Here is a 72089-nt window from a genome sequence, read left to right as displayed (position 1 = left end):
CAACAGCAAATACATACACATAATACTTGCTTCTGTCCCCTCATCAAGAAATGGGGTCTCTCCTCAATGAATTCTTTGGGAGTTTCACATGTTTTGGTCATATGAGCCCTCTTCTTCAGCTCTTCACAGATCTACCTCCCCACTCCATAACCATTCAAATTTTTGCCCTTTTATTTTGAAATATTTTGAGACTGATTTGTGCTGCTTAAATACTCTTGCATGTGTGGCCTTCTACTAGGGAGTTATCAGCTTACCAGGGTCTACATTCTTAGGGCAGGCTGTCTCTTCTCCCAGCAACTAAAAATAATTACATCGCTGGGGTGGGATTGTGTGCCACCTCCCCTCTCTATGCTTGGGTTTGTTCTGGCTTGGATTTCTAGGTTTTGTGCCTGATAATGCAACTACCATGAGTTCATATGGGCAGATGTCTTGCTGGGCCTGGAAGATAGTGTTCCCTTGTAGTCATGCACTGCCTCAGGTTCTTAAACTCCTTCATTCCTTCTTCCAAAACTATCTGTCAGCCTTGGGAGTGGGATTGGTATACATGTTCATGAGACAGAGAATATGATCTCAGAACGTTCAGCCCTTAAACTGGAAATTCTTATTTCAAAACTTAAGACCCAAGACAGTAAGTAATTACTTTTCTAATTTCTCTCTCACAAAGTTCTTCTTCAGAGCTCTCTTGATGTCCTTGTTCCTCAGACTATAGATGAAGGGGTTCAGCATGGGGGTGACCACAGTGTACATCAGTGAAGCTATTGCAGTGGAATGTGAGTTTTGGGTCACAGCAGAACTGAGGTACACTCCCAGGAGAGTACAATAGAACAAGGTGACAACAGAAAGATGGGATGCACAGGTGGAAAAGGCTTTGTACTTCCCCTGTGCTGAGGACATTGCCCTTATAGAGGACACTATCTTGGCATAAGAGTAAAGGATGCCTGCAAGACAACCACCACCCAGGATTGTAGCAAAAACATTCATTACCATATCATTTAAAAAGGTGTCAGAGCAGGCAAGGTGAATCAACATGCTAAGCTCACAGAAAAAATGTGGAATTTCCACATTAGCACAGTAGGAAAGCTGCAACACCAGGAAGCTTTGTAATGATGAATTCAAGGAACTTGTGATCCAGGACACCAGAACCAGTGACACACAGAGCTGAGGTGTCATGATGCTTGTGTAGCGCAGGGGGTGACAGATGGCCACAAAGCGGTCATAAGCCATCACAGCCAGGAGGAAGTTATCCAGCCCTACAAATAATGCAAAAAAATATATTTGCATGATGCAGCCTTTATAAGTTATGGTGTTGTGGTATGCAAAAACATTCACCAGCATCTTTGGGATGGTAGTGGAAGTTAGGCAGATGTCCACAAAGGATAGGTTGGAGAGGAAGAAGTACATGGCTGTGTGCAGGTGGAAGTCTGAAATTGTGGCCAGGATGATGACAAGATTCCCCAAAATGGTCACAAGGTACATGGAGAAGAAGAGTCTATATATAAGGGGCTGCAGTTCTGGGTCTTCTGAAAGTCCCAGGAGAAGAAACTCTGAGTTTTCCGTATCATTGTGTTGTTTCATGTGCTGTAAATGACTGCTGAAAAAGACAGAAATAATATGACTGCTTCTTGGCATGTACAATAATACCAACTATAAAAAACACAATGGAATAAAAGCACGTAAAGAATAAAATCCCCAAGGACAAAACATAAGAAAGCAAACAGTCACAATGGCTGGAGAATTCAAAGAGATTATTACAGAATGAGATCTCATCGTTCCCAGAAAGACAGAGCTAATATATTCAAAGTAATGTTCCTAATGTATTATTGGATTCATTTTTCTATAGTCGGCACTATAGGCTAATTGTGTAGCTTATCAGCATGTGTGTGTGTGTGTGTGTGTGTACATACATGTGTGCTGTGGGATGTCCTGCATGCTGTAAGTATATGTTACTATGATTGATTGATAAATAAAATGCTGATTGGCCAGTAGCCAGAGAGGAAGGCTAGTGTAGGCGGGACAAGGAGGAGGAAAATTCTGAGAGATAGAAGGCTGATGCAGGGAGAAGCAGCCAGCCACCACAAAGGGAAGCATGATGTAAAACACTGGTAAGCCACAAGCCACATGGCAAGGTATAGATTTATTTTAAAAATGGGTTGATTTAAGATGTAAGAACTGGATAACAAGGAGCCTGCCATGGCCAAACAGTTTATAAGTAATATAAGTGTCTGAGTAATTATTTTCTAAGTGGGTTTTGGGACTGCGGGGGCTTGGCGGGACCTAGAAAGAAACTATGAGATTTGTCCTGACTGTGGGCCAGGCAGGACCTGAAAAACTTCAGCTACACGTGCATACACACACACACACACACACACACACACACACACACACACACACACATGAAGGGTTTCTTAATGGCATCTTCATTCAGGTATTTATTCACTCTGATTAGATTCAGGTTTGCAGTCCTGTGTTCCTTCTCCCATTCCCAACTAGTCACCTCCATTTTCCAAAGTATTTGTAAGGAACACTGGGCTGTAACTGCACAGATGGCTCAGCAGTTAAGAGTACTTGCTATATCAGAGGCCCAGGTTTGGTTCCCATCACCCACGTGATGGTTCACAACCATCCATAACACCAGTTCCAGGGATCCAAGTCCCTCCTATGGCCTCTGGGGAACATATATGGTGCACATACATACAAGCAGGTCAAACACTCATGTATTAGATAGATAGATAGACAGATAAATGTGAACATTAAAAGAAGAACATTGGCCTGTGTTTTATTTTCTTATTCAGTCCTTGATCACTCAAATCCTGACCCTTTTAATGCAGCTGCCTGAGGACTAAACAACAGAGTAGAGTCATGATCCACTTGGATCCCAGAATGCTTGTATAACAAAAATGTTGCATGATTCTCCCCATGTACATGAGATAATTATAGCAGTCCGTCTCATAAAGTCCTAAGTAGAAAGGTGGGTGGCATAAGTGGGAAGAAGGAAATGTGGAGCTCATTTGGATGGGTGTCACCTTTCAGTTATATAAGCAAAATAACTTACATACACCTATGCACACAGAGCCTGTGCAAGATGTGGCAGTGTGCACTATGTGGACTGCTATGTGGACTGGCCTCAGCCAGTATTTCTGCCACAGAAAATAACAATGAGAGTCAGCAAAATGACTCATAAGGAAAATGCACTACTATGCCTGACAAGCTGAGTTCCCTCCTGAGATCACACAGTGGAAGAAAAGAACTGACTCCTACCAGCTGTTCTCTGACCTCCACACATGCACCATGGCATGTGCACCCATATACACATACATTCACACACACACACACACACACACACACACACACATATGCACACTTAGGAAAAAAGAATGACATTTTAAAATAAATACCAGGGAACTAGGAGGTGATGCTGTGTCTGTAGTGTGGGTCACAATGATGGGACTGCAAGAGTCCACAATGTGTCTCACCTTATCCCACTGCACTGCACACCTTACACACAGACAGGTTTTACTGTTCCAATAGAGGTGCTTACAGCAGAAGCTAAAGAGGTAGCACAGAGTTGAAGAATCCTCTGCACCTGGAAAATCTTAGCATTTCAGCATCACACAAATTACTTCACTTTTCCCTTACAATAACTGATACCCATTGCACCAAAAGGGAACATCTGTAAATATAATGAAAACTTCAAGGTCTATAAAAATATGGGTACAGGAACCAGATTGGTTGCATGTGCCTGTGATCCCTGTGCAAATGAAATTAAGGCAGGAAATTGTGAGCTGAGAGCAGTTTAGGCTACATGGTTGTACCATGCTAAAAAAAATTATTTTGGTGAATTTATGTAGATGAATTTTAGTTGAGTGCAAAAGAATATGTGTTGAAAATGCCTTCTTAGGAACCCCTCTTGCTCTCAGGAGTTCTTTCTCACTTTTTCTTAATACAGTTATGTTTGGTCTGCTTAAAAGAAAAGGCTATGGTATAGAAAATGACAAGATATGATTGCTATAGAGCTACTGAATAAATCCCAAAGGCCAAACAAGCTCTAAAGAAAAACAGACATGAAAAACCCACTAAAGGAATAAAAAAGCAGTTATTACTAACAACATAGCAGATCTCTCCAGGGTAAGAAGCTCGGAGTGATGAGTATTGCAATGAATTGCAGACAGAGTACATTAACCAAGATTTAGAACATTCCAGAGGTCTGCCTTATACCCATATATACATATGCAAACAAAAATCTAGGTGGGACTCTTAAAACACTGAGGAAAAAAAACCAACAACAAAACAAAACAAAAACCCCTGCACTTCTCAATGTGTTGAAAGAATGAAAAGACAAAAATATTTGTTATCTATACAAGCAGAGAAATTGTAAAAACAATTTAGAACTTTCCAAATGTCGGTAAGGATGCTAACAAACCCCCAAATCTATCTAGTGTCAGTAGAAAGGGAAGAATTAAAGAATAAAGTCCTTGCATTCTCCCTCTTAGCTATCACAATGCATGTTATATGTGAATAATTAGTGTGACAGAAGACAGTGGGTAATGTGTATCTCATAGATATCCATTGAGGTAGTATTTATGAACAATCAACCAATAGTCTGATGTTTGTATCAAATATGTCAATGGGATAAACCATGATGCACGCTTCCAAAAAACCTTTAGAACACTCTTCGATTCACTGCATACATATCAACATCTAGTGGTCTCAGTTCCTCCTCCACAATTGCAAAAGCCTTCTATGTGTTCTGTCATAATTCTGTGGGAAACACTTTGTGCTACATCTCTATTCAGTCTGATGCAATCATTTTCCCATTCCCATCCCATTATCAAAAATTACCCATGCATTACAGTCTAAAAGATACTTCAATTTCTTAATACGTTAACTAAGTTTCCCATCAATTGTTGAAGTAAGCAAAACAAAGCAAGATAAAACAAATTGCCAACCCCTCAGCCCCACACTAGAGTGGCTGGCTTCTGGCGGGCATCAGGTACATTCTATCACCTTCCATTCTTTATGCACTGTTCCTGATGCACCTACTGGGTCTCAGACTCAGCTGGATGGGTCCTCTGTGAAGCTTCCTATACAGAAGTCTTGATTCTTCCCTGGATGGCTTTCTGTAACTCTGCTCCAGGAAAGATGTTGAGAACAAAGGAAGTAGTGGTCCCCAATCAATAGGAGGACTGCAGATGGAAATAGTTTAACCTGTCCATCTGAGAATCAGCTCCTACGAGGACAAGGGGTGATGCTGTTGTTGCTTCTTCTATGCTCGTTACATACAATCCCAAGCTCTAAGCACCTAACTGATTTCCCTGGGGGATACTGGTCTGAGCAGAAAAGAAATTTTCCTCTTCATGTTATATTCCCATGAGACCTGGTGAGAAACAGGTGAACCCAGACCTTATTACTCCTTCACAAACCTACCTTTCAGAAAGCTAACTCCCTTAGCAGGTTTGCCCAACCTTCACTTCCAATTTTCTTTTAGGTCTAACTTCCTGAATTTGCTAGATTCTCTGGAATTCTCAAGACTTGAAGTGTGAATGATACATATCCTTGTAGACTTGGAAGGGACATCTGTCTACATCAAGGGAGAGAAACACAATTCATAAAATATGAGAGGCTACTACAATGCTCAGACTCATGAAGATTTTTTAAAGGTATTTAGGAGATTTATACTAGAAATATAAATTCAGGACTGGCATTTATTCCTCAATTTATAAAAATTTTGGTAAGTGTAAGAGCCTTGTTTAGAAATTTTATTCTCTGTGGGCTGAAGTTATAATGTCATGTCACTTAGTTTAGACACATATCCATTGTGTCCTGTATCCAGAAAATGTGGATTATGTGGATATGTGTCTGATAATAGTATGAACTAATTCCCCATCTGCAGAAATAAGGCTCAGGGTCTATAGCCATACTATTATGAATACACATGATCTAGTCTGTTCACAGAAGCTAAGCAGAATCACATCTATATAGAACTTGGATGGGAGACTACCTTGAAATACTGGATGCTAAAGGCTTATTTTAAAAATAAATAGTTTTCATAGACTTAAAAAATTGAAATGGTACTCTGAGAGGGCAAGATGAATTGAGAAATGATTAATAAAAATGCTCTTATTCTTCAAGCTACAGGTTAGAATTTGTCCTCCAGAGAAGCTCAATCTTCCATGAGATATTTGGCCACATGGAGTACATGCAGGTTTTTACAAGTGGAGAGTTTGTGCTTTACCTAGTGGGTAGATGCTAAGATGCTGCTCAGAGTTCCAGGGAACACAGAACCTGAACCATAATGCATAGCTACCACAGCTGCCAGAGTGGGGAGGTTTTGAAGAATCATTCGAGTCCAGAACTTCTCCAACTTCAGCATGAATCACAAGCCACCACACCCATCAATAAAACATGTCTATAATTATTTGTATTTCATGCATGCATGAAATGTATTTTACTTTCTCCCCTTTCCTCTACTTAACTGCTTTGAGATCCACTCCCACCCCTCAGATCCTCTAAACTTCATTTTCTTTTCATCTTTTTATAACTAATTGAATATGAGTGCTGGGGCCCACTCATGGGTGTGCAGCCATTCACTGGAGCATGGTAAACCAACCAGGTGCTACATCCACTGCCTCTCTCCCCCAGCAGATTTCGACTTCAATAGCTCCTCAGTGAGGGGTATGAATTGTAGTCCTTGCCTCTTCATGCTGGAATTCTGTTTGGCTGGACCTAGTACAGGTCTTTTGCAGGTAACCACAACTGTTAGGAGTTCCTGGGTGCAGAGGTCTTTTAAGATTCCATGGGATTCAGACCATGTGGCATTTGTCTATCCTTTTCTGCATTATTTCCCTCAGCATAATTGCTTCTGATTTCATATATTATGTTAAAGGTACTTCATGTGTTTTTATAGCCCACTGTATTTATCTGTATCTCAACCATTTTGAATGATGCTGAAATGTAGATGAGATGCAAGATTGCTTTGGGATGCTAGTTTCATTCTTCTGTGTGTAGACACAGTGGAGTCATTTCTGGATCATTTCTGTATCTCCATTATTGAGTGCCAGAGCTGAAGCTCATTCTTATTTTTATTATGAAACTTTTAAATTTATTTTACATACCAACCACAGTTTCCCCTCCTTCCTTTCCTCCTGTTCCCTCCCACACTCCTTTCTACTCACTCTCCCATCCACTCCTCAGAAAGGGTAAGGCCTCCCATGGGAATAAATAAAGCATAGCATATCAAATTGAGGCAGGACCAGGCTCCTCCCCACCTGCATCAATGCTGAGCAAGGCATCCTACCATAGGGTAGGTTCCAAAAAGCCAGATCATGTGCCAGGGACATATCCTGATCCCACTGCTGTGAGCTCCACAAAGAAACCAAGCTACACAACTGTCACCCACATTCAGGGGGCCTTGGTCAGTCCCATGCAGGGGGAATAGGTCAGTCCCATGCAGGTTCCCTAGCTGGCCAATTACCCAAAGTTCCTCTGCAATGTTGGAGCATCCATCTTAAGCCTACAGGCCCATAGCTTCTGGCACTCTTTTCAATGAAGCAAGAAATTTCAAAAGCTGTCTCAGCTATATTGGCAAAGTTTGTCAGTCACTTTCCTCTGTGTCCTACAGGTCTGACAGTTTCTTCTGTGAAGCAGGAACCCTGAAAAACCATCCTGCAAAAGTTCAGCAGTCACTTTCCTGTGGGTCCTGCATGTCCAGGACCATCAAGCAGTCCAGACAAGAACAGCTTCTTGCCCAAATGGGTAGCCTTGCCACACTGAAAGCAAATTCCTAAAGGAATTTCATCGATGCCCATCATCTCTGAAATAAATAGGTGCTGCAAAAAGCAGCTGTGTCTCATTGTCATGAAAAGCCCTAAGTTAACAAAACATTTTAAATTCATATTCCGTTAGTCTTTGAAAGGTTTGAAGACCATCTATCTAAAATATATTTCTATATGATTTGGAAAGCATACATAATATATCAACAAATTTGATTGTTATAAATAACTACTAACCTACCTTTCCTGATTATTCTAGATAGTTTATAGTAATAGCTTTTGAAAAGTAGAATTTCACACTACATTTCCAAATGAACTGCATAGGCACAATACCTCAAAAATAGAAACATACATAAAATATGTTGAAACAAAAATAAACTTAAATTTTTGTCAATATACAAAAATCCACCAAACAAGAACAGAAACATACATACAGTGTGAAACATAAGTACAGTGTGTTGACACAAAAGTTACTTTAAACTTGTGTCAATATACAAAAGTGCTTACAAATCCAAAATAGTTGAGATAAATAGATGTCCCTTACTTTATAGTAGATTCAATATCTGTCCTATTATTGAAATTAGATTAAATAATCTACCCTTCTATCTTATCATTCCTACACCCCCTTTCTCTTTCTTTTTTTCAAAGAGATCCCTGAATGTAATGTCATTTGTATAATTTTCTCCCTTGCCAATACCAGTAACAATTAATAAATAAATCCCATTAATAATAACAATCATCCATAACACACAAAATGGCCAAATATCATTCTACCCATCATGTAGGAATGTAGGCACTGTGTCCCTAAAATTATTTCCTGTTGTCTGGGGGCAATGATACCATGAAAAAACTGAAATATTGCCCAAGCCATGAGAAAACCAGATGCAACATTCATTTTCCAGTCTCTGTTTGATGGGAAAGTGCATAGCTAATCTGAAATCCTAGCTAAAGTATCCTAAGAGGCTGGACCCTCATAGCAAGCAAATTTAGAGTTGTCCTGAGCAGTTTGTAGTACATTACTGATCTTTTGGTGATGATTGTCCCCTTATTGGCATTACCACAATACCTATAGCATATCATTGTGGGGCCACATCTTTTATTAGAGACACCAAAGGTCACTGTTACAACTGGTTACAGTTCAATTCTGAAAACTTAAACATTTTACATGTCACATACAGCATAATCTTACAAATTCAGAGTTAATATTTATATCTATGAAAAGTATTAAATAGTTAAAATAAAACCAAGGGATTATAAGATTATTGGCAATAGAAAAGTCCCTAAATTTTGGTTTTCTTTTGTCCCATATCAGGTGGCTCTTCTGACATGAGACAAAAATTTCAGACTATCCTTTAACAAACATGCTTTGGGTTTAGAGAAGAAGAAAGACATGCTCCAACCCTAAAGCCAGATTTAAATTTTAATTAAATTGGGCCTTTAAAAAAAGACCATTTGCCTTTTATAATTATATAGGACAACAAAAACAAATCTTTAGGAAGACTAATGAAATTTTATCCTGTTGTAAATATACTATACCATTAGGCCAATTTAACTCTTAGCTATTCCCTCTCCTCATCAGGAAGGCTCTCCTGTTCAAATCTATTCTTTATCAATCTTGAGGCATCCATAGTTTTTCTTCTCCTTTGTAAACAAAAGAAAAACCTCTTCCCCAACGTAGCACATAACCTGATTTTCATTGTGAGTTTAATACATCTTTAAAATATATAGATTAACTTACTTTATCAGTCTTTTCTATTATACAATGTCTCTCTACAGCTGTTGTTCCATTTTCAATAGCATTTAAGAAATTTAAAGTTAATGCAATGTGTAATCAATCTTTTGGTGTTTTTATTACTTCCCGCTGTTTATTAACCATTTTTAAAAGTTTGATTAGACCTTTCTATAACTCCTTGTCTTATGGGGTTGTGTGGTATACCAGTAATATGCTTTATCTTAGAATGTTCAAAAAATTGTTTCATTTTACTAAACATATATACTGAAGCATTGTCAGTCTTAATTTGTACAGGTATCCCCATAATGGCCATGACTTCTAATAGGTGTGTAATTATATAATAAGCCTTTTCAGAACTCAAAACAGTTGCCCATTGAAATCTGGAATATGTATCTATAGTACTGTGTAGATACTTTAATTTTTCAAATTCTGCAAAATGAAACATATCCATTTGCCAAATTTCATTTCCTTGAGTACCTTTTGGGTTACTTCTGAAGGTAGTGGAGTTTGGTTATACAAGGAACAAGTAAAACATTTTCTTATAATTTCCTTGACTTGTTGGCAAGTAATGGGAAAATCCTGTTTTAAACTCTTGCTATTAAAGTGGTGTTTTTTATGAAACTATGAGGCCTTCCCATTAATAAATGATCAGTTTTATCATTACCTTGTGCTAGAGGGCCTGGCAGACCCTATTTATGGTATTAAATAGTTAAAATAAAACCAAAGGATTATGGGATTATTGGCAATTGAAAAGTCCCTAAATTTTGGTTTTCTTCTGTCCCACATCAAGTGGCTCTTCTGGCAAGCTATATGGGATCTGGTATATGTTATTGTGATGATTCCTATTCCTGACTATTTCCTGTAATTGTATAAATAATGAAGCTATTCTGACTTATCAGGAATAAATTCAGCAGTTTCAATATGTAAGACAACTCTTTCTGTATATTGAGAGTCAGTAATTATATTAAGAGGTTCTGAAAAATCTAACAATACCATGGGATTAGCATATAATTCTGATTTCTGAACTGAATCATAAGGGCTTTGAGCCACTTTACTTATTTTTCCTTACTTAAAACCTGCCTTTCCAGACTTATTTACATCAATATAGAATGTAAGGGTTCCATAAATTGGGGTACCTTTTATTTTATGAACTAAAATCCTATTAGCATATGTGTATACTGAAATCTCTTGCTTTTTGGATAATTGTTAACTAACTCTCCCAAAAAATTATTGGAAGGTCTTTGCTAATTTTCATTTTCTATCCATAATGAAGCAATTTAGGCATTAGTAAAAGGTACTACAATTTCTGTTGGGTCCATTCCTGTCAATTGATGAAGTCTTAGTATTCCTTTTAGAATCAACTCAGAAACCTTTTCCACATAAATCTTTAATTTTATACTCTGTTTGTATGATAAAAATGTCCACTCTAAGACAGTGTCCTTCATCTACATTAAAATACCTATAGGGGAATGTGTATAGGGTAAAAGCCAGAATGCACTCAAGCTCCAGATCCACACGATCCACACGTGCATCTTGTAATTTATTTTCCACCAAAGCCAATTCTCTCTCAGCTTCAACTGATAATTCTCTTGGACTATTTAAGACCTTGTCACCTTCTATGGATTGAGAAAAATTACTCAGTTCTTGATATTTTACTCCAATAGGGAGCCATGTAAATGGGTAACAATTTTTGAAAGTCATTGAGAGTCTGCAATTGATATCTCCTGATTTGTACCTTTTGGGGTTGAATTTTTGAAAACCTATTTTATATCCTAAGTAATTAATAGAATCTCTATTTTTTCAGAAGCAATTTGTAATTCCCAGAAAGGCAAATTTTTCTTTACTTCTTCAAGCATTTTCTCTAAAATATCTATATTTGAATTAGCTAGTAAAATATCATCCATATAACGGCAAATTATAGATTGAGGAAATTTTACATAAATTAGTTGCAATGGCTGTCATGCAAAATATTGGCACAAAGTGGGGCTGTTTAACATCCCTTGTGGGAGAATCTTCCATTTATGTCTCTTAACAGGCTGAGAATTATTGTAAGTAGAGAACATGAAGGCAATTTTTTCTCTACCCTTTCCTTGTTAAGATACAGTGAGGGAACAGACTTTTAAATCAATAACAATAATAAGCCATCCTTTAGGTAATAGAGAAGGCAGAGGAATTCCAGCCAGTAAAGAGCCCATTAGCTGGGCGGTGGTGGAGCACAGCTTTATCCCATCACTCAGGAGGCAGAACCAGGTGGATCTCTGTGAGTTCGAGGCCAGCCTGGGCTACCAAGTGAGTTCAAGAAAAAAGGTGCAAAGCTACACAGAGAAACCCTGTCTTAAAAAAACAAAACAAAACAAAACAAAAAGCCCATTAGCTGAATCACCTTATTAATAGTGCTTAGATTTCTTAACATTCTCCATTTCCTAGATATCGTTTTAATAACAAGTACAGGAGATACTGGTTGATTCTCCAATATGCTGAGTACATAACTGCTTCTGTACTAGCTGTAGGCCTGTAATTTTTCTGATGTCAAGTCCATTGTTCCACCCAAACAGGTCTGTCAGTCAACCATTCTAAAGGTCGGGCTATAGGGAGAAAGGGGGCTGGCTAAAGTAGCACACCCTGACCCTGGAGCCCAGAAACAGGGAAAGAAACACAGCCTAGATCTAGGACCTGAGCCAGAGAAAAAAACACTTTATCCCAAAACCCAGGAAAAAAAAAAACATAACTGATTCTGAAACCAGTGCCAAAGAAACACACGGTCCCTAGAATCAGAGCCAGTGAAAGAAATATGCCCTGGCTTTATAATTGGAGTCAAAAAGCTAAGAAAGACCAGTGAAAAAAACACAGTTTACCTCTGAGATCAAAGCCATCTCTGCCACTGGCCAACTGACCAGTAAAACTAACCAATCACAGAGCAGGAAACCGGGCTCCCTGACCCTGGAGCTCAGAACCAAGGAAAGAAACAGAGCCTGAATCTGGGACCTGAGCCAGAGAAAGAAACAATTTATCTCCAATCTCAGAGCCAAAGAAACATACCCTTACTCTGAAACAAGTACCAAAAAAACCCATTTTGTCCCTAGAATCAAAGCCAATGAAGGAAATGTGCCCTGGCCTTAGAATTAGAGTAAAAAAGCTAAGAAAGGCCAGTGAATAAAACACAGTTTGGCTCTGAAATCAGGGCCATCTCTGCCCCTACCCCACAGAACTAACCAATCTCTGAGCAGAAAAAAAATGAATCAATCCATGGATAGAAAATCTTCTCCCTGGAGAAACTCCACCCCAAAAATATCCTATATAAACCACTCGCCTGTTCAGTTGGCAGCCACTCTCCTGGACTCCTCCTTCTCAAATAAATTTTTCTCAAAAGAAAAAGATCTTGGGTATAAAGATCTTTATTCATCAGTACAGAGAAGATTGATAAGACATCCTATAGTGGACTGAGCAGAAAAAAAAAAAAAACTGGCTGAGTCCTCCTTTGGGAGGCTTAGCAAGGATGAACTGAACAGAAAAAAAAACTTGCTGAGACGTCCCTTAAGAGACTGAGCAAGGGGGAGCAGAAAAAGTGACAACTCTTCATCAGAGCAGGAGGAAATTGCTACATTTCTGCAGGAATTTTCCTTTTAGCAGAGTGAGGCAAAAGAAGCAAAATCTTAGGCCAGAGAAGAAGCAGAGATCTGCTAGGAAGCCCACGTAAGTGAGGGTTGAGCAAAGCTCAGCTTAGGTGGCTTTCCAGGAGAGGAACAAGATTGCTATATCCTGTGGGAGACCATCCCCCACTGCACCAGGTGTAGCCTGACTTCCAAACAGTCAGGATACCTTTCCCTCCAGAGCTGGCCTAACAGCTCCAGACCTGTCTCTCCTAAGCAGTCAAAGTACCTTTCCCTCCAGAGCTGAGCTGTCCTAGCAGCAACAGGCCCGACTCTCTCGGCAGTCAGCTTATTTTCCCCTCCAGAGCTAAGCTGTCTCATTGCAGCTCCAGATGTCAGAGCTGTCCTGGCAGCTCAAGGTGTCACCTGAATCCCAAACAGTCAGTAAACCTTTCCCCCAGAGTTGCAACACACTCACCTACAAAGGCTGTAGGTACCTTTGAAATACCAACAGCCATTGTGCCCTGCTTATGTACAGCTTGAATGGTCTGCAGCTACCCTTGGTAGAATCTTTTGATATTTCTCTTAGAAGCATTCATTACTTTATAGTTTGTTTCTGAGACTGAGGGACATTAATCTGAGTATTCTATTGCTGTACTAAATTACATCCCCATAAATTTATTGCTATATTAGCCACATGTGATTTTATTTTTCCTCTCTGTCCTTCTGGCCCTATACATTCAATACACCTTGCACTTTGTTTTACTTGAGACAAACTGCCAATTCCTAAAAACTGAACATTTACTTCCTGAAGAGGCCAACCTGGATGCCATAATTTGGTTGCAATTATTGTTACATCTGCACCCATGTCTAACAAACCCATAATTTCTATGTCATTTATTCAAATTTTTAACTTTGGTCTTTGGTCATTTATAGAAGTTTGCCAAAATATTTACTTTATGGTTTCTCCTAAAAATTTTGTTTTATCTTCTAAAGCTGTTCTGGCATCCAGATCAGTATGGTTTTTAACAACAGGCATTAAATCATGTAATCATTTTATGGAGGATTTCCCCCAATGCTGGCAGGGAATGATTGAACTACATTTGATACTGGAGCCTGTGAGAGGCCCCACAGGTCATTTCTCAATGGCAAAGTGTTACACTGATTGTCCATTATTGACCTACATTCATTAGACCAATGCTAGCCTTTGCCACACCTTCTGCATACACCAGAAGGCTAGGGCCTTTTGTTTGACTTATTTCTAGAAGAAACATTGTTTCTACAAGCACCTTGCCTACACTCCCTTTTCAGACGACCTTGTCTACTAAAATTAAAACACCTAACATTTTTATTTTTCTTGATATTTTAGAAAGCAATGCTCCTATCCAAATATCATTGTTAGAAGCATAGGAGTAGATTTTGACTGTATTTCTGATCCATTCTTCTATGAGTGCTGATCTTGCCCTTAAAAGCCTCATCACCCTATCACATTCTGCAATAGCATTTTCAAAACATAAGTTTTTTTTTCCCTTTGGTATTTGTTGTTGTTGTTGTTGTTGTTGTTGTTGTTGTTTCAAGACAGGGTTTCTCTGTGTAGCTTCACGCCTTTCCTGGATCTAACTCCATAGACCAGGCTGGCCTCGAACTCACAAAGATCTGCCTGGCTCTGCCTCCTGAGTGCTGGGATGAAAGGTGTGTGCTACCACCGCCCGGCCAAAAGATAAGTTTTAATTATTGTTTGTCTAAGTTTCAGAATCAGATATCATTTTATTTACAGCTGATGTTAATCTGTATGAAAAATCAGTGAAAGCATTTTTGGGACTTGTATTACAAGTCCTCTTTCCTGATTCTTCAACCCTGTCTCAGGCATTCAAAGCTGCTATACAACATAGATTCAGGGTGTTATCATTCCAACATACACTGTCTCTGCAAATCAGCATACTGACTCACTAAGAATTTTGTCTGGGGAAATCTCATGACCTCTAGACCTACCTCATTGTTTCATGGCAGTACCTTCCTTTATCTACCAAGTTCTCCCTTGTAATGGAAGACCGGCTTCTAATACTGCTTAAACTTAATCCTTCCAGTATTGTGGAATAATTTTATTCCTAGTTGGCCATAAATTTAACATCTATCTTACAAAGAATGAATGCATATCATATGAAACTACCGCTTCCTTAAATCTCTTTAAGACTAACATACTCACAGGATTCCAATTAACTTGTACATTGCCTTGGGGATATATCATCTGGTATCATTTAATAGTAACTGGATATATTAAAGTTAATGTTCCAATAAACTTAGGCCACTCCTCTCCAGTTGCACAATGCAATGGTGTGGTAAATTCTGCTCTAAATTCCTCTACCTGTGTCTGAGTATTTTTCCTTTTTTCATTAGTAGCATCCTATTAATCCACTTGTCATATTTAGCACAAAAATCCCATCAAAGCTATTATTTATAGGATACTAATTACCATACCAACATTAATTAAAATGAGTGTTAGTTAAGTCATTTATCTTCCCATATTCTGCTTCTAAGGTAGCAGTATAGAGATCCCAAGCACCCTGCATTGTTAGGTTTCTCATTCTTAGTGTAGAAAAAAATTCTTTTTAATATCATTTAACTCTCTCCTACTCTCCTAAAGGATTTCCCAAATCTCTTACCAATCCTGTTGACTTCTCCAGGCAAGGAGCAGCCAACTGTTAGTGTGGAGAAGTCCAGATGGCAGGTGCAGCAGAGCCAGCTGGAGTCCTTGTGGTTCTATTATCCGTTGGGCACCAAATGTTGTTGTTGTTTTTTATTTCTTAAAGTGGTTGCTCCTTCAGCAAAGGCTGTCCTAATAGCAACTGCAGCTCTGCTGCTATCAGCAGTGGTTCAGCAACAAGGGCCACAGCCTGAGGGGATTCTGTTCCCTCAGGCACTGACTCTTTCAAAACTATTAAGGGGAATTTCATCTAAATCTACAGAACTCACAATTCAATAGTTTGGGTGAAATTGTGCTCAGTCAGAGAGGCTGAATACCAAGTAGCTAATCCTTTCCCTTTCCTGGCATCTTCCAAAAGAAAAAAGCCCCAGCATCCTTCTCTGAACCCCACGTAAAATCCCTTCCTACATGTGGTTTCCTCCTACCACTTTCTGTCAGCTACTTGTTAATTTTATTTGATCAACACATCTTTAAAGTGTTAACAAAAGCAGTAGGAAAAAATGCAACACACTTTAAAATAATATTCCCCAACAATTATCCTTTGCTGCATATCTACTATCCACTTATGAGTGAGTATATACTATGCTTGACATTCTGTGTCTGGGTTACCTCACTCAGGATGATGTCTTCTAGTTCTATTTATTTGCCTACAAATTTTATGAAGTCATTGTTTTTTACCAATGAGTAATACTCCATTGTGTAAATGTACTACATTTTCTTTATCAGTTTCACTAAAATCAGGAATAAGACAAGGCCGTCCACTTTCCCTATAGTTATTCAATATAGTACTCAAAGTTCTAGCTAAAGCAATAGGACAACAAAAGGAGATCAAGGGGATACAAACCGGGAAGGAAGAAGTCAAACTTTCACTATTTGCAGAAGATATGATAGCATACATACATGACTCCAAAACTTCCACCAGGGAATGCTTACAGCTGATAAACACCATCAATAATGTGGCAAGATACAAGATTAACTAAAAAATCAGTAGCTTTCCTATATACAAATGATAAACCGGCTAAGAAAGAAATCAGAGAAAAATCACTCATTACAATAGTCATAAATGATATAAAATATCTAGGTGTAACTCATACCAAACAAGTGAAAGAGGTGCATGACAAGAATTTAAGTCACTGAAGAAGAAATGAGAAAATGGAAGGATCTCCCATGCTCTTGGATAGGCAGGATTAACATAGTAAAAATGGCAATCTTACCAAAAGCAATCTACAGATTCAATGCAATCCCCATCAAAATCCCAACACAATTCTTCACAGACCTCAAAAGAACAATACTCAACTTCATATGGAAAAAAAAACTACAGATTGTTAAAACAGTCCTGTACAATAAAGGAACCTCTGGAGGTATCACCATCCCTGATTTCAAGCTCTACTATAGAGCTATCGTAAAAAAAACAACTTGGTATTGGCATAAAAATAGGCACATGTATCAATGGAATCAAATTGAAGAACCTCACATAAATCCACACACCAACGGATGCCTGATTTTTGACAAAGAAGCCAAAAATGTACAATGAAAAAAAGAATCTTCAACAAATGGTGCTAGCATAACTGGATGGAAGCATACTAAAGAATGCAAATAGATGCATATCTGTCACCATGCACAAAACTCAAGTCCAAGTGGATTAAAGACATCAACATAAATCCAATTACACTGAACCTGATAGAAGAGAAACTGGACAGCAGCCTTGAACTCACTGGCACAGGAGACTAGTTCCTGAACACAACACTAGGGGCACAGACATTAAGATGGACAATAAATAAATGGGACCTCCTGAAACTGAAAAGCTTCTGTAAGGCAAAGGACACTGTCAATAAGACAAAATGGCAGCCTACATAATGGGAAAAGATCTTCACCAACCCCACATCTGACAGAGGGATGATCTCTAAAACATATAAATAACTCAAGAAACTGGACAGGGAGAGGTGAGTGCCTGGGGTCATACCCAGAGAGACCTCCCCCTAGGTCCCAGCCCTGGGCACCAGCCATCCTGCAGAAGACCTGCCCAACTTGGCCCCAGTTTCTGGCCATCCACGGGAAGGTTTCCCTTTTCCAAGACTGCAGGCAGACCCTGCAATCTCCACACCCTGCACCCACACCCATCTTCCTGAGACCCCAGCCACTTCCTGAGACTCTGAGACTCTGAGACCAGCCCCCAGCTCCCATCCGGCCGGCACTCCCATCTGGACCAGAGCTCCCATCCAGCCCAGAGCTCCCATCTGGACCAGAGAGAGGCTTCCTGAATCTGTCAGCTCTGTCTGGACCAAGTGCACATATAAGACCAAGAATGAATCCATGAGGAGATGGGCAGATGTCAAGGCAGAAGTACAAACAACAAAATAAAGAGCAATATAGCATCACCAGAACCTAGCCCTTCTCCAACAGCTAGACCTGAACATCACAAAATGGAAGAAGCAGAAGAAAACAACCTTATGAATACCATCATGAAGACACTACAGCCTTATATAGAAGAAATAAAATATGAAGTGGAGGAACAGACAAACAAAAAAAAATGGGAAGAATGGTATAAAAAAAAAAAAAAAAAAACTAGAGGAAAGGACAAATAAGGCAGAAGAAAACAATAAGTCCCTGAAAGAAAATCATGAAAGAGCAATGAAACAGATGAGGGAAACAGTCCAATACCTGAAAAGGGAAATAGAAAAATTGAAGAAGACACAAGCAGAGGGAATGCTGGAAATAGAAAATCTGAGTAAACAAACAGGAACTTCAGATGCAAGTATAATGAACTGAATGCAAGAGATGGAAGAGAGGACTGCTAGTGTTGAAGATATGGTAGAAGAAATAGATTCATCAGTCAAAGAAAACACTAAAGCCAACAAACTCATGACCCAAAATGTCCAAGAAATTTGGGACACCATGAAAAGACCAAACCTAGGAATAGTAGGGATAGAGGAAGGGGAAGAATACCAACTCAAAGGCACAGAAAATATATTTTAAAAGATCATAGAAGAAAACTTTCCCAACTCACCAGTAAAAAACAAACAAACAAAAAAACCCAAAGACATCATGAAATTTGCAGACAAATTTGTAGAACTAGAAAAAAATCATCTGAGTGAGGTAACACAGACCCAGAAAGACAAACACTGTATGTACTCACCCATAAGTGGATATTAGTTGTAAATCAAAGGGTAACCAGGCTACAATCTACAGCCCCAGAGAAAATAGGTAACAAAGAAGACCCCAAGAGGGACACACATGGACTACCCTAGGAAGGGGAAATGGGGGTGGGGTAGGAAAAGTGGAGGGGATGGGGGATGAGAACATGAGGGAATGGGGTGGTCGATTCCAGGGAGGGACAGAGAAGGAGAACAATGAAAGAGACACCTTGATAGATGGTGTTGTTATGGAGTTAGGCAGAAACCTGGTGCTAGGGAAATTCTCAGGAATACAAGGATGATCCCAGATAAGACTCCTACCAATAGTGGAGAGGGTGCCTGAACTGGCTTTCTCCTGTAATCAGATTGGTGACTACCCTAATTGTCATCATAGAACCTTTATCCAGTAACTGACAGAAGCAGATACAGAGATCCACATCCAAGCACTGGGCCAAGCCCTTGGAGTTCAATTGAAAAGAAAGAGGAGGGATTATATGAGCAAGGAGGATCAAGATCATGACCCACAGAGACAGCTGATGCAAGCTAGTCGGAACTCACAGACCCTGGATTGATAGCTGGGGAGCCTGCATGGGACCAAACTAGGTCCTCTGAATGTGGCTGACAGTTGTGTGGCTTGGTCTGTTTATGGGGTCCCTGGTAGTATCCATGGTGCATGAATTGACATTTTGGAGCCTATTCTCTATGGTGGGACACCTTTCTCAGCCTTGATGCAGTGGGGGATAGGCCTAGTCCTGCCTCAACTGAATAGGCCATGCTTTGTGGACCCCCATGGGAGGCCTTACCCTCTCTGAGGAGTGGATGAGGGTGGGGTGGCATGAATGTGGGAGGGGAGCAGGAGGAAGTGAAGGATGGAGAACTGCGATTGGAACATAAAAGGAAAATTATAAGAAAAAAAAAGAATATAAGAATACACCAAAATATCACCTAACATAATCAAGTAGGCTTTATCCCAGAGATGCAGGGACAGATCAATATATGTAACTTAATAAATGCAACCCACTACACATACAGACTGAAAGGCAAATACTACATAATCATTTGATTAGATTCAGAAAAGGACTTCATAATAGCTAACACTCTTTCATAATAAAAAGTCCCAGAGAGATTAAGGATACAAGAAACAAACATCAACAAAAATAAGGCAGTTTACACAAGCCCACAGCAACATCAAAGTAAATGGAGAGAAACTGAAATCATTTTCCCTAAAATTGGGAACAAAAAAAGGTCATCTAATCTCTCCATATCTACTCAACACAGTATTTGAAGTCTTAGTTAGAGCAATAAGACACCTGGAGGAGATCAAAGGGGTACAATCAGGACAGGCAGAAGTCAAAATATCCTTATTTGCAGAGGATTTTTATTAATATATCTATATCCCTATAATCTCTACCATAAAACTACTACAGCTGAGAAACACTTTCATCAATTTACCAGGGAATGAAATTAACACACAAATGCCATTAGCCTCCCCATATATGAATGACAAAAGGTCTGAGAAAGAAATCATGGACAACAGCTTTCAAATATCCTAAAAAATATATAAAATATCTTCGGGTAGCTCTAAGCAACTGAAAGACCTGTATGGAAAAAAAATTTAAGACACTGAAGAAAAAAATCAAAGAAGATATAGTAGGAATGATTTCCCATACTCATGGATCTGTAGGATTAATATAGTAAAAATGCCTATACTACCAAAAGCAATCAACAGATTTAATGCAATACCCATCAAAATTCCAGCACAATTATTCAGACATTAAAAGGACAATTTTCAGCTTCATCTGGGAACAACAACAAATAAAAGTCGCAGGATAGCAAAAATCAATCCTGAACAATAAAATAACTGCTGGTGTATCATCATCCCTGGTTTCAAATTGTATTATATATAGCAAAAACAAAAAACAAAACAGCATTTATTAGCACAAAAATATATGTGTTGATCAATGGAATTGAATTGAAGACCCAGACATAAATTCCCACATCTATGAACACCTAATATTTTATAAAGAAGCCAGAAATGCACACTGGAAAAAAAGACAGCATCATCAAAAAATGGTGCTGGTCAATCTGGATACATTTAAGTATACAAATAGATTCATACTTATCACTCTCTATAAAATTCAACTCTAGGTGGATAACTCAACATAAAATCAGATACACTGAACCAAATTCAAGAGAAAGTGTTGAATAATCTTGAACTCATTGGCACCAGAAAAGACTTCCTGAACAGGACACCAATAGCACAGACACTTAGAATAACAGTTAATGCATGGAACCTAATGAAACTGAAATACTTCTGTACAATAAAGGAAATCATTATTTGGACAAAGTGTGAGGATACAGAATAGAGAAAGATTTTTTTATCAATTCTTCATCAGAAGGCTAATATCAAAAACATATAAAGAACTTTAAAAAATTGCATTTCAAGACAATAGATAAACCAATTAAAAATGGAGTAAAGATCCAAGGAGAGAATTCACAAAAGAGGAAACCCAAATGGCTGAGAAGCACTTACAGAAATGTTCAACTTTCTTAGTCAGGAGGGAAATGTAAATCAAAAAGTACTTTGACATTTCATCATATATATATATATATATATATATATATATATATACATATATATCAGAATGACTAAGATAAACAATGCAAGTGACTACTCATGCTAGCAAGGATGTGGAGTAAGGGGAGCAGTCAGCCATTGATGATGAGACTGAAAACTTGTTTTGCCACTATGGAAACCAGTGTGGCATTTCCTCAGGAAGATGGGAATCAATCTACCTCAATATCTAGTTATATTTCTCTTAAGCACACTCTCAAAGGATATTTCACCTTACTCTAGAGACATTTGCTCCACCATAATCATTACTACTTTACTGATAATAGCCAGAAATGGGAAACAATCTAGATGTACATCAAAGGATGTATGAATGAAGAAAATGTGGTGCATTTACACCATGGAATATTACTTAGCAAATTTAAAAAATGAAATCTACAGGAAAATAGATGGAGCTATAAATAATCATCATGAGCGAGGTAACCCAGACCCAGAAAGATAGATATGGTATGTATTTGCTTATATGTGGGTGTTAGCTGTTAAGTCTATGATAATCAAGCTTATTCTGTATAACCACAGAGGTTAGGTATAGAATAAGGGACTCTTAGGAAGGGAGAGATTTCCCTATAGAGGGGAAATAGAGTAGTTGTAGATGGGTGAAGAGTGAGAATTGATCTCAAGGATCAAACCTGGAGAGGAAGGGAAAAGGCAGAAAGGCAAGGAATACAGGGAGGGACAGTTAAAACTAGGGGTCATTTGACAGTAGAGACTTGTTAAAATATAAACAATTGGGAAGTCATCTAAATTGTCAAATAACAGGAGAACAGGAAAGACAGAGTCCAAACCGGACATCTGTTGTGACCAAATGACATTTCCAGTACTGTAAATAGGTTACATCTAATTGAGTTGTTGCCCAAAGGGATCTCATGGGATAACAACCCAGGCTATTGCTGTGTCTACAGTACTGTTCTGCCAAAAGAACGAAGCACTAAAATGACTTTTAAGGATATTCTGCTATACTCATAGTTCAGTGGCTTGCTCAGCCATCATCAGAAAAGTGTCCTCCTACAGTATATAGGAAAAAATTCAAAGAGTCACAGCCAGACATCATGCAGAGATCTTGGAAAACTTGGCCCTAAATGGAATGTCTCCATCAAATCTCTCCTTTGGAGTTCAGGGAACTTTGTGGGTTAGGAGGGAGAAAGAGTGTAAGAGCCAGAGGGGATGAAGGAAGCAAGGAAGCAAGGCCTTCTAAACACAAAAAGATGGGTGCACATATGAACACATAGAGACTGTGGCAGCATGCACAGGGCTTGCATGGGTCCACACCAGAAGGGGTTCTAGAGCTGAAAGGAGAAAGAGACATATGCCCTTCTAACCCAGAAGCTATATCCAATTGATAACTACTTGCAAATAAAAAATTAGTTTTTCTTCCAAGAGGTCTCACTGGGTAAACAAACCACTCTTAAAGGCCCCATGTTCAGCAGCAGATAGCAAACACAAAATGAACTCAGTGGCATCTTTGGAGGTTCTTTGTCTCAGAATGTTATATTGTGACTTTTTTTTTTTTTTTTACCTCACTGGTCCTTTGTATACATATTTTACCATATTATATTATGGCATCCAGTTTTGTGCTTTTAAGGGATTCCTGTGTGTACAAATATATCTGTATTTGCATCTATATATGTTTCTCCTGCATTTTCTTTGGCTCTTTTTTCTTCTGTGTATGACAAAGTGCTAAATGGTCTTATTAATTAAAAACCCAGAGCCAGATATTGGGATTAAAACCAAGGGATCAGAAAAGCAGAAAGAAGCCAGCCACATGCTTACCATTTGAAGATCCTCAAGCAAAGAGACCTACTTCCTGTATACCCATGCCTATATGCCTTTCTATCCTGATATCTCATTTCCTCTCTCCACCCAGCTACATCATTTCCTCTTCCTGTCCAGCTCTGTCACTTCCCGTCTGTCTTTACAGATCTCCAGACCTTTATGATTACTGCTGGGATTAAAGGTATGTACCACCACTCCTGGCTCTGTTCCCAGTGTGGCCTTGAATTCACAGAGATCCACATGGATCTCTCCCTTCCTAGTGATAGAATTAAAGGCATGTGCTACCATTGCCTAAACTATATGTTTACTGTAGTGGCTGGCTTTTTCCTCTGCTCCTCAGATAAACTTTATTGGGATGCGCAGATAAAATATCACCACACTTCGGTTTGTTTGTTTTGTCCTATTTCAAATTGTTTGGTTTTTGTTTTATCTTATTTAATTTTATCTTATTATTATTCATTAGATAACTTTGTTTTCTAACAAGAGATACACAGGATGTGAAGATCCATTCAGATGAAAGAGGAGGTGGGAAGGAACTGTGAGGAGTTGGAGGAGAGAAATTTGTAATCAGAATATATTGTATGGAAAAAATCAATTTTCAATAAAAGAAAAACACTAAATTGAAATGACAATGACTTTAAGTAACTGTTAATAAAAATAAACATTTATACAAAGCGCTTTAAAATCTTTTAAATCATCATTTAGTTAGAACATCTGTAAAATCCATAAATTAGGTAGAATTCTAATATTTGAGTCATCACATTAGAAAAAGTGGATATTAAATCTGAAACAGAAAATTAAATATATGAAACAAAAGGACTTTATTTTAGTAGGAATTTCTAAGAAACTATCATTTTTTTGTGAAGTATTTATTTCAAACTCACAGCAACAATAAACTCGAAGGTCAGAACATGAAAAGCTGCAAACCAAATGGAGTGATGGGCAACAGCTTGTGTCATTCACAGGTCGGAACTGGGCTCGAAGCAGTCATCGCACTTATTTTAGTTCGTAGTACATTAGTTTCAAAACTCACACTTCGTCATAGAAGTTTCACTTGTACAACAGTTAAAAAATCAGAAGAACATTATAACTCATCTTAAATTGTATGCAATGTCTAATTTCTTTAGTTCTTTAATATATTTTGACATTAGCTCTCTACTGAACATGGAGTTGTTGAAAACTCTTTTCCCATTCTTCTGTCTGCTGTTTTGCCCTATTGTTGATGTTCTTTGCCTTACAGAAACTTATCAGTTTCATGAGACCCCATTTACTAATTGTCAGTCTTAGTTTATGTGCTATAGGTGTTCTGTTCAGGAAGTTTGTCTCCTGTGCCAATGTGTTCAAGGCTATTCCCCACTTTCTCTTCTTTCAGGTTCAGTGTGTCTGGTTTTATGTTGAAGTCTTTGATTCACTTGGACTTGAGTTTTGTGCAGGATGATAAATATGGATCTATTTGCATTCTTCTACATACAGACATCCAGATAGACCAGAATCATTTGCTGAAGATGCTTTCTTTTTTCCATTTTCTTTTTGTGCATTTCTGGGTTCAAATATCAGGGGTCTGTGGGTGTGTGGATTTATGTCTGGGCTGTCAATTCAATTCCATTGATCAATTCATCTGTTTTTAGGTCAATACCATGAGGGCTTTTTTTTTATTACTATAGCTCTGTAGTACAGCTTGAATTCAGGGATGGTGATACTTCTGGAGTTCTTTTATTGTTATGGATTGTTTTAGCTATCCTGTGTTTTTTGATTTTCCATATGAAATGGAAACTAGACATCAGCAAATCAAATAATCCAATTTAAAATTGGAGTATGATCAAAACAGACAATTCTCAGCAGAGGAATATCAAATGGGTGAGAAATACTTAAAGAATGTTTAAATTCTTAGCCTTCAGGGAAATTCAGAATGGTTAAGATCAATAGATCAATAACACAGGTGACAGCTCATGCTGGCAAGAATGTGGAGCAAGGAGAACATTCCTCTGGTGGGACTGCAAACTTGTACAGCCATGATGGACATCAATATGGCGGTTCCTTAGAAAATTGGGAATTGATCTACCAAGACCCAGATATACCACTCTTTGGCATGTACACAAAGGATGCTCCATCCTACCAAATAACACTTGATCAACTATGTTCATATCTGTTTTTTCATACAGCCAGAAACTGGAAACAACCTAGATGTCCCTTGACTGAAGAATAGATAAAGAAAATGTGGACTATTTACACATTGGAGTATTACTCATCTGTTAAAAGTGATATCATGAAATGTTCCAGCAAATGGATGCAACTAGAAAGAATCATCCTAAAAAAGGCAACCCAGACCCAGAAAGAAAAACATGGTATCAAACTAGTGGGAACTCATGAACTGTGGACTAATAGCTGTGGAGCCTCCATGGGACTGAACTAGGTCCTCTGCATAGATGAGACAGTTGTATAGCTTGACATGCTTAAGGGGCCCCTGGAAGTGAGATCAGGATCCATCCTTGCTGCATGAGTGAGCTTTTTGGAGCCCAGTACCTATGGTGGGACACCTTACACAGCCTTGGGTCAGGGAAGGGTCTTGGATCTGCCTCAGCTGAATGTATCTTGCCTTGGAGGAAGTTGGAATAGGGGTAGGTTAGTGAGGAAGGCTGGGGGGTTGGAGGAGGGAGGAAAGGGGAATCTATGGTTGGTATGTAAAATGGATAGAAAATTTCTTAATAGTAAAAAAAGGAAAAGGAAAACATGGTATTCACTCACTTAAAGTGGTTATAAAGTGTTAAGTAAAAGATAATCATGCTATAATCCACAGACCCAAGGAAGCTCAGTAACAAGGAGGGTGCTAGGGTGATGTATGCACCTCCCTAGGAGTGGGAAATAGAATACATTTTGTGGGTGAGTGTGGGATGGGTGGGGATGGGAACAGGAGGGATCAGGTTGGGGAAGAAGAGATAGAGGGCCAGAGTATGAGGAGAGACAACTGGAACTGGGGGGGCATTTGTGGGACAGAAACCTACTGCAGTGAAAACTTCCTGGAAGCTACAAGGATGACACTAGGAAGGAGTCTAAGTAATGGAGGATACAGAGCCTGAGCTGTGTTTATTGTCTGCAACCAGGGAGTAGTTCCAATGGTGGGAATGGAACACACACCCAGCCACAAAACCTTCAACTCACAACCTGTTCTGCCTGGAAGATGTGATGGGACAGTGGTGGCTCAGAGCTTGTGGGAGTGGCCAACCAATGACTGATCTAACATGCCACAGGAGGGAGCCCATGCCTGCACTGCCTGAATGGCCAGAAACTGGAAGCTGGATAGCCTAGAGACTAAAGTAGAAACAACAGTGACTGACAAAACAAAAACAAAAACAAAGACAAACAAAACAAAGAGAAAACACACAAAAAACCTCAATGAAATGATCTGTGATGATTTTCTCCTGTACTCCTAGAGCAGTGCTGTGGTGATTTGAATAAAAATGGTACCCACAGGCCCATAGGGAGTGGCACTATTTGTAGATGTGGTCTTGTAGGATGAAATGTATCACTGGAGCAGGTTTTGAAGTCTCATATTCAAGCCATGCCCAGCATGAATGTCTCTTCCTGCTGCTTTCAGATCAAGATGTAGAACTCTCAACTACCTCTCTAGCACCATGTCTGCCTGCATGCTGCCATTCTTCTTGTCATGATAATAATGGACTAAATCTCTAACTGGAAGTCAGCCCCAATTAAATGTTTTTCTTTATTAGAGTTGTTGTGGTCATAGAGTCTCTTCACAACAATAGAAACCCTAAGACAGTTGTCTAGCCCAATTTGTCATCAGAGAGCCTTCCTCTGGCAGCTGATGGGTACAGATGCATAGATCCACACCCAAACATTAAGTAGAACTTAATTAAGTAGAACTTGGGGGACCTGAAGAAGAGGCAGAGAACGGATTATGGGGGCTAGAGGGTTTGAGGACACTAGGAGAACATGGTCCACAGAATCAATTAAGCAGAGCCTACAGGTGCTCACAGAGACTAAGGCAGCAATCATGGAGCCTGCATTTGTTTGCACTAATCGTCTGCATTTATGTTGTGGTTGTTTAGCTTGGGCTTTTGTGGAACTGGTAACAATGGTAGAGTGGGTGTCTCTGACTCTTTTGCCTGCTCTTGGGACCCTTTTCTTTCCTACTGGATTTGTTTTTAGTCTTACTGAGTCTCGTTATACCATGTGCAGTTAATATCAGGGGGAGTCCTGCTCCTTTCTGAAGGGAAATGGAGGATCAGTGGATGGGGAGAGAGGGAAGGTGGGGGTACTGGGAAAAGTGAAGGGAGGAGAGGCTGTAGTCAGGATGTATTATATGATAGCAGAATAAATAAAAAGACAAAATCATAATGAAAACTATAAAGAATATTAAAAATAAATTTAAGTGTGAAGGAAAAAAATGTACAGAATTTATCTTATGCAACTGAACAGATGGATATTTAATACATAGCTAATTCAGATGAAAGTCAAACTGAACACACAGTCTAAAGCTCTATAATTTCTTCAGACAGCACCAAAAACTGGGGGACAGCTGATTAAAAACAGGAGCCTATTGGGGCCATTTCCCATTCAAAAAACCACAGCAACATAAAAGTATTCTTAGTGATTATCTTAGTTAGGGTTTCTATTGATGTGAAGAGACACCATGACCATGGCGACTCTTATAAAGTAAAATACTATTTAGGATGGCTTGCTAACAAAGGTTCGGTCCATTATTATCATGACCTGGAGCATGGTTGCATGCAGTGAGACATGGTGTTAGAGTAGTAGCTGAGTTCTACATGTTTCAGGCAACAGGAAGTCAACTGAGAGACTGTGCCATATCCTGGGCATAGGAAACCTCAAAGCTTGCTCCCACAGTAACACACTTCCACATACAAGGCCATATCCTTTCCAACAAAGCCATACCTCCTAAAAGTGCCACTCCCTATGAGATTATGGGGGCCAATTATTTTCAAAATAACACATTCTACTCCCTGGCCCCCATGAGCTTTGTAACAATATCATAATGCTAAATGTTTTTAGTCCAACTTCAAAAGTCCCCACAGTCTATCACAGTCTCAACAATGTTTAAAAGCCCAAAGTTCAAGGTTTCTTCTGAGATTCATGCAATCTCTTAAGTGTAATCCCCTACAAAATCAAAATAAAAGAGTAGATAACATACTTCCAATATATTCCAAAATGTACAGAAGGAAGCACAGTGAGGAAATACTAGACCAAAGCAAGACCAAAAGCCAGCTGGACAAACTCCAAACTCTGCATCTTTATGTCTGATGTCAAAGTGCTCTTTGGATCTCCAGCTCTGTTCAGCTTTGCTGACTGAAACACACTTCTTCCTCTTGGGGTGGTTCTACTCCCTCTTGTCAGGAGGTATTCAAGGACTCTGGCACCTCTAACATCTTAGGTTCTCCAAATCAATTCAGGCTTCAATTTCATAACTTCACACAATGGCCTCTCTACTAGGTCTCCATTCAGGGACACTCCTGACACATTCCTGGTCTCAGCAGTTTTTTGTTTTTGTTTTCAGGCATGAAGGCAAATTCCATAATCTGTTTCTTCTATCCTTAACTCTCAAGCCAGAATCATTTTTTTAAACTGGGACTAGAACATGGCCCCTTTGCTCAATTACATGTTCATCAGCTTTCTGTCCTTCATTGCCTAAGCTTGGCTATCCTGAAACTGGATCTCTAGAGGAAGCTGGCCTCAAACTCAGAGATCTACCAGGCTCTAGGATTAAAGATGTGCCCCACCACACCTGGATCTAAGCTTTTCTTTAGCTTCTTTCCATAAGTTAGAAACTTAGCTGAGGATCTTGCCCTGATTCTGAATCTGTTTATCTCCTTGAACACAGAACTTAGCACCATTCCACTTTCTGGTGCTCTTTTTCTCTTCAAATATTTTTCCTTGCTCAGCTTGCCTCTTTTCATTATATATCTTCATTACAGTTAAAACTAGTAACCACAAAGAAGAGTCTATATTAGGCTGTTTTGAGATTTCCTCTGCCAATGTAAATAACCCAAAATTCTTCACTTTAGCCTCAAACAGATTCTTCATACACATGCAAAAGGCAGCCAGCCACCTCACCAAAATATCACAAGAATGATCTCTAGGCAATATACTAAAACTCTTCTCTGAAACCTGTTGAAGTCATCTCCCACAGTTCATCAAATCACACTCAGCAACACTGTCTTCCATGCTCCTAGTAGTATGGCCCATTAAACAGTGCTTAAAGCATCCCACTGCTTTCCTAATGCAAAGTACCAAAGCCCATAACACTTCTAACAAAAACATGGTCTGGCCTATCACAATAATACCCCAGTCCCTAATGTCAACTTCTGTCTTAGTTAGGGTTTCTATTATTGTGAAGAGACACCAAGATGATGCCAACTCTTATAAAGTAAAACATTTCATCAGCAGGGCTCACTTGTAGTTTCAGAGGTTCAGTCCATTATCATCATAACCAGGAGCATGGTATCATGCAGTCAGATGTGATGATGGAGTAGTAACAGAGTTCTACATCTTGCAGCCAATAGGAAGTCAACTGAGACACTAGATGATATCCTGAGTATAGGAAACCTCAAAGCCTGTCCCCAGAATGACATACTTCCTCCAACAAGGCCACTCCATACTCAGTCCAATAAAGCCATGCCTCCTAATAGTGCCACTCACTATGAGATTATGGAACCAGTTAACATTCAAACTACCATAGTGATACCATCCAACTGTTCTTCTGGAGTATAGTAAAGTGACAGTTTTGAATAGACATTGTAATCCAAAGTAGAAAACCTCCTAGCAAGATTTATACACACTATACCAGAACAATGCATAGACAAATAAAGAAGTTACTTTTCTTTATTGGTCAAAAAACTTTAAAGATATTTATTACAGTTGTTTTTTTTTTTAATTCTGTGTGTTTATGTCTATAAATGTACAGGTTTCCATGGAAGCCAGAATAGGGCACCAGATCCCCTGGAGTTGGATTTAGCTTTATTCCATTATGATATGATGGAACATGAGGAATCAGCTTAATTTTCCTATATTTGTTAAGCTTTGCTTTGTGGGCAAGTAAGAGGCTTATCAGGTAAGAGCTCTTGCAAGGCAAGCCTCAATGACCTGAGTTTGATCACTGGGACTCACAATGGAAGGTTGAAACTGACTTCCAAAAGTTGTCCCATTACTTCCATGCTGTGACATCTACATGCCTGCATGTGCACACACACATACAGAGAAAGAGAGAGAGAGAGAGAGAGAGAGAGAGAGAGAGAGAGAGAGAGAGTTTTGATAATGAAGACTTGTTAGAGAAAGTTACATGGATGCTGAAAATGTGTGTGTTCTTACTACTTAGAACATTCTGTAGATATCTATTAGGTTCACTTGGTTAATGATGTCACTTAATTCTGAGGTTTATTTTTTGTGTGGATAATCTATTGATTGATAAGAGTGGAGTATTGAAGTCTCTCACTATTATTGTTCCAGTGTTATTCCATAAGTGTACCTCTAGTTGTATTTTTTGTGTAACTAATATTTGGTGCATATTTGTTAATTTTAAAGCCATCTTTTATTTTTGTTTTCGTTTTTTGTTTTCGAGACAGGGTTTCTCTGTGTAGCTTTGTGCCTTTCCTGGAACTCACTTGGTAGACCAGGCTGGTCTCAAACTCACAGAGATCTGCTTGGCTCTGCCTCCCAAGTGCTGGGATTAAAGGCGTGCACCACCATCGCCCGGCCCTAAAACCATCTTAACTGATTGATCCCATAACCAATATGAAATGACAACCTTTATCTCTTCTGAGTAGTTCTGGTATAAAATGTATTTTATTAATTGTTAGATCAGTAACTCTTGTTTCCTAGTTCTACTTGGCAGGAATACATTTTCTCATCCTTTCACCTAAAAGTAGCATGTCTGGCTTACAGTGAGGTATGTTTTCCTGTAAATAACAAACAGATGGGTTCTTTCTTTAAATTAAATATGGACTATATCTTTTGATTTAAGAATTGAGACGATTAATATTTAGAATTTACTGAAAGGTGCATATGGTTCTGTGTCATTTTCTTGACTGTGTAGCACTTGGTATTTTCCTATTCCCCTCTTGCTAAACTATTATTCAAGGGGGCTTTATTCTTTCCAGTAATTATGTCTTTGCTGGTTGTAGGTCTATCTATGCAGCTATTTGTACTCCAAAACTTGAAAAACATCATTCTGTGCCTCAATGGCTTTTTATGTTTCTGTTGTGAAGTCTGTTGTTACTCTGATGGGCCTAGATTTATATATGACTTGGTTCTTTTATTACTTTCAATATATTTTACTTGTCCTGACTATACCAATGGTTTAATTACATGGTGGGGGAAATTCCATTTTGATAATGTCCATCTGATTATCTAAATTCCTCCTGTATCTGGATGTTTCTTTTCCTGGGTCAGGGGAAGTTTTGACTATTACTTCCTTAATAATAATTTAGGGAGGAGACATTGGAGGGGTTGGAGGTAGGAAAGGAAAGGGGGAAGTAGGGTTGTTATAATTTAATTTAAAAATTTCAAAAGAAAATATTTTCTACACATCTGAAAAGCAATTTAAACAAGAGATGAGTGACTCTTCTCCCACTTAGGCCCTAGGTCACAACCAGTCCCTGGGAACCCCACCCATCTCTGCTCCAGTTGCCAGCCAATAGGGAAGACTCCTGTGGGCAGGCTCCCTCAGCAATATCCCCCATCAGACCCTGAAATGGACAAGGCCCACTCCATATATAAAACCTACCCATATCCCTGTGACCCGGGTGGCTTCCTGAGACACAGAATCTTCCAGCTCTCATTGGAACAAGAGCTCTCATCGAACCAAGAGAGGCTTCCTGAGACACAGAATCCACCAGCTTTGACTGGACCAAGAGCCCTGATAAGACCAAGAGTGGCTCCTTGAGTCAAAGAATCAGCTAGCTTGGAATAGAGCAGGAGCAGCTCCCTGAGATATAAAAATCTGCTACATCTAATTAGAGCAAGAGCTAAGATTGGACCCAGAGGGGCCCCCTAAGACACAAAAACAATGCACAGAGTGGGCCAATAGCAGATTGCTCAGACACAGGCACCTATTGCACCTATTAGAGGAGAGATGGATAGATGTCATGCAAAAATACATACAACAACATAAAGAGCAATATAGCATCACCAGAACCTAGCCCTCCTCCAACAGCAAGACCTGAATATCACAATGTAGAAGAAGTAGAAGAAAGCAACCCTAAAATAGCTTCATGTAGATACTAGAGGCATTTAAAGAAGAAATGAAAATTTCCTTAAATAAATGAGGAAAGAAAAACAAAAAATTGGAAGAAATCAATAAATTCCTTAAAGAAAGCCAAGAACATCATGGAAAAGCAATTAAAAATGGGAAGGAAACAGTTCAAGATCTGAAAATTGAAATAGAAACAATAAAGAAGACACAAACAGAGGGAATGCTGGAAATAGAAAATCTGAGTAAATGAACAAGAAACACAGATATAAGCATAACCAACAGAATACAAGAAATGGAAGAGAGGTTCTCTGGTGTAGAAGATACAATAGAGAAATAGATTCATCAGTCAAAGAAAATACCAAAGCCAAAATGTCACAACACAAAATGTCCAGGAAATCTGGGACACCATGAAAAGGACAAACCTAAGAATAATAGGGATAGAAGGACAATACCAACTCAAAGGCACAGAAAATATATTCAACAAAATCATACAATAAAACTTCCCTAACTTAAAGAAGGAAATACCTATGAAGATACAAGAAGCTTATAGAACACCAAATAGACTAGGCCCCCCAAAAAAGTACCCTTGCCACATAATAATTAAACCACTAAACATACACAATAAAGAAATAATTTTAACAAAGGCAAAGGAAAAAGTTCAAGTGATGTATAAAAGTAGACCCATCATAATAGCACCTAACTTCTCAATGGAGACTCTGAAAGCCAGAAGGTCCTGGGTAGATGTAATGAAGACACTAAGAGACCACAGATGCCAGCCTAGACTAATATGCCCAGCAAAACTTTCAATCACCATAGATGGAGTAAAAAAGATATTTTAAGATAAAACCAGATTTAAACAATACCTATCCACAAATCTGGCCCTACAGAAAGCACTATAAGGAAAACTCCAACCTAAGGAAGTCAGAAGCACCCATAAAAGCACAGGCAATAGGTAACACCACAGTAGTAAATCCCAAAGAAGGGAAATACAAACATACTACCACCAAAAGATAACAGGAATTAACAATCACTGGTTATTAATATCTCTTAATATCAATGGACTCAATTTGATTATAAAAAGACACAGGATAACAGAATGGATATGAAATAAGGATCCATCCTTCTGCCACATACAAGAAACACACCTCAACTTCAAGGACAGACATTACCTCATAGTAAAAGGTTGGGAAAAGACTTTCCAATTAAATGGAATTAAGAAGTAAGCTAGTGTAGCTATCCTAATCTCCAACAAAACAGACTTCAAATTAAAATCAATCAAAAGAGATTGAAAAGGATATTACATATTCATCACAGGAAAGATCAACCAAGATAAAGTCTCAATTTTGAACATTTATGTTCCAAATATAAGGACACCCACATATGTAAAAGAAACATTACTAAATCAAACATCAAATCCCACATTACTAGTGGGAGACTTCAACACCTCACTCTTGCCAATGGACAGATCCACCAGACTGAAACTTAACAGAGAAATAAGGGGCCTAACAGATGTTATGACTCAAATGGACTTAATAGATATCTACAGAACATTCCACCCTAACAAATAACAATATACCTTCTTCTCAGCACCCCTTGGAACCTTCTCTAAAATTGACTACATACTTGGTCACAAAGCAAACCTTAACATACACAAAAAAATTGGAATAACCTCTTGTATTTTATCAGACTACCATGGGTTAAAGTTAGATTTCAATAACATTACAGAAAGCCTACAATCACATGGAAACTGAATAATACTCAACTGAATCACAAATGGGTCAAGAAAGAAATAAAGAAAAAAATTAAAGACTTCCTAGAATTCAATGAAAGTGAACATAAAAAATACCCAAACTTATGGGACACTATAAAAGCAGTGCTAAGAGGAAAATTCATAGCATTAAACACCCACATAAAGAAGTTGGAGAAATCTCATACTAGTGACTTAACAGCACACCTAAAAGCTCTAGAACAAAAAGAAGCAAAGTCACCCAGGAGGTATAGGCACCAGGAAATGATAAAATTGAGTGGTAAAACCAATAAAATAGAAACAAAGAGAACAATACAAATAATCAGTGAAACAAAGAGTTGGTTCTTTGAGAAAATCAAAAAGATAGACAAGCCCTTATCAAAACTAACCAGAAGACAGAGAGAGAGCATCCATATTAACAAATTCATAAATGAAAAGGGAGATATAACAACAGACAATGAGGAAATTCAGAGAATCATCAGGTCATACTTCAAAAACCTGTACTCCACAAAATTGGAAAATCTAAAAGAAATGGACAATTTTCTGGATATGTACCAAATACCAAAGTTAAAACAAGACCAGAAAAATAATATAAATAGACCAATAACCAATAAGAAAATAGAAACAGTCATTAAAAAATCTCCCAACCCCCCCCCCAAAAAAAAAGCCCAGGACAAGATGGTTTCAGCACAGAATTCTACCAGATTTTCAAAAAAGAGCTAATACCAATAATCTTCAAATTGTTCTACACAACAGAAACAGAAGGAACATTATCAAACCCCTTTTATGAGGCTACAGTTACCTTGATACACAAACCACACAAAGATGCAACAAAGAAAGAGAATTACTGACCAGTTTCTCTCATGAACATTGATGCAAAATACTCAATAAAATCCTGGCTAACCGAATCCAAGAACACATCAAAATAATTAGCCACCACGACCAAGTATGCTTCATCCCAGGGATGCAAGGATGGTTCAACATACAAAAATCTGTCAATGTAATACACCATATAAACAAACTCAAAGAAAAAAACCCACATGATCATCTCATTAGATGCTGAAAAGGCCTTTAACAAAATCCAACACTCCTGATGATAAAGGTCTTAGAGAGATCAAGAATACAGGGAACATTCCTAAACATAATAAAGGCAATTTACAGCAAGGCAATAGCCAACATCAAATTAAATGGAGAGAAACTCAAAGCAATTCCACTAAAATCAAGAATAAGACAAGGCTGTCCACTTTCCCATATTTATTCAATATAGTACTTAAAGTTCTAGCTAGAGCAATAACACAAGAAAAGGAGAACAAGAGGATACAAAGTGGAAAGGAAGAAGTCAAACTTTCACTATTTGCAGATGATATGATAGTAAACATAAGTGACCCTAAAAATTCTACCACGGATTTCCCACAGTTGATAAATACCTTCATTAATATGGCAGGATACAAGACTAATTTAAAAAAAATCAGTATCCCTCCTATATACAAATGATAAACAAGATGAGAAAGAAATCACAGAAACATCATCACCCTTTAAAATATCCACAAATAATATAAAATATCTTGGTGTAAATATAACTTAGCAAGTGAAAGACCTGTAATGACAAGAACTTTATGTCTGTGAAGAAAGAAATTGAAGAAGATATCAGAAAATGGAAACATCTACCATGACCAGAAATATGTAGGATTAACATAGTAAAAATGGCAATGTTACTAAAAGGAATATACATATTCAATGCAATCCCCATCAAAATTCCAACACAATTCTTCACAGACCTTGATAGAACAACTTCACCTCAACTTCATATGGGAAAACAAAAAACTCAGGATTGCTAAAACAGTCCTGTACAATGAAGCCACTTTTGGAGGCATCACCATTCCTTACCTCAAGCTCTACTATAGAGCTATAGTAATAAAAACAGCTTAGTATTGGCATAAAAACTGACATGTGGACTAATGCAATTTAATTGAAATCCCTTACATTAACCTACACCCCTATGAACACCTGATTTTTGACAAAGAAGCCAAATCTGTACAATGGAAAAAAGAAAGCAGAAGATTGCACATAGATCCAGACTGCAACCCACAGCTCCAGGGAGGCTAGGTAGTAAGGAGGACCCCAGGAAGGATTCATGGATTGCCAAGTGATGAAGAAATGTATGAGATCTACATGAGCAAACTAGGGGTAAAGGGCGTAATAGAGGGCATTGAGAGCTTAGAGGAGTGGGAGGTTTGAGCTGGAATGGGAACAGAGTGGGACAGTAAGGAAAGAGATACCATGGGGATAGGGAGAAGCAGAGGGCTAGGGAGGGTCCCAGGAATCCACAAAAATGACTCCACCATAGATTACTGGCAATACTCGAGAGGGTCCCTGAACTGGCCTACTCTGGAGATCAGATGACTGGATACCCTAACTGTCATGATAAAGCCCTCATCCAGTGACTGATGGAAGCAGATGCAGAGATCCACGGCCAGGTCCCAGGTGGAGCTCCAGGAGTCCAGTCAATGAGAGGAGGGATTCTATGAGCAAGGGACACCAAGACCATGGTGGCAGAAGGACAGAGACAACTAGACAAACTAATGGAAACACATGAACTGTGGACCAATAGCTGAGGGGCCCCCATGGTACTGGACTAGGCCCTCTGGATAAGCGAGACAGTTATTTAGCTTGAACTGTATAGGGGACCCCCAGGCAGTGGGATTGGGACCTGTCTCTAGTGCATGAGCCAACTTTTTAGAGCCTAGTGCCTATGGTGAGACACTTTGCTCAGCCTTACTGCAGGAAGGAGGGGCTTGGACCTGCCTCAACTGAATGTACCAGGCTCTGCTGACTCCCCATAGGAGGCCTTGCCTTGGAGGTGGGGATGGGAGGTGGGTTTGGGGGAAAGGCTGGGATGTGGGAGGAGGGAGGACAGTGGAATCTGTGGTTGGTATGTAAATGAATAGAAAATCCCTTAATAAAAAAAAAAGAAATATAGGATATAGATATTTAAAGGTAATTTTGTTATATTGTATGTATATTTCTATGCAAGTTTAAGGTATTATGTTTGTGCAACTCATTTGAAATTATAATGTATAATTAAGAATTACAGATTAATAATTAGCCATCCATGATAATCACGCTCATAGTTATGTTAGTTTTCTAGATATACATAGATATATTTCAATTAGGTAGGTGATCTTCAAACACTTCAAAGACCTACAGAATATGGCATTTAAAATGTTTTAAAACAGACTTTTTTGGACATTGAGACTCCTGGCAGCACCCATTTACTTCAAAGCCACTCAATATGGAGTTTATCTTTTTCTTCTCAAAAATAGTTACTTGGGCAAGAAACTGCTCTTGCCTGGACTGCTGATAATATGTTGTATAAACTGGACAAGCAAACATAGGAAGGTGACCACTGAACTTTGCAAGACAAGATGGTCCTTCAGGTTCCTGCTTCAGAGAAAAGTCCAGATATTCTACAGTACATATGGAGAAAAAATTTAAAAACTCAAGATCTATAGGCTGAAGAATGGACCCCCAACGTTGCAGAGGAACTTTGGATGACAGTCAAGGCAGGCAGCTGTCTCTGTTATTTCCAGAATTTTTGGAAGTTGCTTACAATGCTCTTCCTATTTACTTTGGTAACATTATATCCTTTTGGGGTCTTGGATGTAGTTGAAGACTAGATAGTTATAATGGAAATTTTCTTACTTATGATAAAAGATAAATTAAATATGAAACTTTAGAGTCACAAATACAGGATAGATGAAATATTTTCTTTGATTTTGCCAAATACAAATAGACTAGATATTGTAATTGTAATTCTTTCTTGATAATTGTTCTATTATATGTAATTTTACATGTTAAAGTTAAAACCTTCCTTTTTGTTTAGACAGAAAAGGGGAAATGCTGTGGAATAATGCCCTTATACACTGGTTTAATAAAACACTGCTTGCCAGTAGCCAGGCAGGAAGTATAGGTGGGGCCAGTAGAAAAGGAAAATGCTGGGAAGAGGAAGACTGAGTCAGGAGTCGCTGGCTAGACACAGAGGACGCAAGATTACAAGGCAGAACTGAGAAAAGGTACCAAGCCATGTGACTAAACATAGATAAGAATTATGGGTTAATTTAAGTGTAAGAGCTAGTAGTAATAAGCCTGAGCTAATGGCCAAGGAGTTATAATTAATATAAAACATTCAAGAAATTAGACATTAAAATAATGAGCAATTCAATTAAAAAATGGGCTACAAAGGGTGCCTGAGCTGACCTACTCAGGTGATCAGATGGCTGATTACCCTAACTGTCATGATAGAACCCTCATCCAGTGACTGATAGAAGCAGATGCAGAGATCCATGGCCAAGACCCAGGTGGAGATTCAGGAGTCCAATCGGCAAGAGAGGAGGGATTTTATGAGCAAGAGATATGGAGACCATGATTGGAAAAAGTATAGAGACAACTAGCTAGACTAGACAAAACTCATGAACTGTGAACCAATAGCTGAGGATCCCCCATGGTGCTGGACTAGGCCCTCTGGATAACTGTTTAGGGGGCCCCCAGGCAGTGAGACCAGCACCTGTCCTTAGTTCATGAGCTGGTTTTTTGGAACCTAGTGCCTATGCTGAGACACTTTGTTCAGCTTTAGTGCAGGAAGAGAGGCTTGGACCTGCCTCAACTGAAAGTACCAGGCTCTTCTGACTACCCAGGGGAGGGAGACCTTGCCTTGGACGAAGTGGGAATGGGGGATATGCTTGGGGGTAAGGCTGAAGGTGAGAGGAGGGAGGACAAGAGATGTAAAACAAATAGAAAATCTCTTAATAAAAAAAAATTAATGGGCTACAGAGTTAAAGAGAGAATTTTCAACAGAAGAATCCCAAATGGCTGAAAAACATTTAAAGAATTGCTCAACATCCTCAGTCATCACGGAAATGCAAATCAAAATGATTCTGAGATATAATCTTACACCTATTACAATAGCTAAGATCAAAAACACTTAAGAAAACTTATGTTGTAGAGGATGTAGAACAAGGGAAACACTCCTACACTGTTGGTGGGAGTGTGAACTTACACAGCCACTTAGGAAATCAGTGTGGTGACTTCTCAGAAAACTGGGAATCAATTTACCCCAAGACCCAGTTATACCACTCTTGGGCATATACCCAAGGAATGTTCAATCATAACACAAGGACACATGCTCAACTATGTTCATAGCAGCATTATTCATAATAGCCAGAACCTAGAAACAACCTAGATGCCCCCTCAACTCAAGAATGGATTAAGAAAGAATGGTACATATTCACAATGAAGTACTACTCAGCAATAAAAAACAATGACAACATGAAATTTGCAGGCAAATGGATGGAACTAGAAAATATCATCCTGAGTGACATAACACAGACTCAAAAGGACAAACATGGTATGTACTCACTCATAAATAGATACTAGATGAAAAGCAAAGGATAACCAAACTATAACTCACAGTTCCAGAGAAGCTAGCTAACAAGCAGCACCCAAAGAGGGACACATGGATCACCCTGGGAAAGGGAAATACATGAGACCTCCATGAGTAAGCTGAGGGTGCAGGTGGGCAATGGAGTGTAGGGGATCAGGTATGAGAACATAAGGGAATGGGATGGTCGAGCTGAACAGGGATTGAGTGGAAGAGCAATGAAAGAGACACAAAGATAATGGAAGACATCATCAGGATAGGAAGAAACTGGGCACTAGGGAAGTTCCCAGGAATCCCCAAGGACTGGATTGAGGAGAGGATTTGGAGACTACTAAGAGTGTCAGGAGGACATCTTTCCTTTAACTGGATAGATCATAGTTCAGGAGAGTTTCAGAAAGTCAAGTTACAGTCTGTAGGTGGGACAAAATGGCCAAACAAGCCATGAAGAGACATTTAGCACATTTTTCTATGTAAAGGAAACTAAGAGGTGGAGAAAAGATACTGGATTTATTTCATCATACTTGAGATCAAAGTAAATATCTACTACCATTTAAAGAACATACAAGTGCTTAGAAGATGAAGAAATAAATATCAATAGGAAAACATGACCATTGTTGTATTGGGGGGCTTCTCTGCTTGTTTTGTGAATAGTTATTTCAACAATAAAAAGCTCCTGGGATATAACATTTTAAAGTTATAGAGTTCTGCCTCTTATACTGAGCATGCTTCAAATAATGCATGTGTATTCCAATCCCTCATTTTACTTGGAGTGAATTGTATATGAGAATTATGCAATCATCAAAATCATTTCACAGAGAAAGACTTTTAGGATTGTTTGAGAGCAAAATGCTGCCTTGTTTTAGAAGATGTTCATTAGCTAGGCATAGTGGTGCATATCTTTAATCCCGGTACTCAAGATGCAGATGGAGGAGGATTACTGTTAATTTGCAGCCAACCTGGGCTACATAGTAAATTCCAGGACAGCCAAGACTACCTAGAGGGAGAACCTGTTTCAAAACAACAGCAGCAGCAGCAACAACGAAACAAAAACAAACAAACAAAAAAGAAAGAGAAAAAGAAAGAGGATGGACATGATGTGTATGCCTATAACCCCATCATTTGGCAGTTTAGGCAGGAGAATCCTTTCAGACTAAAAAAATCAGAGCGATGAAAACGTTATTTTTAATGTGTTTAGAGTCTCCTGAAGTTGATTTTAAAATCATGCTGTGGGGTCTGGTCGGATCTAGATACTAGACTAGCTTCACTGAATACACTAGTTTCCTGTCTGTGTTAGGGGTGACATGTGGCCTTCTGAAGGAATGTTGTGAAAACATCTTTCAGCTTAATGTTGTACATACAGTAAGTACAAAAATAATAATGGAAATTTAACAGTTTGTGGGAGTTTTTATTGTAGAGAGAGATATAAAATATTACCAATGTAGACATTTGTGTGCATGTGTTACAAAGGCATGGAAGCACAAGCACAAGATTTAACAATCAGCATTCTATGTACTCAGAATGTTACCAACTAAGTGTGATGTAATCTCAGTACTTGGAAGGCATAGGCAGGACTGAGTTTTGTGCCAGCCTAGGTATATTCCTAAGGAGTCAAAGTGGTCTAATACCAAAGAAAGGAAGGTAAGAGATATAAGAGGTTGTAGTGACATTTGGCTCTGAGCAATTAACAAGTGGTAAGGTGAGAGAATCTAATAAGACAAGAGTGAGGCCACAAATGGTGGTTTCCAGCTTGACCCACGAGGGACATACAACCAGCATTCTCCAAAGAGGTTAGGCTGAGTGTTATTCAATAGCCAATATGTGGAAGTTAAGGTCCAAAATGAGATGGTGTGACAGGAAGGTGGGGTCAATATCATCAAAAAGGGTGACATTAAGGGTGTCAGCACTTTTGAGTAGCTTTGGACTTCTTCTACTGTTTCTATACCTAGGGGTCAAGAGAATGGGATGTACACTCTCTGTATTTTGAGCATGCCCAATGGGTGGCTGTGATAAATGCAAAGTAAAGCTTACCAATGATTCCCATTTCTCATCTGGACCCATCTGCCATGGGTCCTTAATTAGGATATAAAAGATTCTCCATTCGTAATAAAACGCAGAATATTTTCCTGAATATGCATTATGTCTCTTAAAGGACCAATAAGGACCGTCTCCATAGGTTTCTGCCCTGCATCAATAGTAATCTCTAGTTTGATCACAGAGAAAGCAAGCATAGGGGACATGTGTCTTAGAAATTGATTTTGGTGTTATAGGGATAAGTACCCTTTTTGGCAACCTACTGCCAAAGAAACACACTCTGTTCCTGACCAACTCAATCACTGAGCATGAAATCTAGCCAATCTCTGAGCTTCTTCAAGCTCAGGGATTGATGTCTGATCAATTCCTACCCTGAAAAATCTTCACCGTGGAAAAACTCTGTCCCTAAGAAACCCTATATAAGCCCTGTTCAGGTGGGAGCTGCCTTTTCCTCTCTGGAGAAGCAGCTACTTTCCCGGATTCCTCTCTTGAAATAAATCTCTTGAATGAGTTTTGGGTGAAGACCTTCTTTTTTTGGATTGGAGCAGGGCAGAGAAGTAACAACTTTCACTGGAGCAGGAGTAAACTGCTACATTTCTGCACATAGTGAGGGAGAGAACCACTTAGCAGAGAGCAGAAGAGAAGTAACAAATTTCACCAGAGCAGGAGCAGAATTGCTGCATCTCTGGAGGGAAACCCCCTTAGCAGAGTGGGACAGAGCTGCGTTGTAAGGGCTCTCTGGGCGGAGCAAGATTACTAGATTCCTGTGCGGAAACCATCCCCCACCAGAACAGAGCTATAGGTATAGCCTGGCTTCCGACAGCCAGGATATCTTTCCCTCCAGAGCTGTAACACTTATAATAACCATTGATAGAAATTCTATACTTATTATAAGTTCCTTTTATCCCTACACTCAGTCCCTGATAATCATAATCCCACTGCTTAGATTAACTCATATGCATGGAATCATGCAAATCATTCTATGACTGCCTTAATTCATTTAGCATGCTGTTTTGTCAATCCACACATACTGTAAATTCTTTAGTTTTGTGCCTGAAAACATCCTTCTGTGCATATAACAACTGAAATTCATTCATTCATTTATTGATGGTCATAAGCTGTTTTCAACTTTCATCTCTGATGAATTATGCTGTAGAGTACAAGTATCTATTTGACCCCCCCCCTCCATTAAATTAAAAACAGGCAAAAGATGAGTAAGACCCAAAATGTCCAAACAAAGGAAAACAAAAAGTCCAAAAGTACCACTGAGTTTGTTTTGTGCTGGCCAATTACTCCTGGGCATGGGCCTGCCCTGGAGTGTCATTGATATAGCCAGTGACACTCCACTGGAGAATACTTATTTCCTCTTTGTCCATCAGTATCAATTACAAACAGCTTCTCTGTGAAGGGTGGAATACTGTGTCCCCTTCTCCTTCTCAGTGCTGGGACTCCAGCTTCAACCTGTGCAAGTCTTGTGTGTGCTGTCATAGTCTCTGTGGGTTCATATACACATCAGTCCCGTTGTGTCTGGAAGACACTGTTTGCTTGGAATCAAACAATTATTTTTGTTTTAATTTCTCCACTTTTTCTTCAAATTGAAATAGTCTGTCCTCCCTGTGTTTTTTTATTGATGAGGCTTTTTCACAGATTTTATACTTTTAATGTCCACTATTTCAGTTAGCATCTTTTCGATATTTCTATGCCCTTATTATATTTGTTTTTACATATAATGTGTCAGTCTTATTTCAATTAGTTAACATCTCTCTCTTGGAATTATTTTTTCAAGAATATTTCTTTGAGTTATTTGAACATACTTAAAGTTTTTAATTATTTACTTTCACTATATGTCATTATTGTAAACTTCTTAATTTTTAGAGGAGTTTGTCTTTTCATAGAAATTGTGCTTTTATATTGCATCTAACAATCTAGACTTAAGTCACTGGTTGAATTTTTTCTTCCTTATGTCAACTCCCTCTTATTCTGGGTCCCCAGGCATTATGTTGTTTCCATGCAGGTAACAGGACTCAAGCAACATGTTCATGCTGTGTTCACCATGACTGGACACACAATCTGAGCACCAAAGTGGTTTGGTCTGGACACCTCCAGGTGTACTATGTTCATCACAGCGAGTAAGCCAGTGTATTCTACGAATACTGTGCTCACTGCTGTGATGGGCAGGGCTAGGGTTTTCTAGACATAAAGCCTCTGCCTAAGAAATGAGGCAAGGAATAGATCCTCCTGAGCACCCTATGAGTACCAGAATCGCAGACTGATATCTAGTCTCCCAGGTGTGAACAGTGCTCAAGGAGGTGACATGTGGGTCTGAAGTCTCCTGGGCATTCAGCCCTCACCTGGAGGATGGATGCCTTTGGAGGCTTCTGGATATAACATACAAACTGAATGGAGCCTCGAGGTATTCTGTGCTTATTATTGAGGTGATGAAATGGGCAAGAGCCACTCGGTAATACTTTGGTCACAAGGCAACAGGTGAGGCTGGAGCTTCTTAGATGAGTTGTGTACACTGGGGCAGTTGACAGGATGGACCTCACCAAGCACCTTTTACTTGCCTGGGCTGGAATCTCCCATGCCCAAATCTCAAAGGGGCCACAGGATAGGATGGAACTGTTGGGTATGCTGTGATTACTGGGATAATGTGAAGTTGGAGATTTTCACAACATAGCCCACACCTGGGTGATGAGAGGGGTTGAAGTATCCCAGGTACAATGTGCTCACAGGGCCTGGAGCTTCCTAGGTCTGCATCCTTTATGTGGGCAATGAACAAGCTTGAGTCTCCAAGATGTGTGGCCCCAACCATGTATATGCTCAGCAAACTGACATGTAGGGAAGGAGACTTCCAGGCACAAAGGGCTCCATAGGGCAAACTGAAGTAGCTGGAGCATTCTAATCATGCTGTATTCACCAAGATAGTGAGACTAAAGCCTCCAGGGCATACAGCGCTTCTAGGGAAATGGGTGGAGCTGGTGTCTCCCAGCTACATTGTGCTCACTTTACATTCAAGTTTCTTACCAGAACGTGTTCTCTGAGGCCAAGTAAACATTGGGTTCTTACAGTAAGATTTCTTGTTTCTTATCCATGAATTTTTTGATGCTTAGTAAGATTTGAATTTTGGTTGAAAGATTTCCACATTCTTTACTCTAAAATGATTTCTCACTAGTTTAAATTCTAGATGTCATAAGGTTTGACTTGCATGACAGTTTTCCAACATGCTTTTTAAAATTATTTATGTCTGCAGATATTTTGCCTGCATACATGTATGTGTACTACATGAGTGCATTGCCCATGGAAGCCTTTGGAACTGGATTAACAAACAGCTGTGAGCCACTTTGGAGCAGTAAATCCAAGCTAGATCCTCTGGAACAGTAGTCAATGCTCTTAACGGCTGAGTCAACTCTACAACACAAATCCTACATGTTTAAACAATCATAGGGTGTGTTACTGACTTGTGGCTTTTATAAAATATCCTGACACAGCAAATTAAGGAAGAGTTTATTTTAGTTCATGGTTCAAAAGTAGAATCCAACTAGACAGGAAGGTTGCAGTGGTAAGAGCTTGAAGCATCTGGCCCAGTGGCATCCACAGACAAGAATCAGAAAACAATGAATGTTCATTCTTAGCTATTTTTCTCCTTTTCATGCAATCTTGACCCTAGTCCATAGAATGGTGCTACATGCATTTAAAGTAACTCTTCCCATGGCAATTAACTTAAGATAATCTCTCCCAGACATTCCCAGAGTGATACCTGATCTTGTCAAGCTGAGAATATTAATCATCAAAACTCTATTCCTTGCAAACCTGACATGGCTATCAATGTTGAGCAATAACTTTCCTCTCTTGTCCCCATAAGCTGATGGTCATTTCATAATGCAAAGTGTGTTAGATACAACACCAAAAGTCCCTAGTCTTCAACAATTCCAATGCTGTTTTAATATCCAAAGTCCAAGTTTCATCTGAAACAATCTTTTATTTGTGAGGTTCCTTAATACCAAAAAGGAGTTACATGGTGCCAATACATAAAAGCAAAGCATAAACATTCCTATTCCTGAAAAGAAAAATGAGGGCTGAAACCCAGCAGAGAAAACAGTAAATCTTGCTGCTCCATGTCCAGCATCTGAGACTTGTAATATAGTCATCTAGAATCCAAAATACTTGAGGCCTTCCATCTGCCTGTGGCTTTCTTTAAGGCTGGACCCACTTCTTGCCTGTAGCTTTCTTTGGTGGATGCCTCCATGGTCCTGGTATCACTTATATACTGGAGTCTCCATGGCAACTTAGAGTTCACCTTCACAGGTTCATGCAGTGGCCAATCAGAGCCTCCGTGTAGAAACACCAGTCCTGATCTAGAATGCCTAGTCACAACTGTCATCTGAAACTGTGGTGCAAGTCTACCTGACCCCTTCAATATTCTACCTTTCATGCTTAGGAAACTAGTATTACACACACAAAACTTCCAAGAGCTGTTGCTCATTAGACATGTAAGGTGCCCTCTTGGATCACAGCTATTTTACCTAGAATGTATTGACCCTACAGAAACAAGACTTCCCTGGGGAGTTGTCTTCAAAGAGTAGGGAACCCCTGCAGCTGCATTCTCAGTCCTAGCTTTTTACTTTCAAATAAGTTTGCATTTTCACAAACTGAAACCTTTGATAGGTGCAGCAGGGCACTCACACACATTTCCTATTGCCCTGGGGCAAAGCAGGTTCTTTTAAGAAAGCCTTTTTTTCATACATGCCTTGCCTACAGATGTTGCTTTGCTGTGGCTTTCTTAATCCATGAGATGCTGCAAGTTTTAATCGCTTTTGTATTCATCTTCTGCTCAAAGGAAGTTTTTTTCATTGTAAACTTTTATAAGTGCTGTTATACCAGGAGCTGTGTCAGTCAAAATACCCCCACCTGGAAATTTTCTTCACCCAACAGATTGGCACATTTTTTTAAAACTCACCAATACTCAAGTTCTCAGAACACAGGGATAATAAAGCCAGATTCTTGGCAAAGAACCACACAAATGGTCTCCAGGCCAGTTCCTGACAGTTCTTATTTCCCTCTGAAGCCTTATGCGCCAGGCCTCCGCAGCCTGTACTTCCCTCTGCCTCCTGATCTTATAAACTTCCACCAGAATGGCCTATTTAGCTCTGTAGCATAGCATTCAAAGGTTATATTAGACCAAAGTCCCAAGTCTTCTACATTCCTCATGAAAACCATTGCCAATGGCCCATGAACCATATAGCTGAAATTATCAGAATGATTTCCTAGATTAGTTCCTTTTTGCTGTGGCTCAGTTTGAAGGTACAAGCCCTTATGACAGAGGAGTCACTGTGGCAGGAGCTTAAGGCAGCTAGTCAGGTAGCACCAGACAGGAAGCAGAAAACAACGAATGGTCATGCTTAATCTACCTTTCTCCTTTTCATGTAGTCCAGTACCCCAGTCTACAGAATGGTGCTACCCCTTTCCATGCAATACATAACGTCGGGCCAGGGAATGATGCCACCATATTTGCGGTGTGTCTTCCTGCTTCAATTAACCAAATCAAGATAATCAACATCCCCAGAGGCTAACTTAACCTAGATAATCTTTCACAGGCATGCCTACAGGCCTGTCTCCCAGATGATTCCAGATCTTGTCAAGTTGACAATCAATATTAAACATCACATAGGGTTTCTCATCTGTATGACTTCTTTGATGTTCTGTGAGCTCTGACTTAGAATAGAATGTTTCCCTACACTCTTTACATTCATAAGGTTTTCCATGTGTATGGGTTCTCCGATGTTGATTGAGGTTTGACTTACAATAGAAAGTTTTGCTACAATCTTTACATTCATAGGGTTTTTCACCTGTATGTGTTCTCTGATGTCGAGTGAGATCTGACTTTTGGAAGAAAGTTTTCCTACATTCTCCGCATTCATATGGCTTCTCACCTGAATGAATTTTTTGATGTTTAACAAGGCTTGACTTGCAATAGAAAGCTTTACTACAGTCTTTACATGCAAAAGGTTTTTCACCTGTATGAGTTCTTTGATGTTGATTGAGGTTTGACTTACAATAAAAAGCTTTGTTACAGTCTTTACATTCATACGGTTTCTCTCCTGTGTGAGTTCTTTGATGTTGATTGAGGTTTGACTTACAGTAGAAATTTTTCCTACACTCTTTACATTCATAGTATCTCTCCACTGTATGAGTCCTCTGATGATTAATGAGTTCTGACCTACAGTAGAAGGATTTCCAACATTCATTACATTCATAGGGCTTCTCTCTAGTATGAGTTCTTCTCTGATGCTCAGTGAGGTTTGACTTAGAATTGAAACTTTTCTTACATTCATTGCATTCATAGGGTTTCTCACCAGTATGAATCCTATGATGTTGATTCAGACTTGACTTGGAGCAGAAAGTTTTCCTACATTCTTTACATTCATAGGGATTATCATCTGTATGAGTTTTCTGATGATTAGCGAGGTCTGACTTATAGTAGAATGTTTTAGAGCATTCATTACATTCAAAAGGCTTTTCCCCACTATGAGTTGTTTGATGTCGAGTAAGATCTGACTTACAGTAGAACGTTTTAGTACATTCTGTACATTCATAGGGCTTCTCTCTACTATGAGTTCTACTCTGATGTCGAATAAGGTATGACTTACAGTAGAATGTTTTACTACATTCTACACATTCATAGGGCTTCTCTCTACTATGAGTTCTTCTATGGTGTCGAGTTACGTCTGACTTACAGTAGAAAGTTTTCCCACATTCTATACACTCATAGGGCTTCTCTCTGATATGTGTTCTTCTCTGATGTCGAATAAGGTTTGCCTTCCGGTGGAAAGACTTCCCGCATTCTTCACACTCATAACGTCTCTCACCTGCATGAAATGTCTCCTGTACATTGACTTGGGGCTTCCAGGGGAAAATTTCCCAGCATTGTGGAGACTCATAGAGTTTCTCACCTATACGAAATCTTTGATGTTGAGTGAGGGTGGACTGATAATAGAAGGATTTTCTACATTCCTCCCATCCAAAGGGGTTCTCATGTGACTGAGATGTCTGATTCACAGTATTCTGTGAATTCTGATCAAATGTTTCCATACATTCGTTATATTCATACGGTTTTGCCCCTTGATGCATTTTCTCTTGAATCTGTAGTTCTGCCTTGAGACAGAAAAATCTGTTACATTCTTATAAACCCATGAGACTATTCACCAATATCTGTTTCTCAAAATTCTGAGGTCTGATTTCTTAATGAAAAATTTCTCACAATCATTACATTTGGAGTGCTGTTCTTTGTGTAATTCATATTCTTTACTGAGTTTAGTCTTGCTACCAAATATTACCCAATATACATTACTCAAAACTTTTCTATTTTACCTATGCCATGTCTTGGGCAGGAAATGTGACATCATCCAAAAGATTACCATATTCATCAAACTTTAATTACAGGTCTCCCACATATGACATTTCTTATGTATCAATAAAATTATCTTTTAATAGAAGAGTTTCAGTGGCTCCAAATAGTATGTATATACCGTAAAGTTTGGTTCTAACAGCAAAGACTAAGATGCTCCATGAGTCTGTTATATTAAAATTATCAGGTTCTTTTCCAGCAACCATCTTATCAGGCTCATTGTGGAGAGTTAGTATAGTGTGCTATGGATTAAGTTCATGAGTAAGTAGAGCACTATTGAATATTTATACTTATACAAAAAAAATGTACCTACTTCAACCATCTGTTCATATGACGTAATGCCGTTGGTGACTTCAACTTGCCACAAGTGTGTCTCTTGATTTCCCAGGCCACTTAAATTATGCACATCTAAAATGACATTAAACAAACAAACGAACAAAGTCTGTGAATCATACAAAGAATTTTTAGGCAATTCAAAAAGTGTCTTTGTATCTTTAAGGCATATGGTTTAAAATATTCACTTATGATATATATGTGTGTGTCTTCAATGAGTTAATGCAACAATTGCAAGACTGGGCATTCCAACCTAGTGCCAGGGAAATCCCCAGGAATCCACAAGGATGAGACCAGCTAAGACTCCTAGCAATATTGGAGAGGGTGCCTGAACTTACCTTCCCCTATAATCAGATTAGTGACTACCCTAATTGTCATCATAGAGCCTTCATCCAGTAACTGATGAAAGCAGATATAGTGATCCACAACCAAGCACTGGGCTGAGCTCCTAGACTTCAGTTGAAGAGAGGGAAAAGGGATTCCAGGAGCAAGTGAGGTAAAGACCATGATGGGGAAAATCATGGAGACAGCTGACCCAAGCTGGTGGGAGCACATGGGCTCTGGCCTGTCAGCTGGGGGCCTGCATGGAACCAAACCAGGCTCTTTGAATATGGGTGACAGTTATGTGGCTAGATCTGTTTGGGGAGCCCCTGGCAATAGGACCAGGACTTACCCAAGTGCATTAAATGGCTTTTTGGCACACATTCCCTAGGGTAGGATACCTTGCTCAGCCTTGACACGGGGAAGGTGCTTGGTTCTGCCTCAACTTAGTATGCCAGACTTTGTTGACTCCCCAAGGGAGGCCTTACCATCTCTGAGGAGTAGATAGGGGATGGGATGGAGAGGTGGGGAGGGGAGGTGGGAGAGAGAACTAGGATTGGTGTGTATAATGAAAAAAAAAACTTTTTAAATTTAAAAAAATAAAATAATAGGAATTCCAGGGCTTAGTCAGTTTTCTTTGAGGATTTGCTGTGCTTGGTTCAAACAAGTAAGGTAAAGTGTCCGTCTACTCAGCTGTAGATTTCCACACATCAGTTTTGACCTGACATTTGTCCTTTCCATTTGTCTAATATATTATCTAGGCTTGTAGTACTGAACCTCTTTTGTACGTGAATAGTTATCTGTATCCATTCTTTAGGGGTGTAAGCATAGTTAAATAAGCAAGAATAAAGGTTAAGGAAAGGATTTCTAAGCACATGTATTCAATTAATTTACTTTGTCCTGAGTCACAGCTAATTATTTACTTATGCAAATTTTCTACCTGAAAAAAAGAAGAAAGCAGCTTTCTTCAAATTCTTCATTTAGTCTATCTTAAGTTTTGTACATCTTTTTCATTTTCTGGATTTACATGGGCTTCTTAAAACAATAATACTTTTTTGCTTGCATCAACTTCTTGTCAACTATTTTAAAAATAGGTATTGTTTTTTCTAGAAAGAAAACACTAGCAATATAGTAAAAATATGTTAAAAATAGAAAGTAAACAAATTATCAGAGAAACATTTTATCCATGTTCTCTACTATTAGGCTACTTAGGATCAAGTTAAGTTTAACTTTTTTTAAAATTCTCAGCTCCCTCTTGGTGCTATATTCTGGCTGAGAGCTGGGATGGTCACTGTTTTGTGAGCAACCCAGCTGCATTCAGTTAAGAAACCTCTCTGTTTACATAAAAGGAGCCACTTCTGACCTCAACAAGCTCTACTTTATGGATCCAGTAGAATCATTCCCAAAGGCCCCATTTTTGCACAATAAGGGAAGTCTAAGCCAAAGGTTTTGGACTATGGAAGACCAGAGGAAACTGGGACATGGGTGGGTAGCCTTGATGCTTTCAGAACCAACCAATAGTAAATCACATTATAGAAAGAGGACTGAAAATTAGATCTGCTAGACCTAAGTTCATGGTTCTTGGTCTGATTATGCTAGTCAAGCATACACAGCTGGAAGGAGGGTCTGTAAGCCAAACAATTCGCTAATAATGGTCTCTTGGAAGTGAACTACAACAAAGGACTGGGGCTCACTTCTCACACAGTTTGTGACTCCCAAATCCTGCCCAACAAAGGTTCCCTGTGGCTTAAGTTTCTCAATGGTTTGGCATCTGAACCAGCAGTTTCCACAACTGCCTCACGCAGCCATCTATCATGGCGTCATTGTGTCCTCAATCTCCCTGCTTTGTGACTGACTGCTCCTCATTTTCAGGTCCCAAGACTAGAAGGCACTCCAAGATAAATGCAATTGACTTCTTCTCCAAGCCTAGGCTGCCAGGCAAAGTCAGTGTGAGATACACCAGAGCGGTGTATTTGACACATTACAGACAGGAGGTGTGTACTGTGTTAAAAAATGCTAGTCTGTTGGACACAGTGCTCTTTATACTTACCTTACAGTTGGCCTTACTTTACAGTTCTGGCTTTGGGAGCTCAGAGTATGAACTGTTTCCTGCTTCATTTCTGCTTTGCCTATCTGCTTTTCTCCTTTATAACTGTCCTGACACATTTTTCTTGATCCCCAGCACATTTCACTCTTTCCCCCTTGAATACAATCTCTCCTTTGTTGTTGATATTCTCCCCATTCCCATAACACCATGAAGAAAACTTCTAATCTGCCATCTTATTCTGAAACTCAGATGTTCCTGTCTCATTCTCTTAGAAGTCCCACAGGAAAATGTACTAGTAACTACATTAAAACTGTTTAATCACCAGTACTATAATTCTGGTCAAAAAACCCATGGCAGGGTAAGATAAACTGCTACCTTGGGTAGAAGCTGCTGGTATGATTCGGCTAAATGGTCACACTGTCAAATTGCCTTCTAAATATTTCTGTTTATGCCCACAGAACTGGGCTGTTCTCAACTTTGGTCAGAGTTGGCTGTTCTTTTCTCAGTGGACAGCAGCCAGCAGAGAGGATAACTCATCGAGGGGCTGGGAACAAGAGACTGAGTGCTCAGGCCCAAACAGGACATCTATATCAACCCTGGTACCACCAAGGCTCAATGAAAATCTTATAACAGAAGCAGAAAGAATATAAGAGCCAAAGGATGGGGAAGAGTGCTCAGATGCTGTCTTCTGAACACAGCATGGCCACCCCTCTCATGAACAGCAGCCGTGTTTAGACAAGCACAAGGTCCAGAAAGCCGGGGAAAACCAGGCTTACATGAGACAGACGATCTGCAGGCCCCACTCTTTACTGAGAAACTACTGACAGTGGATAATTATTGAGGATAAGGCATCATTCTTTTTTGAGGATATGGTTCTGGTAGCTTTCCCATGCTCCAGTGGATAGTCCCACACCTATGCTTGTTATACGCAGCACTAACTGGACTTAGTAGATTATAAAAACAAAAAAATAAAATAAAAAAGAAAATATGATATGAAGTTGGGAAGATATGGGGCAAGGACTGTTGTGGGACCATAAGGAGACCTGAAGGAGAAAATGGAGCAGATCATATTTCATTGAATACATATAGGAAGTTCTTGAGAATAAAGAGAAATTTAAAAACAAACTATGTTTGAGCTGCTGACTTTCAAATTTATATTCTAATCATGATCACCATCAAATGTTTAATTTATATTAAATAATTTATCATCTACCAATTTTTGAAAACTGTCATCTCTCCAGCCAGAGAAGTAGGTAGAATAACTAGTAAGTAGATCTCAACCTCTCCCTCAAATCCCAAATCTAAATCCTCAGATTCATCCCCAGCTCTGCAGCAGACTATCAGCTGTGGCCACCTTGCACCCCTACTCCCATCTCCAGAGAATCATACTTCTCTTCTCCTCCTAATCTTCCTCCCCCAACTCCAGCAGGCACTCCCTGGGAACCCCCAGGTCATGGACCAGGAAAGCAAACTTGAAAGTGGAAATAGAATCAATAAAGAAAATCAAAACTGAGGGAAATCTGGAAATTTTAAAATTTTAGAGTCAAGCCTCACCAACAGAATACAATAGATGGAAGAGAGAGTCTCAGGCACTGAGCACACACAGAAGAATGGAAACCATGGCCAAAGAAAATGTGGAATCTAAAAAAGCTTTTGGCACAAAAATCCAGGAAGTTTGGGACACTATGAAAAGACCAAACCTAAGAATAATAGGAATAGAGGAAGGAGAAGAAACACAAGTCAAAGGCACAGAAAATATTTTCAACAAAATCATAGAAGATATTTCCTTAACTTAAGGAAAGAGATGCTGATCAAAATACAAGAAGTATACAGAACATCAAAGAAATTGGACCAGAAAAGAAATCCCCACAGCACATAGTAATCAAAACAATAAATGTACAGAACAAAGAAAGAATATTAAAAGCTGCAAGGGAAAAAATGGAGTAACATATAAAGGAAGAACTATTAGAAATACACCTGACTTCTCCATGGATATTCTAAAAGCCATAAGGGCTTAGACAGATGTGCTGAAAACTCTAACAGACCACAGATGCCAACCCAGACTACTATACCCAGCAAACATTTCAATCACCATACATGGAGAAAATTACAGTCCATGATAAAACCAAATTTAAGCAGTGCCTACAAACCCAGTAATATAGAAAGTTCTAGTAGGAAAATTCCAACCTCAAGAAATAAACTATACATAAGAAAACACAGGGAATAGTCTCAGACCAGCAGAGTCAAAAGAAGGGGCATAGACACACACACACACACACACACACACACACACACACACACACACACCAATAACAACAACTACAACATTGTAAAAGAAATCTACAATCACTGCTCATTGATAACATCAGAGGCCTCAATTCTCCAACAAAAATACAAAAACTAACATATTTGAAAACAGGATCAGTCTGCTGCATCTAAGAAACACACCTTAACATCACGGATAGACATCACCTCAGGGTAAAAGCATTAGAAAAAGATATTCCAAGCAAATGGATCTAAGAAGCAAATTAGTGTAGCCATTTTAATGTCTGACAAAATAAACTTCACACCAAAACTAAAAAGAAATAGGAAAGGATATTACATATGCATCAAAGGAAAAATCCACTAGAAAGACAATGTTGGAATTCTTAACAACTATATACCAAATACAAGGGCACCAACGTTCATAAAAGAAACACTATTATAGCTTGAATCACATACTGACAGACACATTGATATTGGAAGCAGATCATCCATACAAAAACTAAATGCAGCAATGCTGGAGCTAACTGACATTATAAACCAAATGTACCTAACAGATATTTACAGAACATTTCACTCAAACACAAAAGAATACACCTTATTTTTAGGCCTCGTGGAACTTTCTACAAAATTAACAAAATACTAGGACACAAAGCAAGTCTCAACATATTGAAATAGCCTCCTGCATCCTATCTGACCACCATGGATTCTAGCTGGATATCAACAACAGCAACAGAAACAACAAAAAGTTTTCAAACTCATGAAAACTGAACAACTCATTACTAATAAAAAATGGGTCAAGATAGAAATCAAATATTTTCTAGAACTGAATGAAAATGAAAACACAATTTACCCAAACTTATGGAAGACAATGAAGGTGATTCTAAAAGGCAAGTTCCTAACACTAAATGCCTACATTAAAATAAAATTTAAAAAAATAAAATAAAATAAAAAAAATGAAGAGATCTTATACTAGTAAATTGACCTGAAAGCTCTAGAAAAAAGAGGAAAAAAAATCTCACCCAAAGGAGTATAAGGCAAGAAATAATAAAACTAGAGGCTGAAATCAATAAAATAGAAACAAACAAAAAGAAAGAAAACAATATAAAGAATCAATGAAACAGTTACTTCTTTGATAAAAATCATAGAGACATAACAAAAGACTCCGAGGAAATCCAGAGAATCATAAGGACATACCTTAAAAAACATTACCACATTTTTTTTCCCCACAATGGTAAGGCAGCAATTGTTTATTTTCAGTGACTGTCAAACAGTGTTATTACATGGTAGAATCATATGTCATCTTCTTGAGAGGTTTTCTAAGGTAGGATTTGGAGCCTTCCACATTTATCAGATGCTTTCTCATTAATTTTCTCCAGTTTTACAATTCTAGATCCAAACTGCATGGCCCGCTTCGGCAGAAGGGCAGAGGCTGTGAGACCAAATTCAACAGCTGCAAGGCGTAGAATGAGCTTCACCAACCCCATAGGGCAAAGTCAGGTCTACCTTTTCCCAAACTGGTAGGGAATTTAGGAAAGACACAACATTCTCATGCAAGAAAGGAAACCTAGCTTCCTTTCCATGGTCACCAATAACTCTGTCATCACAACCAAGGTTTCTGGAAGAAATGCAACCCAGTTCTATTGCTATTTCATCATTCAATCCTTCTAGACCAAGAGACTGAAAGCGGACACGATGACGGGAGTAACCTGCCAGCTGCTAGTCCACACTGTCCCCGTGAGAATCACCTTTGCACAGCTCTTGTAAGCTCTCACAGCATCCTGAGTCACTAACCAACCCATTCCTCTAGAAGCAAACCAGACAGAACAGCCAATGCTATCATCCAGAACTGTGTCCATGGGATGAACATAGTGACATATTCGAGCTCTTCTTAGTTTTTGTAGTTCTTCAATAGGAACTTCAACAAAAATAGTTCTTCAACAAAATTCCAAGTCTGACAAGGGTTGACAGACTGTAGTTCCTTTAGTCCTGCTTTTCCTGTGACTCGGTCTGGCACCTTGGCATCATCAGGACCCTTAGCCACTGCAGCACCTTGAGAAGACTCTTCAGAAGGGATTTCATGATGGTTTTGCTGTTTTCTTCCTACAGTAGGAACACTTGACCCAGTCTTTTGTTTAGTCACAAAAGCCATATATATTTTCTTGATATATACCACTTCCCAAAGTTAAATGAAGATCAGATAAGCAATTTAAACAGACCTATAACCCCCAGTGAAATCAAAACAGTTAAGTATGCCAACCAAAAAGAAGCCCAGGGCCAGAAAGTTTTAGTACAGCATTTCGAAGACTTAATGTCAATAGTCCTCAAATTGTTCCACAAATTGCAAACAAAAGGAACACTGTCCCTCTCCTACACATTTATAAGAAAAAACAAAGCTACAGATACCTGCAACCCAAACCACATAAAGTCCCCCAAAAGAAAGATAACTACAAACCAATTTCCCTTATGAACATAGATGGGAAATTCCCCATAAAATATTTGCAAATGAATCTAAAAACACATCAAAAAGTTTATCCACACTGATCAAGTAGGCTTCATCCCAGAGATGCAGGGATGGTTCAACATATGGAAAACAATAAATGGAATCCACCATATAAATAAACTGAAAGAAAAAAAGCACTTGATTATCTCATTAGAGGCAGAAAAGGCCTTTGACAAATCCAAAACCCATTCATGATAAAGACCTGGAGTGATTAGGGATACAAAGGACATACCTTCATATAATAAACGCAGTTTACAGCAACTTTTATCCAACATTAATTTAAATGAAAAGAAACTCAAAGCAATTCTACTAACATCAGGAACAAGATAAGGTTGCCCACACTCTACATATCTATTCAATATAGTACTTGAAGTCTTAGCTAGAGCAATAAGACAATTGAAGGAGATTAGGGAAAAAGAAATGTGAATGGAAAAGTCTAAGTATCTTTAATTGCAGATGATATGATAGTATACACAAGTGACCTTAAATATTGCCTCAGGAGAGTCCAATAGCAGACGAACATTTTTTGCAAAGTAGTTGGATACAAAATTAACTTGCAAAACTCAGTAGCCCCCTATATATAAATGACAAACAAACTGAGAAAGAAATCAGGGAAACAACTCCTTTCACAACAGCCTCAAATAATATAAACCATCTTGCAATAACTCAAATCAAACAAGTGAAAACTTATATAACAAAAACCTCAAGACATTGAACAAAGAAACTAGAAGATAATCAGAAGACTGGAAGGTTTCCCATGCTCATGGACAGGTAGGATTAGTGTAGTAAAAATGGCCATCCCCTCTCAAAAGTCCAAAACAATTCTTCACAGGTCTTAAAAGGACAATCTTCAGCTTCATATGGAAACACAAAAAACCCACAATAGCTAAAACAATCCTGAAAATAAAAGAACTGCAGGAGGTATCACCATTACCAATTTCAAGTTGCACTATAGAGATATAGTTATAAAACTGCATTTTATTGGTACATAACCAGAAATGTTGATCAATGGAATCAAATTGAAAACCTAGAAAGAAATCTACATATCTATTGACACTTGAATTTTGATAAAAAGGCCAGAAATACACACTGGAAGAAAGAAAATGTTAAATTTCAAACCAGAAACAGACTGCTGAGGTTAATTTGAAGACCTAGAGAGAAATCCATATACCAATGGATACCTGATTTTTGATGCATAGGCCCGAAACACACATGGAAGAAAGTGTTAAGTTTCAAGCCAGAAACAGACTGCTGGGGTCTCTATTTTCAACATATTTAACATGTCAAATATGTCAAACCATGGCCTCCAGATTCTCCTTGCATCTCTCAGTCCTGCCTATTCCTGGATATGGCTGGCATATTCCACCGTCTACCCTGAACTCTCCAGCCCACAGGATGGGCTGCACTTGCCCTAGAGGCTCTTCTCTATATAAACCAGACATTTTGGTTGCCCACTCCTTTGTACCTTTGGTCTCCAGGCTGCTGCACCCTGTCCCCCCCACCTCCTTTCTTTTTTTTTTTTTTTTGTTTTTTTGAGACAGGGTTTCTCTGTAGCTTTGGAGCCTGTCCTAGACTAGCTCTGTAGACCAGGCTAGCCTCAAACTCACAGAGATCCACCTGCCTCTGCCTCCCGAGTGCTGGGATTACAGGCGTGCGCCACCACCGCCCGGCTCTCTCTCCTTTCTTTCCCCTCCCCTTCACTCCATGTGGCTCAGCCTGGTCATGTTCACTCTGGCCTCTCCCAGATGTCCCTGCCTCTGGCTACATTCTCCTTTTTATCTCAAATAAACTCTTTTCCACCATACCTAGGAGCAGTCATGTCCTTTCCTCTCTTTTTTATTTCTTTTTGTTCAGAAAGCATCTTCAGCGAATGGTGCTGGTCAAACTGGATGAATGCATGTAGAAGAATCCAAACACATCCATATTATCACACTGTGGATCAAATACTTCAACATAAAACCAGATACATGCAACCTGATAGAAGAAAAAGTGGTAAATAGCCTTGAACTCATCGGCATGGGAAAAGACTTTCTGAACATAACACCTTTAGCCCAGGCACTAAGATCAACAATTAATGGGACCTCATGAAACTGAAAAGCTTCATTGTCATTTGGACAAAGTGGCAGCCTACAGAATGGGAAAAGATTTTCAGCAACTACATATCTTACAGAGAGCTAATAGTCAAAATAGATAAAGAACTCAAAAAACAAGATATCAAGAAAACAAATAACCAAATTAAAAATGGGGGTACAGATCTAAACAAAGAACTCTCAATAGGGGAGACTAAAATGGCTGGAAAAAAATAACCACTCATTATCCTTAGTCCTTCAGGAAATGCAAATCAAAATGACTTTGATATTTCATCTCATACCTGTCAGAATAGCTAAGATCAATAATACAAGTGACAGCTCATGCTGGCAAGGATGTAGAGCAAGGGGAACACTCCTCCATTGCTGGTGGGAATGCAAGCTTGTACAGCCACAATAGAAATCAGTGTAGTGGCTGACAGGAGATGGGAATTGGTCTACCATAAGAATCAACTATACCACTCTTGGAAAAATACCCAAAAGATCCTTCATCCTACCACACAGACACCTGTTCAACCATGTTCATTGCTGTTCTATTCATAATAACTAAAAATTGTAAACAACCAGGAGTCCCCCAACAGAAGAATGAATAAAGAATATGTACATTTGCACAATGGAGTATTAATCAGCTGTTTAAAAAAGAAATCATGAAATTTGCAGGCAAATTGATGGAATGAGAAAAAAAATATCCTGAGTGAAGTTACCTAGACCCAGAAAGATATACGGTTTATGTTTGCTTCTATGTGGATATTAGCTGTTATGTCAATGACCATCAAGCTGCAATCTGTGGAACCAGACGTTAAGTATAGAGAAAGGGACAAGGGAACACAGATCTCAATAGGAAAGAGAAACAGAATTGATAGTTATGAATGGATGGAAGAGGCTGGAAGGAAATATCAAGTGGTATTGGGAGGTGTGAAGGGGACAAGGGATAGAATACAGGAAGAATCATGTAAAATTAATGGCCATACAGTAGAAGCTTCTAAAATATATGCATATATGAAGGTGATCTAACTGAAACTGCCAAACAATCAGAGAAATGGTGTGACAAAATGAAGCTTCAAGTACCGGGATTAGGTAATATCTAATTCGGTTGCTGGCCTGTGGGAGCCCACAACTGACTCAGTTTCCCAGTTTGAATCTGAGGTTTATTCTGAGTCAATAGAATTCAAGCTTGTTTGCTCCAAGGCTGTGAGAAAGTTCTGATTAGCCCACAGAGTCTCCTTGAAGGGTTGAGAAAGACCTGATTAGCCCACAGAGCCTCCTTCAAGGGCTGTGAGAAAGACCTGATTAGCCCACAGGAAGGAACACACTATCTAGCTAGATGCAAGCTGCTGATTCCTTCCAGAGGTACATTGAGATAGAAAATGAAACTGCCTGCTCCTTGATGCAAGGCAGGATAGATAGTGGTTGAATGCCTGTGCTGTGCATTGTTCTACTCTGTCCTTCAAGACTGTATATAAGCTGGCTGTGAAATAAACTCAGGGCTATCCGGCAATGACCTAACTCTAACCCCAACACTAACACTAACCCTGACTCTTTTCTGTCTTCTTCATTGTCTCTTCAATCCGCACGCCTGTACCCAGCTACCTAGCTGACTGTCGGCAGGCCCAACACTGGCCTAAGGGGTCCCATGAAAACCCCCAAACAACTCGGGCTGTTGTCAAGACTTTAGGATGCTCTCCATAAACTGAGAGTAAGGCCCCGTTGCTGAAGACAATACCTACATAACTAATAGAACACCTTTACCCCTATGTTTTAGCATATTTGATACAGAAAGATATTCCATACACTATACTACCAGAAGAGAAAAGTAAACTCCAAGCCAGTCACAAATTCTTTGATTTAAAATAGTATCTTTGCCTGAAAGATATGCTAGGGCAATGGTGGCACAAAGCTCTTGGAAGTAACCAACCAACATATGATCTAACTTAAGTCTGACTCCACAAGATGGAACCCATACCAGAAATTGCTTGGGTGACCAAGAACCAAGGACTAGACAGTCCTGAGACCTACAGGAAGACCAAATATTACTCTTCTTTTTAAAAACAGAAAAAAGAAAAAAAGAGAAAAAAGGCAGTAAATCCCTACTGACTACTGACATTCTGCTATTCTCAACCATCTCCAGAGAAGCTTCTCCCTGCAAATAAAGAGACCCACTGCAAGAATTATGCAGAAAATGAGAGATCTTGAACAGCTCTAAATGGGATGTCTCCATCAAATCCCTCTCCTCAAAATTCAGGGAAACCCAAGGAGAGGTAGGGGCAAAGAGTGTTAAGAGCCAGAGGGGGGAGAGGACACCAGAAGAACCAGGCCCTCTAAACCAACATGATCAAAGCTCACATGTACTCAGAGACTAAGATGGCATGCACAGGACCTGCATGGATCAGCACCAGGTCTGTACATATATTATAGATTCCACTTTAATGTTTTTAATGGGATTGAGTGTGTGAACAAGTGATCCTCTGATTCTTATGCCTTTTCTTGGGAACCTTTCCTTCCGCTTCTTTGTCTTGTCCAACTCCAATGTGTTAGTTTTTGTTTTATCTTATTTTATTTTAATTATCCCTTAGAAGTCTGTTTGTTTTCTAATGAGAGACAAAAAGGGAGTAGATATAGATGGGAAGGGAGGTGACCAGAAACTGGGAGGAGTAGAGGGAGGGAAAACTGTAATCAGGATATATTATGTAAGAAAAAAAAAATCTATTTTCAATAAAAGAAAAAAAAAAGAAAACTGCCATCTCAAGGTTCAAATAAAAGCAATGAATAATTCTTTAAAATTTAGGTCACTTTAGTATCTTCTCTAAGATTAGAAAGAAAACAAATGAACAAAAACCTGTTTTGTTCCTTTCTACCAGGTTAGACATTCTTGGTAGTTCTTATCTCACCACAGTATAAATACCTGTCCTTCGGTTTTTTCTCACTGAGTGGAAGTCCTTTAAAGAAAATGTTTTCTATTGTTATTGGTTCTCCCATAACACAGAGAGAACTGGCTACAAAGTAATCAAAGAGAAAATAGTAAAACAGTGTCTCAACAAAACCTAAACAACCAACAAATAAAAACTACTATGATTTAAGAAGAAAGAAAGAAAAACAAATAAGCAGTTAGGTAAAGTAGCTAACCAACAAAAATGTCTTAAAAGACTTATATATGTACTAGAAAAAAATTTACGAAAACACATCTCAACATAGAAAAAAAAGGGGGGGGGAGTAATGGATAAAACTCTATGTATGAAAATAAAGATACTCTGGCTTCTTTTCTATTTGTATCCCCTTAATCTATTTCAGTTGTCATATTGTTCTAGCTAAGACTTCCCCATTGAAGAGTTATAAAGAGACAGGACAGCCTTTCTTGTTCCTGATTTAGGGGAAATGTTTTGAGTTTCTCTCTATTTAGACTGATGCTGGCTATAGCCTTATTTACAAATTTTCTGTATTATCCCTAGTCTCTCCAGGACTTTTATCATGAAGGGATATTTTGCATTTTGTCAAAGGCCCTTTTTACATCTAATGAGATGATCATGTGTCCTTTAGTCTGTTTGTGTGGATTACATTTATTGATTTACAAATGTTGACCCAGCTTTGCATCTCTGGGGTCAAACAGACTTGACTGTGCTGGGTAATCATTTTGATATGTTCTTAAGTTTGGTTTGCAAAGTATTTTATTGAGAATTTTTGCATCTATCTTCACAAGGTACATATTAGTTTATTATTTTCTTTCTTTTTTTATTTTTATTTTTTTGTTTTGTTTTGTTTTTCAAGACAGGGTTTCTCTGTGTAGCTTTGGAGCCTGTCCTGAAATTCACTGTGTAAACCAGGCTGGCCTCGAACTCTCAGAGATCTGTCTGCCTCTGCTCCCAAGTGCTGGGATTGAAGGTGTGTGCCATCACCGCCTGGCTCAATTTTTCTTTTTTGTTGCATCCTTTGGTATCAATTTAATAGTGGCTTTGTGAGAGAAATTTGGAAATGTTCCTTCAGTTTCTACTTTGCTGAATAACTTGGAGTGTTGATGTCAGTTCTTCTTTGAATCAATCCTCTGGGCAGCCATGAGGAACTTTTTTGGACATTGCATAAAGTGTCTGTGAGATCCATGAGCTCCTTAGGCTAGGTTTGGTGAAAGTGGATGCAAAGAGATCAATCAACATGACCAGTATCTGTTGAGCTCTCCCCTTGCCACCCTCCCTAGGACAGCATCTTCCAACTGACCTGGGAGGCCCCAGAGGGAGGTTTGGGAGGCACTCCATGGCTCAAGTCCATGCTGCAACTTGAAGTTCAAGTCTGGTCTGGTCACACAGTACCCTGTAAAGGGGAAATGTGCCAAGTCAGGGCCAACGATGAGAGACAGCAGGTCCATTTCAGAAACTCTGCTTAAGATGTGTGGTTTTGAAACTCTTTGGAGACAAGATTTATACTCACATTCTTTACTGAGTGGAATATTACCCTCAAATCACATTAAGCTGCATGATAGCCTAAAATAATGACTGTTCTTAAACACAAGTAAACAGAACAGAAAAACAAAAGATAACACAATAAAATTGAAAAAACACACATATTTATGACAATTGAATAAAATGAGGTCATAAAAACAGCAATAACAGAAAACAAAGAAACGAACACCAAGAAAACTTGTAGGAGAAGTAACTCAACTAACAAAGTAACTAAAATGCAAAAACGACTTCATAGAAAATGGCCCCGGCTGAGAAAAAAAGAAGAAAAAGCTGTGTACAAGGATGGGCTATTTTCAAATAACCTAGGCACATTAAAAACCTGGGGTGGATGGGAGAGGAAACATGTCTGTATATACACATATAAACATCCAAGCAAATACTCATTCAAATAAAATAAATACAATCATATGCTTTTTAAAAGTTGAGAAAAAAGAAATAAAAAGTGCTTTGATTCATAAGCACTACCTCTAAGAAACCAAATATATGAACTCACAGAGACTGTGACAGCATGCACACAATTGATCCAAAATCAAAACAGAGAAAACCCCACTGTAGAGGGGGTTGGTGGTCATAAAGTACCACCCGTAGCTGAGTGGTGACTGGCAATGAATGCCTTCTGGGGAAGAGACAGTCTGATTTTGGAGATGAGACCATCGAAAGACTGCCTATGGACCAGTCAGTTGGAAGATGCTGTCCTAAGGTGGGTGGCAGGGGGAGAGCTCAGCAGATACTGGTCATGTTGATTGATCTCTTTGCATCCACTTTCAACTCCCTAGGAACGTACTAAGACATGGAGGGAAAAAAAACTATCAGGAAAAACAACAACATAAAATGGTGCATGTTGTCATTACATCTGCTAGGTAAACTTGACCTCAAATAAGAGACTAAATCTCTACAAAATATACTTGAGCAACAAAGCAGGAGATGGGTTTAAGTGGAGAAACCTCTTCAGCCTCTGTTTGATCCATAAGGCCAACCACATTCAAGACTGGCTCTGGATAAAATTTGGCAAAACTAGCTCACCATGACAGGTATTTGATGACCTTTTCTCTTACCGGTACACGTTGACTAACCTGGAAGGTTCCAGACTGAGGTATCTGCTACCCTCCATAGCCCAAATTCATGTTCCAACGTGAGGATCAACTCAGGCTTGACCATGCAGCAGCCTGTAAATGAGAAATAATGTACAGTTTCTGCCAATATGTAGTCAGGTTCCCTGAGGAGACACCCTTTGATGAGAGGTGCTCCAGTGGGCAAGTCAGAAACTTTTGTCAGAAAGTGTTTACGCTCACCCCTTCACAGACTAGACTACTACCCTGATGTGGCACTCAACTAATGACACATAACCCCAAACAACATGAATAGTTAAGTAAACAGAAGAGAATAAAAAAGCAAACACAACAAAGCTGGAAAACCAATGGATGACACTTAAGAATAAATTGAAAAAAGAACAAGAAGTCATTAAAAAAGAAACAGCTAGAAATAAAAGTAAGAGAAGGACACAGGGGCTGGGAAGATAGCGCAGTGGAGAGGGTTAAGCTCTATGGTTCCCAGGGCAGGGAAATGAGCTGAGCAGGAGCATTCACCACTCCAATGAGTGTCCTTATCAGGTAGACAATGTGACCGGCTGCCTCAGGCTCCTGACATCATGATTTCCTTGCCATAATGGACTATACCCTGGAATTGTAAGTCCAAATAATTACTCCCTCCCTTAAGCTGTCTGGCCAGGGTATTGTATGACAGCAACAACAAAAATAACAATATACGCAGGCTTCAAGGACAAACTCAGGTCTGCACACATGCACGAAAAGAAGTTTTTGGACAACCCATTTCCCCAGCCATGTTCTTTAACTCCACTAAACTTATTTCTTTGCAAAGCTGGAAGTTATAGGGCATTTCTTTTGTCCCTGATTTCCCCTGGATCTGGAGTGAACAGATCTTCTGCATCTCCCTAGAAAAGTGTAATACATAAGTGAGCTATGTCAGAAAAAGAAAAATGCTGTGTTCTAGTTACACGTGAAACGCTAAAGATAATGTCAAAGAAATGATGGGGAAACAAAAAGTGGTTATTACAGTGTGGAAAAGGCATGGGAGTCTTGAGGACAGGGTGTATAATATTTACTGAGGTAGATGTGGGAAGGACTGAGTAACTTATGGTTCTATAATATGGAAGTAAATGTATGGTGGGCAAAAAACAAATTGAGTATTTCAAAATATCTGAGAGATTTAATTTTTTCCCATTACAAACAAGTGGTATATGCCTGAGTATATTACCATCATCTGATGATTACATTTTGTGTAAGTGTATTGTAAAGTCACACTGTCCTCCAGAAATGTGTGCCATTATTATCATGCATCAGTTAAAAGGTACAGTAAAAAATGAAGGCTGCAAGTTCTATGCCATCTACAGAGGACAACTGCTATGAGGATTCCAGGCAGCTACTCACCCAAGGACACCAGGCTGCTGTAGTTCTCCAGCATCACGTCCCTGTAGAGAAGCTTCTGAGCAACGTCCAGGTCCTGCCACTCCTGCCAGGTGAAGTACACAGCTATGTCCTCAAAGGACACCAGCTCCTGGAATGACAACATTTGTCTTCAGACCAAATCCCCAGTCTTGGGAACAACAACGGGGTTTATATTTCGCTGTGTAGAAGTGACTTGACAGTGTCTTGTCTGCAGCTTGATGTGTATTCCTTATCATGGTAGAAAGCAAAGTCAAAACAAACATCATCCTTGGCAGTTAATGTGGAATCACAAAAATACGAGTCAAAAGTTTTCCAAAGAATTATAATACAAACAATCTGCAGTGTATCAATAACACATTATGGAAGGAAAACACAGGCTCCCTCTTGTATTGTTGACCAAAAGATAGGCCAAATTTTAAGTCTTCATTTCTTTCCCTGTATTGTTCTTCTGCCCCTAACAAAAGGCTTCACTGTGTATTTACTGACTAGCACAGAAACATGGTATGGGGAAGGAAAGAGGGTTTCTTTATAGAAAAGTTTAAGAGTTTTACAAGGAAGACATTGCTTTACTGTTCCCGGCTGACCAGAAGAGCAAACATAATCACAAACAGATGTTATCAAGCCACATCCACATGTTACTTACAATATTTTGGGTGAATATTTGTTGTATAAGGTTACTTTCAACCTCTCGGGTGTCTTCAACAAATGACTGCCACAACAAACACATATTACTCTGGGTCAGGGGCATGGAGGAGTTCATAATTTAAGATTAAAACTATGCTTCAGTTTAGGTGGTAAAAGCTGACTGAAAAGGAAATCCAAGGCATGGGAAGATTGTTTTCTTAAAGGTACATTAAACTTAAACAGGCTCAGTGACAATACAGCAGGATAGCAGGTTAAGTACGTATCTTTTTTTTTTTTTGGTTTTTTGAGAAAGGGTCTCTCTGTGTAGCTTTGTGCTTTTCCTGGAACTCACTCTGTAGCCCAGGCTGGCCTCGAACTCACAGAGATCCGCCTGTCTCTGCCTCCTGAGTGCTGGGATTAAAGGCGTGCGCTACCACCGCCCGGCCTTAAGTACATATCTTAAAATTTCTCAAAGTATACTACTAATTTGGCTGCCAAGTCGAATGTATCATGAATCTTAAAATGTCTTATTAAAAAAAAAAAAATCCCAGGGCCAGATACTGGGGTGAAAGCTGAAAGATCAGAGAAACAGAACAAGCTAGCCACCTTCTTACCTCTACAAAATCTCCAGCCTAAAGAGAGCGAGTTCCTGTTTCCTCACACCTTGTGAACCTTTCTGTGTCCTGCCACATTTCTTCCTGGGATTAAAGGTGTATGATGTCAGTGACATCAATTTACAGGGAACCTTAACTGAGAAATTCACAAGTTGACACAGACAACCACTGTGAATTACTAAGGGCATCTTACTCTCTCTAAAAGCATGGACTTCAATCCCAAGCAAAGACATGAGATCTCAAGTGCTGGGATTAAAAGTGTGTCCCACCATGCCTGATTCTGTTCCTAGTGTGGCCTTGGACTCACAGAAATCCAGGCAGATCTGTCTCCTGAGTGACAGATAGGATTAAAGGTGTGTGCTACCACTGTCTATGTCTAATCTAGTGGCTGGCTCTGTCCTCTAATCCCCAGGTAAGTTTATTAGGGTACATAATATATCACCATATTCCAACAAATGTTCAGTCTCTTTGCAGTCAAGAGATACTTCAGAAAAATGAGTCAGTACACAAACAATACATATGTATACTATGTTTGTGTCAATATCAGGAGAAGAGCATACATAAACTCAACCATATAAAGGTAACATGAAATCTGTAAAGAATAACCAAATCAGTGAAAAGGCAGTGGGGCTGGTGGTGCAGGTATAGATGGTGCATGGGTCCAATTCCCAGAAACCACAGAATCACCCTATTCCTTATAAAGCCACTGAATATGTGTCAAAAAATAATGGGCAACAGCAATACCCAATGACTTGAAGTTACTTCAAAATCAAATACATAATGCATCCAGGTGTTTCTGGCCTCACTCACTCATGTACATCTGGCCCCTTCACTGCCACCTTCCTTCTGGTTACATATGCCATTACATCATTCCATTCCGAAAGAAATACCTTGGTTTTGATTTGAGACTACAATGTTAGAAACTGTAGTACTTTTACTATAGTTTTCTGCTCTATAAGATGGCTTAACTGTTAAAACAAAGACTTTTACTTCTTTTCTTTCTTTCTTTTTTTTTTTTTTTTTTGGAGCTGAGGATCGAACCCAGGGCCTTGCACTTGCTAGGCAAGCGCTAAATCCCCAATCCCCACTTTTACTTCTTTTCTATCATCATTCCCCAACATGTAAGTGGAGAGACCAATTTGTAGGAATCAGTTCTTCCCATCCACCATGTGAGTCCCAGGGATGGAACTCACATTGGCAGGCTTGATAGCATAACTGAGCCATCTGCCCAGCCAGAAAATTCTTAGAGTGGGAACTCAAGTCTCTCTTTCTCCCTGGAAAAAATTCCAAATGTGTTTTAAAGGCTTAATAAGGCTTCTTGCCTGGTTAGAACTTTATGATTCTGGAGTTGGAAACTGCAAGTGCAGAGTCTGAATTCTTTGTTATAGTTAGTTCCCTTAACAGCCATTTAGTAGTCACCTTCTCTATGTGGCCTAACATCAACTATCAGCTTAAAATTTGGGAATGTATCCATAGAGCAGACCACTAGCTTCCACCAAGCCAAAAGCCAAGACTGTCATCAGATAATATCTCAGATCTGTAGCTGTTTCCACTGTTTGGCTGTAACCTACCTAACCTGATGTGCCCACAAGTGTCTTTGGTAAATCCCTTGATTTATGACTTTCTTTTGTTCTGCACCATAAAAGCTCATGTAATCACATCCACGTTGGAACATGTCATTTAGGGCAACTTAAATACATGCTTCTGAACATAGTGACTCATATTTGTCCCAGAATAAACTCTCTCCTAATCCTTTTGAGGTGAGAGCTGTGTTTTCTATAGACGAGAGAAATGAGGAACAAACCATTCACCTTAGTTTTTAATTTTTAATTAACTCTTAAAATTTGCTTAAGCACCTTACTTTGATGTAAGTGAGTGACATCAATTTACAGGGAACCTTAACTGAGAAATTCACAAGATGACACAGACAACCACTGTGAATTACTAAGGGCATCCTACTCTCTCTAAAAGCATGGGCTTCAATCTATCCTCGCTTAATAAATTAATTTTGTGTCTTCTGGACTCAAAGCTTCAGCTAAGTGGGAATACGGGGGACGGGGTTCTCTTTTGATGAGGGACTGTAGACTCCACAACCCCGCTCCTCTCTTGAAGTAACCCCCAAGGCCGAGAAGAGGCTCTAAATCGCCCTCCAGGTCCTCATGAGCAATCTGCAGACTACAGCGCGCGCGCACGCACACACGCGCGCACACACACACACACACACACACACACACGCACGCACGCGCACACACACACGCACGCACATAAGCAATCTGCAGACTACAGCGCGCGCGCGCACACACACACACACACACACACACGCACATAAGCAATCTGCAGACTACAGCGCGCGCACACACACACACACTCACACACACGCACACGCACATAAGCAATCTGCAGACTACAGCGCGCACACACACACACACACACACACACACACACACACACACACACACACACACACGAGGCCCAGCTCCCAGGGCCTGCGGCGCAGGCGCAGGAGGGGCGGGCCGAGGGGGAGGGGACCGCGGCGGAGGACCACTGCCGCGGGACGTCCGCACTCACCATGGCGGGCTGTGACATCCCACGTCCTCCTCGGGCGGGCCTCCCCGCAGCGACTGTCACGGGAGACAGAGGCCGCAGCACTGTCTCCAGACTTCCCGATCGCTTACAGGACGAGGCTACAGACCCAAGATGGCCGGGGACAGATAGACAAAGGCCACAGCGGAGCAGCGAAGGCCTGCCCGCCGCGATCAGTCTCCATATTTGATTGGTCTGTTCTTGGCCTGGTGTATCCGATTGGACAGAATTCGGGCTTGGCAATGAGCGACAGTAGACAGCACCAATTAGTGAGTAAGTCAAGCAAGGAGAAAAAAATAAATAAATAAAAAGCAAATTCTTGCTCACAGGTGTTGCCAGGCAGGGCTCCTCCTCCCCTCCCCCAACCCGTAAGAGAACAGAGCCCAGTACTAAAGGATTGCACTCGACCTAGAGAGGAAGGATTTACACATTCACGCCTGAAATATATTCATCTAACTTATTCACAAGTGGAAATCACATAGTGACAGTTTTAACCTTTGTTTTTACCAACTCTAAGCTTTGAAATGGAAAACAGTCCTGTAAAGGAGCAATGTCCCAACACAAGCAACATGGCAGGGATTTTAAAAATCCTTTATTTAGTTTATTATGCATCGTGACTTTTTCCAATGAGTGTCGATATACTTTGTTCTCATCATCCCACCCCCACCCCCCACCCCCGTTCTGTATTCTCTCCGGTGTCTCCTCTCTAGCTCACATGCATTCTGAGAAGTATCAGGGGTTTTTTTTTGTTTGTTTTTTAAATCTAAACAGGTAAAATTGACTGTAATAGCAACAATATCGAAGATTAATGGCATAATTTATGTCTTGTTATAGGAAAAAAGTTTTAAACATTGTATAATGGACCTCCACATGCATGCAAGTTATTTCCATCCCCTTTGTATTTGGGTGCTATTTGTGATCAAACAATTTCAAAACTGTTGAAAAATCTAGGAGGAAAGCAAATGACATTAAGAGAGATGTGCCATCCACTGAGAATGCATTTTGTTTTGCAGAAACATTGCCATATAAAGAGAATGTCTTGAATTTTATTTTAGCTGGGCAAAGCAGTATTTTATACCTGGAAATGAGATATGTGGTGCTGGGCAAAGCCATGTAGCATACATGGGTGTCATGCACAGCTAATTCACCCAAGACCCTGGAACTCATGGTCTGACTGCTGGCTGCACATTATAACCCCCAGGACTTTTTCAAACCTTCCAAACTTCAGTAACAATGCAATCAGAATCAGGGCAATAGGGCCTGGCATGGACAGTATTTGGAACTCTCCAGGTGAACACAGTGTGAGGCCATTTCCAAACCACTGTGTGCAAGCATCCACTGCATCCAGCTACTTGCAAATGGTTTCTGAAATTAAATATGAAAGTGTTTGTTGATGAGTTGTAGCCTTTCACTCTTGCTCATTAACCGATTACTATAATTTGTTCATCTCAACCACTGCTACTCATTTTGTTCTGGATTAAACACAGTTTACAAGTGTCCTACTATGTGTACATGGAACTCTGCCAAGTGCCCTAACATAGTAAAAATATTTATGGGGTGAATATTTAAGAGTGAACATTTTGGTTAAAAAAAAAAAAAGAAAAACTGAAAGAAAATCATGCCATTGACTAAATTAAAGCAAAAATCGACACATATAGGGGGTGCCTGCAGTGTTAAAATATTAACAACTGACCCAAAGTATTAAAATTCATTCTATAAGGATAAAAGTTAACTATAAGGATAAAAGTCAAAGCAACTTATTTAGTTATTCTCTCCCTTTTGTTTTTAAGATAGGCACTGACCTAAAAACCACATCACAACTAAAACTAGTCTTAAACTCACAATATTCCCTGCACCACCCTGAGTTCCAAAAATAGTGCAGCACCACACACGTATGTCCCACTGTGAAACTAGACAGAATTCTGCTGTTATTCTAAGATGCTGAGGAACATAAGTATTTAATACTTTCATCATCTCTAGAATATTCTCCTGTGCTCCTTTCCAGGCTTTTTTTATTCCTATAGAGTCAAAGTGCCTCGTGTCTATTTTTAATAAGAGTTCCCTTCTTTTTTTTTTTTTTTTTTTTTTTTTTTTTTTTTTGTTTTGTTTTTGTTTAAGACAGAGTCTGAGTTGAATTGACAATACCCAAAGGAGGACACTAAACTTGGGACATACCATCATGAAAAATAGTGAAGCATTGATCCCTGCTCCAACATAGATATCCCCAGAGATTACGATGCTCTGTGAGTAAGACCAGTCATTGAGACCCCAAATGGTCTAGAGTCTCTTTCCTGGAAAGTTTAGAAGAGGGACATCTATATAAAACAAAATTAGATTGTTGTTTGTCTAGGATCTGGAGTGAGGACACGGAAAGTGAGTGAAGCCACAGCTAATTACAATTTTATGTTGCTTTGATTTCAGAGACGATCCCTGCAAATGTCAGTGAATTCATTAAAACTGTGGCCTTGCACAGGCTAAATGAGAACCCTAGAGGGTATCTGCATCCTGTCCTAGTAAGCAGGATCCTTCAGAACCTTTTTAGCAATTTTCATGAAACTTCAACACATTAATAGTTTTAAATTACATCCAATTTTTTTCCTTTTGTTAATTTTTTATTTT

At 39.2% G+C, this 72089-nt stretch overlaps 2 protein-coding genes and 1 pseudogene across 2 annotated transcripts in view; all 3 read right to left on the bottom strand.

Moving 5' to 3' along the window:
* LOC118576278 (olfactory receptor 1073-like) overlaps positions 1–1577 on the bottom strand; it is a 1704-nt gene extending 127 nt beyond the window's left edge. The window contains exon 1 of the mRNA XM_036176592.1: positions 1–1577. This exon is cut by the window's left edge and continues 127 nt beyond it. Coding sequence (XP_036032485.1) covers positions 637–1575 — 939 coding nt within the window. The 5' untranslated portion in view covers positions 1576–1577 and the 3' untranslated portion in view covers positions 1–636.
* A 43690-nt stretch (positions 1578–45267) lies between these two features.
* On the bottom strand, positions 45268–69634 carry LOC118576276 (zinc finger protein 883-like). The gene is made up of 6 exons (XM_036176589.1): positions 69456–69634; positions 65632–65758; positions 64258–64350; positions 62943–63035; positions 49497–49591; positions 45268–48930 (listed from the first exon to the last, which is right to left on the bottom strand). The coding sequence occupies exons 1-6, from the start codon at positions 69471–69473 to the stop codon at positions 47350–47352; spliced, it is 2007 nt and encodes a 668-aa protein (XP_036032482.1). The 5' UTR covers positions 69474–69634; the 3' UTR covers positions 45268–47349.
* LOC118576283 lies at positions 55370–56005 on the bottom strand (annotated as a pseudogene).
* Positions 69635–72089: the final 2455 nt, after the last annotated feature.

Source organism: Onychomys torridus, unplaced genomic scaffold, assembly GCF_903995425.1.
Source record: "Onychomys torridus unplaced genomic scaffold, mOncTor1.1, whole genome shotgun sequence".
Lineage (NCBI taxonomy): Eukaryota > Metazoa > Chordata > Mammalia > Rodentia > Cricetidae > Onychomys > Onychomys torridus.
Note: the sequence above shows the minus strand (reverse complement) of the source record. Positions and strands in the feature narration are given on the sequence as shown.

Excerpts from the sequence above, each read along its gene's own strand:
- LOC118576276 (XM_036176589.1), bottom strand. Across the intron at positions 64,351-65,631 it reads CAGCAGCCTGGTGTCCTTGG|GCTGCTGCATGGTCAAGCCT; the intron begins GTGAGTAGCTGC and ends TCTCATTTACAG. Across the intron at positions 63,036-64,257 it reads CTCAGTCTGGAACCTTCCAG|GGTACTGTGTGACCAGACCA; the intron begins GTTAGTCAACGT and ends TCCCCTTTACAG.